The sequence below is a fragment of the Triticum dicoccoides genome, chromosome 7B, assembly GCF_002162155.2.
Source record: "Triticum dicoccoides isolate Atlit2015 ecotype Zavitan chromosome 7B, WEW_v2.0, whole genome shotgun sequence".
Lineage (NCBI taxonomy): Eukaryota > Viridiplantae > Streptophyta > Magnoliopsida > Poales > Poaceae > Triticum > Triticum dicoccoides.
In genome coordinates this window covers 326,278,517-326,350,605 of record NC_041393.1, presented here as the reverse complement: position 1 = coordinate 326,350,605, position 72,089 = coordinate 326,278,517, and the positions used below count along the sequence as shown (strand labels likewise).

The 72,089-nt window shown below is 47.4% G+C and overlaps 2 long non-coding RNA genes across 6 annotated transcripts; one reads left to right on the top strand and one right to left on the bottom strand.

The window, feature by feature from the left end:
- Nucleotides 1–23,008: 23,008 nt before the first annotated feature.
- Nucleotides 23,009–46,035, bottom strand: LOC119335247. Its single transcript, XR_005161765.1, has 9 exons — nucleotides 45,362–46,035; nucleotides 45,207–45,269; nucleotides 44,749–44,894; nucleotides 44,567–44,663; nucleotides 44,188–44,420; nucleotides 43,711–43,997; nucleotides 26,071–26,116; nucleotides 25,651–25,733; nucleotides 23,009–24,759 (listed from the first exon to the last, which is right to left on the bottom strand). It is a non-coding gene; the product is annotated as an uncharacterized LOC119335247 (long non-coding RNA).
- Nucleotides 46,036–49,559: 3,524 nt separating this feature from the next.
- On the top strand, nucleotides 49,560–52,857 carry LOC119341013. Of its 5 annotated transcripts, none has more exons than XR_005164811.1 (6): nucleotides 49,560–49,999; nucleotides 50,084–50,169; nucleotides 50,236–50,333; nucleotides 50,448–50,750; nucleotides 51,550–51,610; nucleotides 52,475–52,857. It is a non-coding gene; the product is annotated as an uncharacterized LOC119341013 (long non-coding RNA). The 5 variants fall into 5 exon arrangements; XR_005164813.1 differs by having other exon boundaries at nucleotides 49,561–49,999; nucleotides 50,084–50,333; nucleotides 50,448–50,529; nucleotides 50,609–50,750; XR_005164812.1 differs by having other exon boundaries at nucleotides 49,561–49,999; nucleotides 50,084–50,333; nucleotides 50,448–50,529; nucleotides 50,596–50,750.
- Nucleotides 52,858–72,089: the final 19,232 nt, after the last annotated feature.

Below are 72,089 nucleotides of genomic sequence, written 5' to 3'. Positions count from 1 at the left end.
TGCCACATTCCCTGAATTGTTCACCAGATAATTAACACTATAAGGGTCAGTTCTCCCGAAGTTACTTTTCTCTTCCCCACTTAAATCTCGGGACGAGCTTTCTTGTAGTGGAGGAGATTTGTAACATCCCCAGTATCACACTACAGTGATCACCCTTAGTTAATGCCATGTCAGCAGGTTTAATAGCGCCTAATTATCATCTGCATCAAATTGCATCTCAAACACCTAATTCAAACTTCAATTTAATTCAAAGTGGAAAATAAAATTTGCTCAAATCAGAAACTAAAATGTTCATTAAATGGCAAATAATTCAGAGGCGGTTATAAAATTGTAACCAACATTATATGGATTAGTTAAGTGACTCCGAAAACCTGAAACAGTGGCTAACAACAACTTTTAATAACCTTTCGATTAATCTAAATTTAATAGGAAATAGTATTTTACCCAAACTAGTTTTTGGTTCTAGGATATATTGCACTGCAATTTATGATCTAGCTCCCATATTTTATAAAAATCATTTAGATACTAAACATTTTGCAAACAGAAAAGAAGAATAGAAAATAGAGATAAGAAAATAAAAAAGGGCATTGGTTCTAATGCGCACTTAGGCCTGCTGCTACGAGATCTAGCCCAGCCCATCTGGAGCTCATCTCCCACCTCCCGTGCGCTGTCGCGCGCCCGTGCCGACATGCCGACGTCTAGCGTCGTGTCGAGCATCCCACGGTCCCTAGCACCTATATGGGCGAACCCTGAGCCCCCTCGCCTGTCCCCCAAAACCCTAGCTACCCTAGTTTCCCTCCCCCTCCTCACTCTCTCTATCACTCCTGCTGCGAGCTTGAACGGGAGCTCGCCGCTGCCGACGCTCAATCCCGCGGCCACCATGCCACGATTGCCCCGCCGACGTGCCCGAACGCCTCCCTGACATCGCCTACATCGACTACGCCAAATGGACGAGCCGGGGAGCCTCCACATCGCCAACATCTTCTTCTCCTTCCTCGTTCACCGCCGTCAACCACTGTCGATTCCGCCTCGCATCGGCGCTCCCGTTCCCCCACAGCCCTTTCATGAGCCGCTCGATGAGCTCCACCCCCTCCTCTTCCCGTCCTTGTGTCATTTCTGTGCCGTAGCAAGCTGTGCATGACGCACCGCCATTGTCGCACCCTGGCCCCGCTCTCGAGCTCGCAATCTTCGCGGTAGGGCTCGTCCCGGTCCGCCGAGATCACCAACATGTTCGTGGCTTCGACTAGTCGCCGTAGGAGTAGCGCGCCGCCCATTTTGGCCTCCGTTTCATCGCGCGTGAGTTCGCCGTGCTTCGGGTCTCTGCCGTCCCTATCGCCAGCAACGGCTCCGGCCATCCTAGCTCGCGTGGCCACCCGCGTTGGATGCGGCGCTGCTCACTTGTTCGAACGCGCCAACATGCAGGCCAAATGGCCCCTTGTACGTGGATTCCGGTGAGGTCCCGAGTGCCTCCATTGTGATTTCCGTCACCAGTGTTCAGCCGCCGGCCACCACCGACGTGGCACACCTGGGGCCACCCCTGGGTCACTACCAGCGGGCCCTGCAGGCCCCGTTGACCGGGTTGACCCAGTCAACGTGCTGACTGGGCAGCCCAGTGCCAGTAACATGTGGGCCCCGTGCTAATTAACAGGTTTTATAAATAAATAAAATGTTAATTAATTTGTTAATAACATTTAATCACTAATTAGTCACTGACTAATAGGGCCCACACCCCTAATTAGTTCTCTTAGTCAAATTAACCCACTATTAGTCCCATAGAGGACGACAGGTGGATCCCACATGTCAGTTTGACTGGTCACCCGGTCAGTCGATTGCTGACGCAAGCATGACCTCAGCATGATGTCATAATCCATTTCTGTTAATTTAACTAAACTCTAAAAATACAGAAATCTTTGAAAATCATAGAAAATAAACCGTACCTCGGATCAAAAAAGTTTATACATGAAAGTTGCTCAGAACGACGAGACAAATTGAATTGTGTCGTCTGTCTCCATGTCGGAACCCTCTACGTAGGTGAACCCGTAACTATTAGCCTGTTTCTGGTAGACGAATATTGCATATACTCTGGTTAATAATTCCAATTTAAATCCTACAATAACTAATATAACTTAGACATGCTTTTAGGCAACCCTACACTGCCCGTTAGCATAGCAAGCTTTGTGTTGCTTTGTCTGCCTTATATTTATCTGTTTCCTACCACTATTCTCTCTCGATAGAGGCCGTTACCGACGTAGTCTCTGAGACCCACGCAGCTCCGGTGATTGTTTATGCTTCTGATGACCCTGCATTTGCTGCCGAGCAACCAGGCAAGCAAATCCCCATTGTTCATTCCGATATAGCCCATTTCTTTCCCTCTCATGCTTGCATTAGAACTGCTACTACTTCTGTATGATCCTATTCTGATGCATAGCCTCTTCTTGTTACCGGCTTTCATACCTTACCTACTTATCCTAAACTGCTTAGTATAGGCTGGTTAGAGACCCATCAGAGACCCCACCTTATCCCTACTGCCCCGATGGATCTTTAGAAGACTCGGACAACGAGATGGACAACCAGGCCCCGACACCGCACATCACCCCCCTTTGTTGTATGAATCTACTATGTTACTATCGAGTACCAAGGGTGATACCTAGTAAGCACTTCTGATGTTAAACTTGTAGGTTAGTTCATTGGTTGTGGTCATCGTGGGTGATTCCTCCTTCACCACTCCTGATAACGACGCTGTCGTGCAACTCCTGTAGAGTGGACCTCGATGGTGAATCCTCCTAGGTTCACCTTGATGATTACATCAGGTGGAATTCCATCGAGGGTGATTCCTCAGGGTTCCCCCTTGGTGTTTTGGACACACGATTACTATGGCTTTACCACATAACCAAGATACTAAAGTCGGGTCGGCCCTGAGGGGTACCCGCTGATGTCAAACTACGTTGGTATTTCCCCAAAGAGGTAGGTATTTCCCTCAGTGATGAGACCATGGTTATTGAACCAGCAGGAGAATCTCCTCAAACCACGTAAACATCACCTGCACACAAATAACAAATACTCGCAACCCGACGTGTTAAAGGGGTTGTCAATCACTTTCGGGTACGACGCCTCAAGTAGGCAAATAACGTGAGATTAAAAGTGGTAGATAGGATAAATAGATCGCGGAACAAATAAATTGCAGCAAGGTATTTTTGTATTTTTGGTTTAATAGATCTGAAAATAAATGCAAGAGAAAATAGATCACAAAGGCAAATATGATGAAAAGAGTCCCGGGTGTAGTAGGTTTCACTAGTGGCTTCTCTTGAGAAAAATAGCAAATGGTGGGAAAACAACTGTTGGGCAATTGATAGAACTTCAAATAATCATGACGATATCCAGGCAATGATCATTATATATAGGCATCACGTCCAAGATTAGTAGACCGACTCCTGCCTGCATCTACTACTATTACTCCACACATCGACTGATATCCAGCATGCATCTAGTGTATTAAGTTCATGAGAAAATGGAGTAATGCAATAAGAATGATGACATGATGTAGACGAGATCTGTTTATTTATTGCGGTAGATATATATCTCATCTTGTTATCCTTAGTAGCAACGATACATATGTGTCGGTTCCCCTTCTGTCACTGGGATCAAGCACCATAAGATCAAACCCACTACAAAGCACCTCTTCCCATTGCAAGATAAATATATCAAGTTGGCAAAACAAAACCCAAATATCAGAGAAGAAATACGACGCTATAAGCAATCATGCATATAAGAGATCAAAGAAGACTCAAATAACTTTCATGGATAAAAACATATATCTGATCATAAACTCAAAGTTCATCATATCCCAACAAACACACCGCCAAAAGACTTACATCATAAGGATCTCCAAGAGACCATTGTATTGATAATCAAGAGAGAGAGAGAGAGAGAAATAAAGCCATCTAGCTACTAACTACGGACCCATAGGTCTACAAAGAACTACTCACACATCATAGGAGAGGCACCAATGGAAGTGGTGAGCCCCTCCATGATGGTGTCTAGATTGGATCTGGTGGTTCTGGACTCTGCGGCGGCTGGATCAATATTTTGTCGACTCCTCTAGGGTTTATGGAATATTGTAGTATTTATAGAGCAAAGAGGCGGTTCAGGGGGCACCTGAGGTGGGCACAACCCCCAAGGGCGCGCCTGTGCCTCCTGGCGTGCCCTGGTGGGTGTTGCTCCCCTCGAGCAGCCCTTCAGGTGCTTTCTTAGCGCATTGACTTTCTTCTGGCCCAAAAAAAATTCCTCTAGGAGTTGCGTTGCATTTGAACTCCATTTGATAATGAATTCATGCGATGTAAGGAAACATGTAGAAAACAACAACTGGCACTGGGCACTATGTCAATACGTTAGTACCAAAAATGATATAAAATGACTATAAAATGATTGTAAAACATCCAAGAATGGTAATATAACAGCGTGGAACAATCAAAAATTATAGATACGTTGGTAATGTATCAGCATCCCCAAGCTAATTCCAGCTCGTCCTTGACTAGGTCAATGATAAAAACAGAATTTTTGATGTGGAATGCTGCCTAACATGTTCATCACATTCTTTTCTTTATAGCATGGACATATGGACTTTTATATGTTTGTAAGTGCATCTAGTGCCCCTTAGTGATTTTGGTGTATTGAAGACTTATAGGTTAAGGGACTAATAAGTGTGTGAGTGTACACAGGCTCTATAAGTCAATGAGGAGTTTGAATTTACACTGAAAGTCGACCCCTAAAAATGAATGTCTTTGGCTGAAGACTTTGGTTCTCCTGAAGACTTTGAATTGAAGAAATTTTTGTGACCTTGAAGACATCGATATTCATGCGAGGAATCTGGAGCGTGAAGACTTTTGTTTTCGTAGTTTCATTTTCTTCTTCTTGAGTCATAGGAAACATCGTACTGTTAAAGGGGGTCGAGGTAATACTAAGGAAACAGATTTCCAAGTGATGCTCATCTCAAAATCCTACACCTACCCAATCCTTGGAGTGAAGCCATTGGAAATCTCATATCAGTTCAGTCAATTTCTTCAGTGACAGAGACGAAGATCTTCTGGTCTCTGAGGAATTTGTTATGAATGAGGAGTTAGGAATTCGCCAGTGCGGATTGCCTACACAGTGAGGAACATGATAGCCCTGAGGAATTCGAACCTCAAAATATCCGACCGTTGCTGAGCCGCGCGCTAGCCATTCCAAAATATCAACCACCTAACGGTCATATCATTGAAGGGCATTTATGTCTTATCATGTCGGGCTGCTCCCTAGGCTATAAATAGTCGCCCCCTACAACCACTAGCTGGTTGGCTGCTTCGAGAGAAACTGACATTTGTCATTTGAGAGCATCCCATCCTCCGAGGACTTTGAGCAAAAATCATCAAGTGAGGAAAACCCAAATCCCAAATCCAAACCTAGAAACCCCAAAGTGATTGAGCATCACTGAAGAGATTGTTCCTGTGTGGAACTGGCGCTTGTTACCTTTGAGGACTGTGTATCCTCCAGACGGTTAGGCGTCATGGTCTGAGCATCCAAGAGGAATTGTGAATTGCCGAGTGACCTAGTCTGTGAAGGTTTGGAAGTCACCTGTGAAGACTTAACACTACTGTTGGGCGAGATTTGCGCGATCTTAGCTCAAGGGGAATACGGTGAGGACTGTGTGTCCGGGACTGTGTGTCCTCGAGTTTAAATACTCAGCCGCTCCAACCAGACGTACAACTGTCACATCAGTTGGAACTGGTCGAATAAATCATTGTCTTCACCAAGCCAACTGGTTCTATTTCATCAACCCTTTCATTTCCTCAGTTATGTGTTGATCTGCCTGATCATTACTGCTTGAAGACATTGACTGAAGACTTTCTCTAATTCCTCAATCCAAATTCTTCAGTCTGTTTGTCTTCATCTTGCTTATCATGTGTTTACGCTTTCTGTACTCATTGCTTGTCTTTCATTTCATCATGATGACTATGCTGTTACTCTGTTTTGCTTATACCTGAGTACTTATTCCGCTGCAAGTAGTTCTTTGCTTAGGAATTTCCTCACCTTGAAATTCCTGACTGAAGATTTCTTAAAAAATCGCCTATTCACCCCCCTCTAGTCGACGTAACGCACTTTCAATTGGTATCAGAGCAAGGTACTCCCTTGTTCTGTGTGATTTTGGTTTAACCGCCTCGAGTTTTAGTTATATCGATTGCAGGTATGATCAAGGTCTCGGCTGGGTGTCCTACCTTTGATGGGACGGACTACCCCTACGGGAAGAATAAGATGCGTATGCATCTTGAGGCAATTGATAACGATCTATGGTACATTGTGGAAAATGGTGTTCCCTCAGTCTCTCCATCTCTGAACGCTACCGATGTGAAGAGATTCAAGCAACTCGATTCTCAAGCGAAGAATATCATATGTGGACATCTGAGCAAAGGCCAGTATGGCAGAGTGAGTGCATTGGAAACTGCTAAGCTGATTTGGGACAGGCTGTCCAAGGTCAACGAAGGAGTTTCAACTGAACGTGACTCCCGAGTTGATGTTCTTCACAATCTCTTCAACCACCTCAAAAGACTCGACAACGAAAATGTTCAGCAAACCTTCGATCGCCTCACTGACATCTCAAATGAGCTTCAAGCACTTGGTGCCACTGATATCACCGATCATGAGGTGGTGAAGAAATTGCCGAGATCACTTGATACCTCATTTGATACCTCGCACTAATGATTCAAGAACGAGCTGATTACAAGTCACTTGATCCCGCTGATATCCTCGAGAGGCTAAATACTCATGAGTTCTATCTTGCTGAAAAGAGAGATCTCTATGGATAGAGCTACGGAAGATCACGTGCACTGAAGGCCAAGGCAGTATCTGAGTCCGAAGCTGAGGATTCTGGTAGCAGCCTTGGTGATCCTGAAGAACTAAGCCAGGAGCTAGCAATGCTCGTGAGGAAATTCCATAAGTTCTCTCGCCGTGGCCGTTTTGGAAAGTCTTCAAGAAATGATGATTCCTCATCCCGTGACTACAAGAAGAGAACTTGCCACAAATGCAGGAAACCTTGTCACTAAATGTCTAATTGTCCTTTGTGGGAAAAGGAATCAAAGAAGAAGAAGTACAAAGACGATGACTCTGACGATTCAAAGAAGAAGAAGAAATCCTCAAAGCCTTCATCATCAAAATCCTCAAAGTCTTCATCTCACAAGAAGAGCAGCTCCAAGAAGGCCCGGGCATTCATTGGCAAGGAAATGGACTCTGAAGCGGAATCTGAGGATAATGTGGAAGAGGAGGAATCTGAGGAATCTGACTCTGGTGTGGCTAGCCTAGCCCTCGCTACTACATACGTCAACAAGTCCATCTTCAGCGCTGAAGAAAATGACTTCTCCGACTCTGCTGACAAGGGCAACAATGACTATGCTCCCACCTATTGCTTCATGGTAAAAGGTGCCAAGGTACTCAAGCATTCCCCCTCTGACTCTAGTGAGGATGAATCTGATGACAATCTTAAGCCCAGCTACTCAAAACTTGCTAAAATTGATGTTAAACAACAGAAGGCTTTAGAAAAGATTCAAAATCAACTAGACAGAAGCGATGACCTGTTGGGTGAGGAATTGAATCGAACTAAGACTCTGACAGATAATCTTCAGAGACTTCAAACTCGGTTTGACAACCTTCAAAATCATCATAACAATCTCTTAACTGATCATGAGACGCTTTCTTATGAATTTCTTCAGAGAAAACAAGATCTTGAGACGTTAAAAGTGAGTTATGGAGATCTTCAGAAGGAAAACGATTCATTGCTTGCTCAACAGACCAGTTCCACTCAGGAAGAATTTGTTCCACCATGTCTTAAATACATTGAGCGTGAATCTGCTAATTCATCACCTGAATGTTCAAATGCTTCTATTGCTGCAAATTCCTCAACCATCTCTGTGGTCACAAATTCCTCATCTGAGGATACCACATGTATCACTGACGATAATGCAGGGTTGAAGGAATTGTATGTGACAGGCATTTACAAAAGCCTCAAAGGGCATCATACTCTTTGTGATGTGCTCAAAAAGCAGATCTTGAACAAGAACCCTAGGAAAGAGGGTATTGCCTTTGAGAGGAAACTCAATGCTGATGGAACCTACTGGAAACCTGAGCAGTACCCCAAAACCTCATGGGCTGCTACAAAAGGACCTCCTGTAGATCCATGCAATTTATCTGGATTTACCTCTGATTCTTCATATTCCTCTGATGAGTCATTTGACTCCAATTATAAGATGTTCAAAAATCAGAACGGTGAAGTATTTGCTCGATATATTGGTACTAACTGTAGGAACGGTCCCCCTATGAAGAAAAACTGGCTTCCTAAAAGTTGCCTTGAAAATCTTCAGGTGAATGTCATCATGAGACCACCCATGAAGAATAGGAACCCCAGATCAAATTCTTCATATGGATCCAAGTCCTCATATCAACCAAATTCTTCACGTGGATCAAATTCCTCACAAGGATCAAAACCCTCATATGAACATCATCGTGCGAACACTTATGTTTCACAGGGAAAGTCTAAGGGTTATGAATATGTGCATTATTCTTCAAACCATTATGTTCATAAGTCCTTGAAGAATTTTTCTGCTTATTCATATGATTATCCTAGCCACTCTTATGTGAAACAAAGTGCACTGGCTTCTATGCCATCATTTTCTTATGGAGCTTGCAAAATTTTGAACTCATTGCCACCCCTCCAGATGTGGGTGGTGAAGAAAAAGAATTAATCTCTTATGCAGGGTCAGGTCTCCAGACGAACTTGATCGTCTGAAGAATTTGCTGGAGACCTGAATGTGCTTGAAAGGACGCAAGCTAAACAATGAAGAAATGAATCATTCATTTCTCACATCCTCATATTGCTATACTTGTTACTACTGATGAAATTGATATCATATTCTTCACTGATGAAGTATATGGGTTCGTAAGTTGCACTAATTCATCTGTATGATGAACAACCCAAAGCTACTGAGTGGGTCCTCGACAGTGGATGTACAAATCACATGACTAGTGACAGAAGCTTGCTGATGGACACTGATTTGTCACCATCTCATCTGAAGCATATCACCTACGTTGACAAAGGCAAAAGCAAGGTATTGGGTCTAGGTAAAGTTGCAATCTCAAAGGATAAAGACATGGACAAAGTCATGCTTGTTGAGTCCTTAGGATTCAATCTTATGTCAGTCTCAATGCTTTGTGATCCTGATATGGTTTTTGTCTTCGGCAAATTTTGATGCCTTGTGCTAATGGAATCTGACAACTCCAAAGTCTTCGAAGGCTTTAGGAAAGGAGACTTGTATATTGTTGATTTCTCTACAGGACCACAGCCTGCCACATGTCTACTCGCAAAAGCTTCAGAATGCTGGTTATGGCATCGACGACTTGGTCATGCTGGGGAGGAACTTGCATACACTCGCGAAGAAGAAGCATGTCATTGGCATCGAGTGTGTAAAATTCCTCAAAGATCATCTTTGTGGGGCTTGTGAGGCTGGAAAGATCACCAGAGCCAAGCATCCCGTGAAGACTATCATGACCACTTCTCGTCCCTTTGAATTACTTCATATGGATCTATTTGGCCCTACTCATTATGCCATGGTCACTAGTTCTGCATCATTATATGGCTTTGTCATAGTTGATGACTATTCTCGTTACACATGGGTGCATATCACCACTTACAAAAATGAAGTGCAGGAAGTCTTCAGACGGTTTTCCTCAAGGGCTTCCACAAATCTCGGTGTGAAGATCAAGCATATCAGGAGTGATAATGGAACCGAGTTCAAGAACACTAGCCTCGATGAATATCTCAATATGCTTGGTATTACTCATGAATTATCTGATCCTTATACCCTCAGTAGAATGGCGTCGTGGAGCGCAAAAACAGGACTCTTGTTGAGATGGCTCGCACTATGTTTGATAAATACAAGACAGCTGAGCGCTTCTGGCCTGAAGCAATTGATACTGCATGCCACATCATCAACATGGTATATCTTAACAAATTCTTCAAAAAGACCTCATACGAACTACTCACTAACAAGAAACCCAATGTAAGTTATTTCAAAGTCTTCGGTGCTAAACGCTGGATTATAGATCCTCACCATCACTCTAAATTTGCACTAAAAGCACATGAGGGTTTTATGCTTGGTTACAGAAAGGACTCAAACACCTACAAAGTCTTCAACACCGTTCACCACAAGGTTGTTGAAACTGTAGATGTGCGGTTCAATGAAACTAATGCCTCGCAAAGAGAGCACCTACCTCCTGTGCTAGATGAAATGTCACGTGAGGAATCCATCAAGTTCGAGGCTACTGAGGATGTCATCCCTACCGAAGAAATTCCTGAAGAAATCATTCCTGATCGTGAAGAAAATCATGCTGGTGCTGCTGAAGAAACTGGTCCGGAAGAAACTGCTGGGCCTAAGCAAAGTCGTCAATCCGCACATCCTCGTATTGCAAATGAAGTGCAAGTCGAGAAGGTCATCGATGGCATTCATGCACTAGGTCCCCTCACATGCTCAAAAGCTTCACATTTATCTAACTTTTGTGGGCATTTTGCTTTTGTCTCTATCATAGAGCCCACTAAACTAGATGAAGCATTCATGGAATCTGAGTAGATTCAAGCCATGCAAGATGAATTGCATCAATTCGAGCTCAACAATGTGTGGGAGCTTGTGAAGCAACCAGACCCACGCAAGCACAACATCATCGGTACCAAATGGATCTACTGCAACAAACAAGACGAAAATGGCCTCGTGGTGAGGAATAAGGCTCGTCTTGTAGCTCAAGGCTACACACGGGTTGAAGGAATTGATTTCGATGAAACTTTTGCACCTGTCGCTAGACTTGAGGCTATTCGCATATTGCTTGCTTATGCTAACCATCATAATATTATCTTACAACAAATGGATGTGAAAAGTGCATTCCTCAATGGTAAGCTTGAGGAAGAAGTATATGTTGCTCAACCACCAGATTTTGAGGATCCAAAATTTCCAGATCACGTCTACAGACTTAACAAGGCCCTTTATGGCCTCAAGCAAGCACCTCGGTCGTGGTATGACACACTGAAGGAATTCCTCATGAAGAAAGGCTTCAAACCCGGTTCACTTGACCCAACTCTTTTCACCAAATCATATGATGATGAATTATTCGTGTGCCAAATATATGTTAATGATATTATCTTTGGCTGTACTAACCAACGTTACAATGATGAATTTGCCTATATGATGAGTGAAGAATATCAAATGCTATGATGGGAGAATTGAAATTCTTCTTAGGTCTTCAGATTCATCAACAATAAAATGGCATATTCATATCTCAGGAGAAATACCTCAAGGATGTGTTTAGGAAATTCGGCATGCAAGACTGCAAAGGCGTCAAAATTCCTAAGCCCACAAATGGCCATCTCTGCACTGATGAAAATGGTAAAGACTTCGATCAAAAGGTATACCACTCCATGATTGGTTCTTTATTGTACTTATGTGCATCTAGGCCGGATATTATGCTTAGTGTTTGCATGTGTGTCTGAGGGAGTCTTGGATTAGGGGGTCCTCGGACAGCCGGACTATGTACTTGTGCCAGACTGTTGGACTATGAAGATACAAGATTGAAGACTTCGTCCCGTGTCCGGGTGGGACTCTCCTTTGCGTGGAAGGCAAGCTTGGTGATTCGGATATGTAGATTTCCTTCTCTGTAACCGACTCTGTGTAACCCTAGCCCTCTTCTTGTCTATATAAACTGGAGGGTTTAGTCCGTAGGACAACAACACTCATAATCATAGGCTAGCTTCTAGGTTTAGCCTCTACGATCTCGTGGTAGATCAAATCTTGTAGTACTCATATCATCAAGATCAATCAAGCAGGAACTAGGGTATTACCTCCATCGAGAGGGTCCGAACCTGGGTAAATATTGTGTCCCCCGCCTCCTGTTACCATTAGCCTTAGACACACAGTTCGGGACCCCCTACCCGAGGTCCGCCGGTTTTGACACCGACATTGGTGCTTTCATTGAGAGTTCCATTGTGTCGTCATGGTAAGGCTTGATGGCTCGCCTTGTTATCAAGGACAACATCACCTCCGGGGGAGCCCTGGCTATAGGCCATACTCTCCGACTAGGCAGCTTCATCATGACTACCCGTTCGACCGCCACGCCGATGATGACTTCTCGGGTCATCAAAAACAGCCTCCACGTCAGCTCGGAATTCACCGAGCAGATGGATCCAATGGAGCTCTCCTCCATGAACAAGCTCTTGGATCGCATCGCCGCCTTGGGAGTCGCTACGGACTATGATCGGATCGGGCTTAAACCCAACCAAAGGGAGATTAACTCTCCGCCGGTCACCCATCAGATAGTGGTGGTGGAGGAGCAATGCAGTGATTCTTCCTCTATTTTGAGGACAAACTATGTCTGGATCCCCAAGCTCTCCGAGCCAGATACCTGTCTACGGGAGGACATGGCCCAAGCTCCAAACCTAGAATCTGACAACGGGCCAGAAAAATTGGGCAACATTCCAGAGCCAGAACTGCCAAGCTCGGAAGCTCCTCTGCCCCTGGGTCTCAGATCGGGTCAGGGTTTGGACTTAAATCTACCCACCCACCCAGATACAAGCAATCTTTCCCACATTAGACAAGAGCCCCAAGAGACAGTACATCACTTCTGCGCAAAATTCCTCCTTGCAATGAGCAAGGTCAAGGACTATCGCGAGGAAGACGCAATCTCATTCTTTTGCAAAAATTGCAGGGATAAGGAAATCCTCAACGCCATAAGTCACCGTGACATAACACACTTCGCTGACTTGGCGGCCATAGTACAGAAGTATTGTGCGATGGAAAGCGCCTCGAAAACCCAAACAAAATTCTGGGATCCTCCGGCTCTCACTAAACCTCTCGTCCGAACTAAAAGGGTGCACTCTCGCAAGTCACCCGATCCAATTACAAAGAAACCAAATCCCACTACAGGGCGTGGAACCGTATTGGAGGGATGGCTCAATGGGCCATGCAAAATTCACAGCACACCAGATACCATACCAACACACAGGCTTAGAGCATGTTGGATACTCCGGCAGGTGGCCAAGACCGGCGAGGATCTCCTCATCAACAATACCGCAGATCATCATCCCGCGGAAAATAACAATATAGTATTGACAGTCTTTGAGACTTTCGCCTCAAATAACAGGCACAAGCGAGCACTCCCCAGCCTCGCCGAAATCTGCCACGTTGCAGCAATAAATCCATGGAATGACACGGCCATAACCTTCAATGCCAGTGACGAACGTCAATTCCGAACAGTCCGAGCACTAGCCGCTTTGGTCCTTAGTCCAATTGTGGATGGCTTCTCGCTCACTAATGTGCTCATGGACGGTAGCAGCGGATTAAACCTCATCTACGAGGAAATGCTCAACAAAATGGAAATAGACAAGAGCCGCATTGTGCAAAGCAGCACGACCTTCAGAGGAATCATCCCCAGTCAGGAGGCACGATGTGCGGGAAAAATCACACTAGATGTGGTATTCGGCATGCCGGAAAATTATAGGTCCGAAGAAATAACAATCCAAGTGGCCCAGTTCAGTACTGGATACCACGCCCTTTTAGGGCGGGATGCATTCACGAGCTTCCAAGCTATACCCCCATTATGGGTACATGAAGCTCAAGATGCCCGGGCTCAATGGAATCATCACTTTAGCTAGTGATCCGGACATAGCACTCCGCGCCGAAAATAAAACCGCCGCAATGGCCCTTGAGGCATTATCCGAAGCCCGCGCGGCCGAAGAACTAACTACGTTGCGCTCCACAGTCGACAGGGACGACGTGGTACTCGACAAACGACCCAAGTCCACCTCTTTCAAACCAGCGGACGAAATAGTCAAATTCCATGTCCACCCAACGGACTCTTCAAAAATAGCATCCATCGGGGCACAGCTGAACCTCACAATAGACGCCGCACTGCTAGAGTTCATACGCGAGAATTGGGACATCTTCGCCTGGCATTCTTCAGACATGCCAAGTATCCCACGCAGGCTGGACGAGCATAGCCTAAACATAATGAAGGGATACAAGCCAGTCAAGCAGACTCTTCGGCATTTTTCAGAACCTAAGAGACAAGCCATGGGAGAGGAGCTAGCCAAGTTACTCGAGGCCAGATTCATCAGGGAAATAAAACATCCGGACTGGCTAGCAAACCTGGTGATGGTACCAAAGAAGGACAAATCCTGGCACCTACGTGTTGATTTCAAGGACCTCAATAAGGCTTGCCCCAAGGATCCCTTCCCCCTCCCCCGCATCGATCAAATCATCGACGCTACCGCAGGACACGACTCATTGTGCTTCCTCGATGCATACTCTGGATACCATCAAATCAAGATGGCGGAGTCCGATCAAGCCGCAACGGCATTCATAACTCCATACGGTCCCTTCTGCTTTAACACCATGCCTTTCAGGCTCAAAAATGCCGGTGCAACCTATCAACGCATGATTCAGACATGCCTGGAAACACAAATCGGCAAAATAGTTGAGGCATACATGGACGACGTGGTCATCAAAACCAGACACGTCGAGTCTTTAATAGACGACCTGAGACTTACGTTCGACAATCTTCGATCATATGACATCAAGCTCAATCTGGAAAAATGCGTTTTCGGCGTTGCTGCCGGAAAGATCCTCGGCTTCATCGTTTCCAATAGAGCAATTGAAGCAAATCCGGCCAAAATTCGAGCTCTGTCATAGTTGGCTACCCCGACAGACCTCAAGTAAATCCAGAAATTAACTGGATGCGCGGCTGCCCTAAGCCGCTTTATATCCCGATTGGGAGAAGAGGCACTACCTCTTTATCACCTTCTTCGATGCACCGAACACTTCGAGTGGACGGATGCGGCTACGACCGGACTGGAAGAAATAAAGGCCCTCTTGGACAGCAATCCAATCCTGGCTGCGCCAAATATCGGCGAACCCATGCTATTATATATAGCTGCAACACACCAGGTTGTAAGCACAGTGCTCGTCGTCGAACGAGAGATGGACGGACATAAGTTCCCGCTTCAAAAGCCGGTATACTACGTATCCACTGTCCTCACTCCATGCAAGTCACGGTACCCACATTATCAAAAGATAGCACACATGGTCTTCATGGCATCTCGGAAACTATGACACTACTTTCAAGAGTGTTCAATCATGGTGGCCTCTGAAGTACCACTCAACGATATAATAAATAACCGCGATGCCACGGGCTGGATTGCTGAGTGGGCTATCGAGCTAATCCCATTAGATATCATGTACAAACCACGGCGAGCCATTAAGTTGCAAGTACTGGCTGACTTCATCGCCAAATGGACAAAAGCCGAACTCCCTAAACAGTACGGCGCATACTCCAATTGGATCATGCACTTTGACTGCTCTAAGATGTTGGCTGGTCTGGGAGCAGGCGTCGTCCTGACATCCCCCACCGGAGATACAGTCCAATACGTACTCCAAATATTATACACAGACTCCAACAATGCAGCCGAATACGAGGCTCTGTTGCATGGTCTTCGGATGGCAGTCTCCATGGGCATTCAATGCCTAGAAGTGCGTGGGGACTCGAACCTCTCAATATCTCAAATAAATGGAGACTTTGACGCCAAGGACCCAAAATTGGTGGCTTACCGCAATGCCATCCTCAAAATGTCAGCTCAGTTCGAGGGGCTCGAATTCCACCATGTGGTTCGAGAAAACAATCAAGCGGCGGATATTCTCGCCCGCATCGGCGCTAAGCCCGACTCCGTCCCACCTAATATCTTCTTGGAAAGGATGTTCAAGCCATCCGTGGTGTGGGAAGGGGAGACATACAATACCAGTCCGGATCCGACCATAACCCCAGATCTCGAACACTCTGACGTAATCGAAGGCTTCGCCACCGAAATAACACCTTCGGCCCACGTGATTATGGCTATCATCACCCCGTGGACAGAACCCTTCTTAGCCTACCTAAATAGGTAAGAACTCCCTGAGGACCAAAATGAGGCACGTTGCATTGTGCGGCGCTCTAAAGCCTACAAGGTTCACGAGGGAGAGCTTTATAAGAAAAGCACTACCAGAGTACTCCAAAGGTGCATCTCCGAAGAGGAAGGACGGCAACTTTTGGCCGAAATTCATGCTGGACTCGGCGGCCACCATGCCGCAGCTCGGGCCCTTGTAAGCAAGGCCTTCCGTACAGGTTTCTACTGGCCGACAGCCCGAGCAGACGCACAGGACCTCGTCCAACATTGCGTCGGTTGCCAGCCTTTTGCATATCAAAGCCATATGCCACCTACCGCTCTCCAAACAATCCCCATAACTTGGCCCTTTGCAGTCTGGGGGCTGGACATGGTTGGACCCCTTAAAGGAGGAAGCCATAAGAAAAAAATACTTGTTGGTCATGCTGGATAAATTCACCAAATGGATAGAAGCCAAACCAGTTAAAACGGCCGAATCCGGACGAGTGATAGATTTCATATCAGGGGTCATACACGGTTACATTGTCCCCCACAGCATCATTACCGATAATGGCTCCAACTTCACAGCCGACGAGGTGAAAACTTGGTGCAGCAACATGGGCATTAAGCTTGATTATGCCTCCGTCTATCACCCCCAAACAAACGGTCAAGTCGAATGAGCAAATTGTCTTATTATGAGTGGCATCAAACCCAGACTAGTGCGATCCTTGAAGGAATCAGATACGCACTGGGTCGAGGAGCTCGACTCCGTACTATGGGGGCTACGGACCACACCGAATCGCACTACCGGATACACATCATTTTTATGGTGTAGGACGCAGAGGCGGTATTACCCTGCGATATCATTCATGACTCACCTCGAGTGCGCATGTACAAAGAGAGAGAAGTCGAGCTTGATCGGCAGGACACTTTAGATGCCCTGGAGGAGGAGAGTGACGTCGCAAAGGCCCGTTCCGCATTCTATCAGCAATAGGCTCGAAGGTATCAAAGCAGAGAAGTACGGGCCAAAACTTACAATGTTGGAGAACTCGTTCTATGCCTACCGGAGAAGAAAAAGGACAAGCTCAAGCCTAAGTGGGAGGGTCCCTTCATCATCGACAAAGTTCTCACCGGAGGAGCGTTCCATCTGCGTGATGCATCAAATAATCGACTCGAGCCGAACCCATGGAACGCGGCCAGACTCCAAAGATTTTACGCCTAGTGCCGAACTCTGTGTTCGTCTCCTTACCTCCGCCTTTGTTTCTTAAGTTATATCCTCTTTCTTTCTATCTTTCTTTCTTCCTTTATAGCCTTAAAAGCTTCAAGTGTGCCTTGACCACACACTCTTGCCACGTGTAACATCCCAAATTCTAAATTTTGGAATGTTATATTAAATAGATAGTTATGATTGATTGTTTGATTGATTGTGTGAAGTTGAGTGAAATTTGAAACTTTTGAAAGTTAAATGAGAGGGAATAAAAGGACTTTCCCAAAACTTTCATCTTTGCTTTTCTGATCTCCTTGAATTCAAATTCCTTTCAAATACAAAACCCTAGAGAGATGATGACATGACTTCTTCCATTTAAATAAATGAAAAGGGTTTTGAAAATATTTAAATATCATTTGAAAATATTTCAAATTCAAAAAACTGTAAGCAACTCAATGATTTTCATGAGAGAAGATAAATGACTTCTTCGAAACGTATGAAATATGAGTCGGAAGTTTAAAGGGATCAAATTCAAAGTCCCTTTGAAATTATTTTCAAATTTGGAGTTATTTGGATTTTATTCAAATTATTTTTCTCCAAAAATAAAATATATGGAAAATAGGGTAACATGATTCCCTACATCAAAAAATTGGAGAGAAATAAATTTGAAATCATTTTCGTATTTTTTTAAATGATTTTTATGAGGTTTTATTGCAATAATAGCACTCTTGGCTTTATTTAAATTTGTGTAGAATTTATTTGATGTTATAAAAATGTCCATGTTGTAGAAAATAATTTTCTTAAAATTTTGATATATTATATGCCTAGGTTCTATTTTTATTTTATTTCATTTTTGTTTATTTCCGTGGTGTTTAAAAAAAGGTTCCTCCGCCGCCGAAGTGGGCCAGCCCAACAGGCCGCCAGCCCAGCCCAGCACCCGTGCCGCCTCGCCCGTCGTCCCTGATCGGAACTCCTCCCGAGTCCGGCCGGTGCACGCGATCCGCCGCCGTCGTGGCCGACCCGGCCACCTACGCGCCGCCTTGCCCCCTCCACCACGCCACCGCGCCTCCCCTCCTCCATAAATAGGCGCGCCTCGACCCCCTCTACTCCTTCTCCACCGCAACCGCCACCCTCGCCGGAGCTCCTGCCCTGACGAGATCTGCCGCCGCCGCCGCGCTCCGTTCCGACGCCCTCAAGCGCCGCCGACCCCACCGCTGCATCCGCCTTGACGAACCGCCCCTTCCCCGCTACTCCGCCGTCGCCGGTGAGCCCCGGAGCAGCCGCCCCAATCAAGCCCGACGCCCCGCCGCCGTTGCTCTTCGCCACCGCCGCCACCGCCGCTGCAGTAAGTCGCCGTCGCCGCTTCCTCCGTCCGATCTCGAATCGACGGCCAAGATTAGATCTAGAAGTTTTTTTCTCCGAACCGGTATGCGCTAAGTAGCAGACGTTCGCTTGATTAGCCTCGCAGCGAATGGTCTTCAGCCTGTAGTTTTGTGCCACGTGGCAGGGACCTATCTGTGATTATTATCTTTGCAGATTAGCCCCTGGAATTTTCAGAACAGTCCCTGAACTTCAAAACCCTCCAACTTTTTATCCGTAACTCTGATTTAAGCGATTCTTTTTGCAAAATACTCCTTGTGACATATTTTCGAGATTGAGCAAATCAAATTTATTCAACTTCAAATCTAGTTCAAACCTTCATTCGATCGTAACTTTTGAACCGGAGTTCCGTTTTTGACGAAACCAACGCCCACTTCTTCGTTATGATCTCCTCTATCCAGATAATCAACTTGAACATGTTTTTGCAAATTTAATAGTTGATATTCAAATAGATTTTTATTCAAACTTCTTTTGTTCATAGCTCGAGTTTTATAACTCCGATTTGAGTGATTCTTTTTGCAACTCGAAGCTCTTGATCTAAACTTTCTGATAAGGCAAAATTCACATAATTTTGGTACTGTTAGAAATTGTTTTATGTTGCAAGAGTTATTTGCTTGGTTTTGATGTTTTCCGAGTTATTTTCTTCGTTCTTTTCGATCTTTTGAGTGATTGCTTATGTGTGTTTACCATTGCTTGCTCGCGATAGATCAACCGGAGTGTGACGAGTAGAACTATCAGGAGTTATGAGTGCGAATCATTTTCATCAACAGTACAAGGCAAGTTCATGCTTTGATCATATCTCTTTACTACCCAGTTTTATTGCATTAGATCAATCCTCAAGCAATTGCATGGTTAGGATATGTTTTAACATGTGGGGTTTGGGGAAGTAGTTGAGGTAGTACCTATTACCCGTTTATTATCAAACCCTCGGGAGTTACTTCTACGTTGCTTATATTGCTATGCTATGCTAGTAGACGTGGATTGGGTTTGAGTGACTTCATGACAGATGTGAGATTGTTAATTAATGGTTATCTTAAGGTGGCTACTTAAATACACATCTGGGTGGATTGAGGCACCTGGGGAATCTAGTGATTGCCTGTATTTTTTAGAAATCTCGGGGTACTATGTGATTCTCCTATGGACTGCCACCCAGGCTCAAAGGGATCATAAGATTATTCATGCTAGAAACTTCCGTGTGCAGCCACAAGCTACTATGGGATCTAGTAGGTGTAACTGTCTACCCATCGCAAGGTGCTAACGCTTCTGAAAGACTGCGTCTCGGTCATCCATTTCTCAAACACCATGTAGTGTGAGAACTTCAACGGAGGAGATCGAGTCTTGTGGGGAAAAGTGCGCAAACCTCTGCAGAGCGTACAAACTAATCATGATTAGCCGTGTCCCCGGTTATGAACGTTTTGAGTATCTGGTTCTTGAATTATCATGTTGATCTCATCACTCTATAATTAAATTGTTGGGTTGTTAATGATTGCTTTTAATTGGGATTGAGATGGGGTTTACCTTCTCAATGTTTTCAACAAACTTTGTAGTTAAATAAAATATATTCGTTTGCAGTAGGGAAAATTTGGCTTTTCGCAAAAACATTATAAACTTAGAGCTTTCCACCAGCCAAATATACATATAGTGTTAGCTATTATTCATCGTTGTCCTATGGTGTGAATTTGCCAGTACATTCAATGTACTGACCTACATGACTGCCACGTCTCATGTTGCAGGATTTCTTACGACAAGTAAGTGATACGTTAGGGTTACGATTTCTACACTCAACTTTGCCGTTGGTGTTGATGGGAATCCACAACCTTGTTGTTTCTTCCCCTTTATGGATTGAGGTAATAGTATTTACGTTATTTTATACATGTGATTTACCTCTGTTATAAATCCTCGAGTACTGTGTTTGTCAGCATACTGATCCAGGGATGACACTTAAGCACAGAGACTTGACCATCTGAGGTCGGGTCGCTACACCGCGCTATGCGCGCTCAATATACCTGGGGGCTTCTTATACAGAAGCTTAATATAATTATCTTCCGGTCTTCATGCCCACTACATATGGGTCACTTTTCCACATGTAGTTTTTATTCGCCATTATATGCATCGATATGACTTAAGTTTTTGCCTAGCTCCTGTGTTTATGCCCTACGTTCCTGTTAGTTCGGCTAGGGCATAAGGGGAGCACCTCTGTGATTGTTATTGCCGGGTCAGCCGGATGTGTACCTCAGACCGGGTGAAGCCGAAAGCTAGCGTTCTTAAAGGAATACTAGTTGACCCGTTGCGCCAAATGGCGCAGAGACCTGCTATAGACATGTTGTCGATGAAAATAGTTTCATGCTGCAAGAACCTTCAATTAAAGCCATGTTCGCGATGAAAATAGTTTCCTTTACTAAGGATAGGCCATGTATATACAGTCGGTTTAGTTGTGGTTTGCTAAATTCATATGCGCCTTGGAAAAACATGGTTTAATTTGCAGAGCCTCACATGTTTCAAGTATGAATAAGAACTATGAATTCTTTTTGTGCGATTCAAATACATTTCCAGAGTTTTTATTTGTTAGTACATGTTGTCTAAAGTAACATTTTCCCAGAGAGAGAGAGAGAAGCATGCCTCTCTCTCATTATTATTATTATTATTAGAAGGTATTAAATTAGAAATAAAAAATTTCATTTACTACACAATGCTCATTTAACCTGTGAAACACAATGCTCATTTAACCTGTGAAGGACAAAAATATTCCACCATCTCTGAATGATGAACTAAACTAAATAAGAAATATATGCAGTAAATTCATTCAAAGTAGAAAAGGGATCTTACATGAAATAAGGCATTACAACAAACATGGTGTTATCTTAGTAAAAGAAATTACATCATTAGAAGAGAAAAGGGAAGAAAACCAAACATGAGATTGAGATTGAGATTAATACATCTAGGAGGAGGTCGTAGACATCACTGTGATCATTTTGCGGCCTGGGGAGCAAGGATCCATGGTTTTTATATGCCTTGTCCGGCGGTTGGAGTAGATGACATAGAAACGTCGTCTCTACCATCTCGATGGCTTAGACCCAGGGAGCCGGATGTTCATCTCGGCCCTCCCCAGCTTCCATCAATGGATTTTTATAGTCAGGGTTAAAGAATGAGAGGCCCTATGCATGTTCAAATATGTGATTATCATATACAATACAAATCAAGAAAAAGAAAAGAGAAGACCACAAACATTACAAAAACACAATTTTGACAAATTATCTCTATTGTAAATTTGAGGGAGTAACTCATTATTCGACAGAACTGGTCATACATGAAGCATCAAGAACACACGTTCAAGAATCCAATTCTAACTGGATTTAGCTTTCAGTTGGCATTTCCTCAAACAGTCAAGTGCACCTATTATTATTTGGCTGACAAAAATATGAACACCAAACATGCCATCATCGTTAAGCAATTCAAGGATGTCTATGAATCGGACATGAAATATTTGGAGCATGAAATAAAAAACAACACACTGTCTTCTGGCGTAGATGCACAATAGATGCACTCCTTCAAATAGAGATCAATTTTCAGCTGAAACAATAGATGCACTCTTTCAAATATGCATCATAGTAGGTCCTACAAAAATCACGAGAAATTAGAGGATGCAACTTGACTGCCTTCTGTATCATTTGGAGGACAAAAGAAGCTAGAAAAATTGTGATGAACCACCAATCCCTGTTAAAAGTAACTATCATTCCCCTGTGATATATGGATATATCAATCAAGAGAGAGAGAGAGGGGGGGGGGTTATCCCAGGAAACACTTTGTAAACATAAGCCTTTAAACTGGTAGTCAACTTACTGTCAACATGTAAGGTTGCCTCATTTTTGAAAAACACAAATCCACCCTAAATTTTCACATCAATAAAATGTAGATTTTCTCTTCTATCAAGATATTACATGTCTGGTATCTTCTTGTAGGAACTGCTACCATCATTTGCTTGTTCTCACAAAGAATTCAATCCATAATATGCCAAGAAGCTATGAAAAATTGTAATTTCTTCAAAGAATATAATACATTGCAGAAATAAAATACTCTGTCAGAGAGTTGGCAGGCGAGGTAGTAGGGACAAGAAGAGCATGAACTAACTTTGAGAGGAGATGGGCAGACTCCTGCTCGTGCCCTGGCTGACCCCTACGCTTACGCCATGCCTCCTGTATCCATTCCTCATTCCTCTGTGCTGTGATAGAAATTCAGAATGGCCAATAAAAGTATTCTTAGATTGCAGCCTTAATTTCTTATCCTTTAGTAGATGCACATTTGATTCTATTCTTAGATTGCAGCCTTAATTTCTTATCCTTTAGTAGACGCACATTTGATTCTGAAGGAAGAAGATGGAAAATATGCATATAGCAAGAAATAGTAAAAAGATGTTCTTTCAAACTTGCATGGCTATTTGTTTTTTCCTGTAAACATGCCAATCTACTGCCATCTCACTGGCCTTAATTTCTTACCTTTTCATAGATGCAAATTTGATTTTGAGCAAGTAGAGAAGCAATATATGACAGCATACATCAAGAAAGAGTAGAAGAAAGGAATAGTTATTCCTCACCCCAGCCATCTCCCACAGCCACACCTTTAAAATGTGAGAACACAAAAGCATTTTAGGTAAGATTACATCTAAAGAAGGAACCGTTCTCCATTCCGTAAACCAAAAAGGAGCCACGTAATATTACCTTCTGCATGGCAATAATTTACATCATGCACGTGAGAAGCCCTATGGCACATCAAAAAAGCCCTATAAAACATAAATGTTCTTGCTATAATTTTACTATGAGTATGGAAGCGCACCTGACGTTTTTTGTACGATAAGACTACGTTGCTATAAATTAGTCTACGGTGTAATTCCTGTCTGCATTTTCTTCTAAAATGTTTTGCACTACAGTTATAAATGGGATGATCTCATTTTTCTGGCGAGGTCCAGATGACCTTGTTGCTTTAGAACACGCACACACACACACACACACAAAATGATTCCTGAGCCTTGTTAACTTTACTGTTAGATGAGCAAATTAAATGAATTTTTTTATGGTACGAAATAATCTTGAAAATGCCAGATCCAAAATCTTAAAATGTGTTCCAAAAGTGGGATTTGCCCTACAAAGATAATCACAAAATAATCTTAAATAAAAATAATCTTGAAAAGACCATCCGTTCTTATCTTTGTAGGGCAAAACAGGCACAAGTCCGAAAAAATGGAGGCAAAAGCTTTGTTTCTTCTTGGGAAGTATGTCAGCACAACAACGATGATCACAATCCAAAAGCCCATAACCGATGCTCAGTTCTGATTAAGATGACAACATTAATATCTGAAGAATGGAACATAAAAGGGACATACGTATCATCACGAATACGGTACAATCACCAGCCTCAAGGAACAGATGGTAGCCCGATAGCCGTAAAACAATGCTATGTAATGGAAAAACAATCAACATGTCCCTAGGAATAACAAAGCCGTATAATAAATTGATTCAATGTACAAGACTACTAATGGTTCTGGGAAATGTCTCAAGTAATGAAAACTATCCCTACAAGTACAAAAAAAATTGTTCGAAGATCACTATTTCAAAACTGATCTAATGGTCCGATTACATCAGGTGCAATAGAATCGCATGCCCAACTGCACTACCCTCACACATATTTGAACTTGGTTTTCAAGCAGCTTAACTTGAGGGTGCCCAGAGATTTCCAACAATTTCATATGTTCAACAATCTCTCAAGCGACTGAACTATTCTTATCCATAGCCTGGAAGCAACATAGCATCCTAACAATAGTGCTAAAGCCTTTAGGTTCACCTCTCTTCTCGGCAATCTTGAATTTTGCTACTGATTACTGGCAAGAGCTCTAAATTTGGATCTAAAATTACTTGTACCCACCTTATTTCACTAAAAATATGCCTGGAGACTGATCCTCCGTTATGCTCAGTTTTTCGTTTTCGTTCGGCCTTGTGTGTTAGCCCTGTGTGGCTTGTATCGAACCCCTTTTTTATTCTCGTTTTGCTACTCTGGTTGTAAACGCTTTAAGGGCTTCATTTCGCTAAAGCCGGGAAAGCGCCTCCTCTCTAAAAAACCATACACTAAAATACGAAGACGTTTTCTAGAAAACTTATTCCTCTCTATCCATCATACATTTGTCATCATCCGCTTGAATGGAGACCTGAAAAAACAGAATGTGTTTAGTTCTCATAAGAACAAACATATAGAGACCACCAACAAACAAGAACATATCAATCACACTAATGAACACAACCAGCGACGCTACACGACTGCTCAGCCCTGTTGCGAATATGTGACAACCCACTGTCATGCAAAAATCAGTAGTAATTATTACACCATCTAGTTGGATAGCATCAGTCGTGCACAAGCCTTTTTTTTGGGTGTTATAATAGAGGAAGCCATATTATCTAGCATATTCAGAATCCAGGCCAGCTTTTTCTAAAGTTACCGCTGATTCTAAAGGCTTTTTGTGTTTAGAGTGATAAACATGTGTACACATTTTTTTTGTTTAAGTTTATGTATGCCAGCACTTGAACAAGGAGTGAATCACTGGGAGACAACCTTGATATACAGAAACTGTATATTTGTGGAAACTTACCGCTGTCAAAACTTTACTGGTATTTCCATTCATCAAGTTATGGTGCATGATAGCCGATAAGATAAACAAATACAGAGAGATGCGTGCAGGATTTCAACTACAAATTAATGATTAAGCAGTTGTGGATACAACTATGACATTCTATCCAAACCTTTACAACAAGTTCTCCAATTCTGTATTGCCCAAAGCCACAAACAATCTAGGGGCTAGAATTCACGTGAGCGAATGTACATCTGTCCTTGGGTTCCTTGCTGATTGCAAAGAAAATGCAAACAAAAAATTGAAGTGGCTGCTAATTTGCATTACTAATTGAGGAAATGATATATGCGCACTGAAAACAGACCGAGTTGGATATTTACTCGGCGACCTGATCATTTTCCCTCAAAATAAATTCAGAAAAACATATTAACTATATATTAACATCAGTTAACTTCTTTAAGGTCTAGGCAGTACCTGCATACATTGGGGAGAGCTCTTAGTCATGGATCTCCAGCTGTGAGGACGTCAAGGCAAGCGCTTGGCTGGATATAAGTTATCTGCACATCACATTGGTATTAGGCCAGGGAAATAAATCAAAAAACTGTCTATAAGCAACTTGCCCAAAACAAAACTGTGTATCTAAATTCTAACATGACAAATGAAAGAAGTTACGTAGTGTTCACCGCAATGCATTTCATATTCGAATCAAAGTGTAAAATGCAACAGACTATGAACAAAAACACACGGTAGTCACACATATAAGCAGCACCACAAAAACAAACACACAAACACGACACCTGGAAAAATCAGGAACAGAGGAATTAACACGACAATAAGCAGTAAACAAATAGGGTAGAAAAGTGCAGTGCTTAGAAAAGAATGACAAGGACAAACCTTGACCAAAGGAACAGAGAAAGAGCAACCTTAGTGATTCTAAAGCCTGCAAAATAAAAGGAAAGGAAGGTTAGCCAAACAAGCCAGTCTGTTCAATACCTAACACACAACAAATCAAAGACAACCTAGCTTTACATGGCAGAAATTTCAAGTAAGAGAAAAAAATATATAATATGATATCTAACTGTGCGAATACATTAGGAAATACCATTTCCAAATTAGAGCGCACCATTCCCCAAAACTCGAGGACTCAATATTCAGAAACTACACATCATGATAGTCATTGTACAGCAGCAAGCTAAATAACACCTAGGTTGTGTATTATCTCATCACACAAAGAATGTAAATCATCACTCCATAAGATCAAGATTTACTATTTATTCTACTTCTGCCCCCAACGCATGAAAATGCAGCTCCATTTGGAATCTGCTCTCCAGTCAAGTATTTTCTTAAGCAAATAGGCACATAGCAAAAAAACCAAACCAGACTCCCGCCTCCATATATGCTTCACAGATATTTGTTTACCAATTCTAGTTCTGCTTGAAACATCAAGCATAATTGGCAACTGATTCATTTCTAAAATAGAAGTGCACCAAAAAATAACTATTTGAAATTACAAATAAGGATAGGCCAATAGATGACCTCTTAATTCCATAGGAATCGAAAAATCCCAAAAAATCGGTACAATTATCATTTTATAAATGTTTGCACCTTAGCCTCGTACAAAATGTTTTCTAGTAGTGATGATATATGTTATACAACTTTGAAATAATACCATTTGATTCACCTCTTTTCGAATTTCGTTGTCTTGAAATCAAATATGAACTGTGCTGATTCATTTTTATGAAATAATATGGAAAGTGTCGGTGTACTAGAGTAGGGGTACCCTAGTATTCCGAACTTGTGCACGGGCAGTCGCAGCACCCCGCGGCAAGGCTTGCCGGGTGACCGCCAAGGTCCTCCGTGTTTCCTTTGGAACCATTCAAGAACAAAGTATTCAAGCCAAGGAGACAAGGCCCCGGCAAGAGCAGCTTGCCGGGATGGCCAACCAAGGCATCTCAAGGAACTTGCCGCGACGCGCCACGCGTCCCGGCAAGGCCCGGCGAGCGACAAGCTTCCGGACGCGACAAGACAACGGCCGCGGCAAGGCGCTTGCCGCGGCAAGCTACCACTCTGTACCCGCGCTCCAGCACATCCACCAACGTGTCGCCCTGGGGCCTTTCCAGGCGCGCGTGGCAGGAGGCTGTGCAGCCAGCGGTGCGCGGTGGCAAGCGACGCTGACAAGACTGCCATCGTGGTGAGCGGTGGCGTCCCTGACGGTCCCTTTCTGCACTATTTGGGCGACGCAGACGGGCATTTAATGCCTTTGTCCCCTGCCATCAGGGTTAGGTAGGATACACTGTACAGGTGGTTGTACCAACCGCAATTCCTTTTCCATTTTTACCCTTATCTATGTTGCCACCTGTCGGTGACCCCTTCAGCATATAAAAGGAGGCCCATGCGCAACATAGAGGGGGGTTCGGGAGGCAGAAAAACACTCATGTTCGGTCTCGTTAGCAGCTAGTGTGTACTGTAGCACTCAGCGCTCCCGAGCAAGAACTCAATACACTCAGACATGCAGCAGTAGGAGTGTTATCTCTCCGGAGAGCTCCGAAGCTGGGTAAACTGCTCGTGTGCTTCGCCTCGATCCGCTCTTCGTGCGATCTCCGCCCCCCGCCGAACCGAAAGGGGCTCGGTCCGCCGGTCCCATAGGTGTTCGTGGATCAGTTTCCCCGACATCTTTGGCGCGCCAGGTAGGGGGAGTCGAAGTTGTGTGAACCTGATCCGGCGTTCACACGAGCTAGATCTTCATATTCTTCATCAACATGCCACCGAAGAAGAAGACTTCGGCGGCAGCTGTTCCGTCCACGTCGATCCCACCACCACCGGAGCAAACGAGTGGTGGGGTAGACGCCGGCGGAAGAACGGGCGTCGACGAGGGAGCTCACGGTGCTGTCAGGTCCAAGGACAAGGCTGCGCAGACCTCGGCGTCCGTACATGCACCGCGCCCGTCTCAGGAGGCGCAGGATCGACAACGTCATGGTATTCGCAGTGCCATATGTTTGTTGGACCAAGATCGAGCTGGTGGATCTCGGGGTGCTCAAGACCAACATGCATGCCAACGTGCTGGCACGAGCGAGACACGGTCGCCTAGACGGGATACTGCTCCTTCTAACATAGTTAGAAGTCCGAGCATATCCCGCTCCTCGTACCGTTCGCCACTGCCGCCCGCCACTCTAGCAGAAGCTTTGGCGCGAGCTCAACTGCTCCTGGATTACCCTCCAACGGCAGACAAGATCGATGAATGGAGGTCCACCATTCAGAGTCTCATCAGCTTCGCCAACGGCGACACTCCGCGGCAGCCGAGTGCATCGCTTCCATGGCAGGACCGCCAGGCACGAGCCGATGGCGACGAAACCGGTGGGGGTGCGACCACCATGCACTCTCCACCCCGAAGACCAAGATCGCCGACTCGCCGGATCCACCTCGACAACGACTCCACCGCATCATCAGATCCACGAGCTCGTCGCGATCAGCGCCAAGTTCTTCACGAACGACAGCAAGAAGACGCTCGTACTCGCATCGAGCGCCAAAGAGAAGCGCGGCGTCAATCAGACCAGCGCGCTGGGCCCTCTGTCGACATGCATGCGCCAGGGGAACCAGGCGACTTGCCGTACGCGGTAGGTTGCCCTGCGTTCACTCGTGAGCTGCGGCAAGTCCAGTGGCCCAGCACGAAGAATTTCAAGCCAGACGTGCCAGAGAAGTACGACGGCAAGTCGCATCCGTCGGAGTTCCTCAGCATCTACACCATCGCGGTGCAAGCTGCCGGGGGGCGGGACGACAAGATCCTGGCCAACTACTTCCCACTGGTGCTCAAGCCCAATGTCAGATCTTGGCTCATGCACTTGCCGGACAACTCCATATCCTCCTAGGTAGACCTATGCCATCAGTTTGTCGGCGCCTTTACAGGCGGCCACAAGCCTCATGGCCAAGAGAGTGACCTTCATCTGCTCGCCCAGAAGGAAGGAGAGCCCATGCGCAAGTATATTCAGAGATTCAGCCATGTACAGCACAACATCCCAGATGTCCACCCTGCCGTGGTAATCAGCGCGTTCCATCAGAACGTGCGAAACCGCAGGATGCGGGAGGAGATGGCGATGTGCAAGATCAGAGACGTCAGTGAGCTATATGCCCTGGCCGACAAGTGTGCACGTGCTGAGGAAGGGAGGAAACTCCCTGGAGAGAATATAGGAGTAGGAGGATCTGATAGTGAGGAGACTGCCCCGGCAAAGAAAAACCAGCGGCGGAACAACAGGAAGAAGAAAGGCAAAGATGTGCTAGTCGTTGAGCAGTCCGGCAATGGAGGTGGCGCCAAGAAAGCCAAAGCTGGTAACTCCGGCTAGGAGGCTGTGGCGGTCGCCGACAAGCAGGACGGCACCAACAAGCAGTACTGCAAGATCCACCGCACCAAGGGCCATGACCTCCAGAGTTGCAAGAAGGTCGAGCAGCTTGTCGAGCAGCAAAACGCTGAATACGAGCGACGCGACAAGGAGAAGGCCCAGGAAGGTGCTGGAGGAGCCGGCAAGAAACGCCCCGGCTGAGGAGGACGCCGCGGCAAGGCCAAGCAGCGGCAAGGAGACAGACCTCCCCGCGGCCGCGACAAGGATGAAGATGACGACGATGATGAAGATATGGATGATGACGAGGCCGATGAGCAGGAGTTCCAAAAAGCCATAGAGGTCTTGTGCGTTGACGGCGGTGCTTCTCTGCATACTTCACACCGCCAGCTCAAGCAGTGGGTGCGGGAAGTCAATGCAGCAGAACCACCCATCGAGTCATGCAAGCCTCTGAAATGGTCCAGCACGCCTATCATCTTTGATATTGAGGACCACCCTGATCCCATAACTGCGGTCGGGTGCTTACCGATGTTGGTTTCACCAACTATCCGCAACCTCAAGGTCACTAAGATGCTAGTTGACGGCGGGGCCGGCTTGAACCTGATCTCCTCCGCGGTACTCCAGAAACTCCAGATCCCTGATGGCGAGCTCGAAGAGACCGGCACATTCCAAGGCATCAATCCGGGAAGGAGCAAGCCGAAGGGAAAGATCACATTACCGGTGACATTTGGCAGCGAGTTGAACTTCAGGACTGAGAGGGTCACTTTCGACGTTGTTGACTTTCCATTGCCTTACAATGCGATACTCGGCCGTCCAGCACTCGCCAAGTTCATGGCAGCCTCTCACTATGCATACAACATGCTGAAGATGCCAGGCCCGATAAGTGTCATCTCTGTCCCTGGCGACAAAAAGGATGCTCTTATCTGCGCCGACAAGATCTACCGGGAAGCAGCAGCCGCAACAGATCGCAAGTCACTTGCCGTCGAAGCTCCCGGGGCGAAGAAGAAGACCAAGTCCGGCAAGAGTTCTGATGCCCACTCCGGCAAGCGCACCTCTTCGGAGTGCTGTGCTACCGTCGAGGACGCACCATCAAGCTCCACCGGCAAGTGTAAGAAAACAATGGTAGCTCCACCAGAGACCAAGAAGGTGTCCGCCAAGGAGGATGGCACTGGTGGTACCTTCACCATCAGTGCCACTCTCGACCCTAAATAGGAAAGCGCGCTCGTTGCTTTCCTGCGGGCGAATGTCGACGTATTTGCATGGCAACCATCTGACATCCCCGGTGTTCCCAGGAAAGTAATCGAGCACCATCTTGCCGTCTGTCCTCATGCGCGGCCCGTCAAGCAGAAAGTCAGGAAACAGGCAGTGAAGCGCCAAGAATTCATCGCAGAAGAAATCAAGAAATTGGAAGCAGCAGGCCTCGTTAGAGGAGTGCTCCATCCTACGTGGTTGGCCAACCCTGTAGTTGTGCGCAAGGCAAACGGGAAATGGAGGCTTTGTATCGACTTTACCGATGTCAATAAAGCTTGTCCCAAAGACCCATTTCCCTTGCCGCGCATCGACCAGATTGTTGACTCCACGGCCGGATGTGACTTGCTTTCATTTCTTGATGCATACTCAGGATACCATCAGATCTTCATGGCAGAAGAGGATGAAGAGAAGACCGCATTCATCACCCCATGTGGCACATACTGTTTCGTACGGATGCCTTTCGGTTTAAAGAATGCTGGTTCAACATTTGCAAGGGTAGTCCATGACGCTTTTGAACCACAAATACATAGAAATGTGGAAGCCTACATGGATGACATAGTGGTCAAGAGCAAGGACAAGGCGACTCTGATTCAAGACTTAGACGAAACCTTTGCAAATCTGCGCAAGATCAACCTCAAGCTTAACCCCGAGAAGTGTGTGTTTGGAGTCCCCTCCGGCAAACTTCTCGGGTTCTTCGTGTCTCAGCGGGGAATTGAAGCCAATCCTGACAAGATCAAGGCCATTGAGCAGATTGAAGCACCAAAGCGCGTCAAGGATGTACGAAGACTTGCCGGTTGCGTAGCTGCTCTCAGCAGGTTTATCTCTAGGTCTGCTGAGCGTGCCCTGCCATTTTTCAAAATATTGAAAAAGGCAGGACCAATGAGATGGACTCCGGAAGCGGAGGCTGCGCTACAGGACTTAAAGAGATACCTGTCCTCCACTCCAACGCTTGTTGCACCTAAGCCACAAGAGAAGTTGCTACTGTATATAGCGGCAACCAATCAAGTGGTTAGTGTTGCGTTAGTAGCGGAGAGGGATGCGGATGATGAGCCAGCAACCACGGCAGATGCATCCAGTGACAAGCAAGGGACTTCACCGACAAGCTCTGGTCCCGACAAAGATGGATCCGCGCAGGTGCGTGAGAAGATACAGAAAAGAATGGTGCAGCGCCTAGTTTACTTTGTCAGTTCCCTTCTGCAAGGGGCTAGGTCAAGGTACTCTGGTGTGCAGAAATTGCTTTTCGTCCTTCTCATGGCCTCGAGAAAGCTGCGCCATTACTTCCAAGCACATGAGATCACAATCGTCACTCGTTTTCCGCTGAAGAGGATACTGCAAAATCCAAAAGCAACAGGCAGGATTGTCGAGTGGGCACTGGAACTGTCAAGCTTTGGCCTCAAGTTTGAGAGCACTTCAACTATCCAAAGCAGAGCATTGGCAGAGTTCATAGCAGAGTGGACGCCAACACAAGATGAAGAAATTCCAAAAACAAGCATCCCCGTTAAGGAAGCAAGCAAAGAGTGGCTGATGTACTTTGATGGTGCCTTCTCGCTGCAAGGCACCGCTGCGGGCGTGCTACTTGTTGCACCCACCGGAGAGCACCTCAAGTACGTAGTTCAGATGCACTTTCCCAAGGATCAAGCAACGAACAATACCGCAGAGTATGAAGGTTTGCTTGCCGGTCTCAGGATCGCAGCAGACCTTGGGATCAAAAAGCTCATTGTCAGGGGTGACTCACAGCTTGTCGTCCGCCAAGTGAACAAGAATTATCAGAGTCCGTTGATGGAAGCCTACGTTGATGAAGTGAGAAAGCTAGAAGAGCACTTTGACGGCCTACAGATGGAACATGTTCCAAGAGCTCAGAACGACATTGTCGATGGCCTGTCAAAGTGCGCCGCACTTAAGTTACCTGTGGAACCAGGGATCTTTGTGCTCAAGCTGACTCAACCGTCTGTAACGCCATCAACTGGACAGAGCAAGAAGAGGAAGTTGATTTCTGGTGACTATTTTCCGGCAGAGCTCCCCGAAGCCGCCGCCAAGAAGGTCCTCAAGATCAACACCGAAGGTGCTGAGGAGCAGTCTGCTCCGGCAAGCCTTAGGGTTTGTTCCGTTGAAGCAGACGCTCCCGAAAAGTTTTGCTCCGGCGAGCTTGCCGGGGAACGTCAAGCTCCGGTTGAGCCGCAGGTTCTCGCCGTATGTCAGGACCCCGACTCAATGCCACATCGATCTAGCATGTAACACCTCATATCACTTTGCGGCCTCACGCACGGTATTCCCATGGGTGTCGCCTTACCTTTCCCCGGGACCGTTTGTGCCTTTTGGCTCACGTATATGATGATGTCACTAGCATCCATATGATAAAGAGCCCGGGCTGACATGACTAGTCGTAAACCCAAAGTGGCACAAACTTACAGGGGCAGGCATCCATGACCCAGCATCGAACGTGTCGGTCATCAACGAGTGAATCCAGGCTGTAGCACTGGGCTAGCAGGACTCCGGTGAACCGGGCTGTAGCGGGCTAACAGGACTCCGGTATTCATCGCGTGACATTTCCCCGAAGGGACAGACACAGGAACGAAGAAGGACACATGCCGGCCAGCCTAAGTGTTTCGGAGCAGTAGCAAGCTACCATGGCTCAGTGGAAACACTAGGAGACATTTCCCGGTAAGAGAGGCTACTAAGGATAAACAACTAGATAGTCAGATCCCACACATACCAAGCATTTCAATAACATACACACAATATGCTCGATATGTGCAATACAACATGGCATCACAAAATGACTCTACGACTCAAGTAGTTTATTCAATAGGCTCCGAGGAGCGAGACATTACAATCATGGGTCTCATGACCCAACAATCAGAGCATACAAGTCAAAGCACATGCGGGAGCTTAACATGTCTGGGTACAGACAACTATAAATGAAAAAGAGGCTGAGAAGCCTGACTATCTACCAGATCCTGCCGAGGGCACAAGATCGTAGCTGAGGTATCAAGCTAAACGTCGAAGTCCACGTGGAACTACTAGCGAGACCGAAGTCTCTCTGCAAAAACATAAAATAGGCAAACGTGAGTACAAATGTACCCAGCAAGACTTACATCAGAACTAACTACATATGCATCATTATCAACAAAGGGGATGGTGGAGTTTAACTGCAGCAAGCCAGCTTTGACTCGGTGGCTATCCTAAACTACGACTGCAAGTAACTCTTTGAGGTGGCGCACACGAGTCCACATATTCACCATATCAATACACCACTATGGATCCGCTCCCGTCTCCCTACGAGAACGCCATCCATAGCACTCACGCTTATCTTGCGTATTTTAGAGTATCCACTTTCACTTGTCTATGAACTGATATAAGCAACCCAGAAGTCCTTTTCCGCGGACACGGCTATTCGAATAGATGATGTTAACCCTGCAGGGGTGTACTTCTTCACACACGCTCTCACCACTTACCGCCGTTTACACGACATGTACTCGGCAACCTTCAAGCGGAAGCCCAACGTGGGTGTCGGCCACGGCCTACCTAAACACTCAAGTCTCTAGTCCAGGTTTATCGCCTATTCGGGTTCCATCCATGAGGAGATCCGGCCGGAGTTTCGCTCACAGCCCCAAACGATGTGAACAGGGTTCCCGAGACACCAAACGGGCGCCCAGTTTACCCGGCCACGTGCCTACCGCATCACAGCCCACCCCTACGGTCAGCGCTGCGCACGGCCTCCAGCATACTACAAACACCAGAAACTACTTGCAACTCCTGGACAGAGGACAAGGGTGACCAAGAAGCCGAGAGGGTCCATTGGTTTCGGGCCCAATGCGTGGTAGTAGCTGAATCATGGATCACAAACACAGAACTCAGTTCCTGAGGACGGCTGCAATGAGACAACCCACCATGTACTCCTACATGGCCTCTCACCGCTACCTTTACCAAATCGTGTTCACACGCTTAGCTCACACACCGTAGGACATGTTCACACACCTCTGATTCATCCCGGATGAATCAGACCTGACTCAACTCTAAGCAGTAGCAGGCATGACAAACAAACATGAATGAGTAGGCACAACAGGGCTCAAACAACTCCTACTCATGCTAGTGGGTTTCATCTATTTACTGTGGCAATGACAGGTCATGCAAAGGATAAAGGGGTTCAGCTACCGCAGCAAGTAACAGATGAATCGATGTTGTCCTAATGTAGTAAAAGAGAGCAGGAGCGAGAGAGTAGGATTGTATCGGAATGAACAAGGGGGTTTTGCTTGCCTGGCACTTCTGAAGATAATATAGTTCTTCATCGGTGTCATCGATCACATCGCCGGTATCACGTCTATCGAGAGGGGACAAATACCGGCAACACAGAAGGGAACACAATCAATGCAATGCACAATATGATGCATGATCATGACATGGCAAAATGAATGTGTTTTGGGCTAATGCATCTAGCTATGATTTAAATGAAGTTGGTTTGAATACATGATTCAAATTCCAACTCCATATATGTTTATTTAAATGCCCTTAATATGATTTGTGCTAAACAGCATCTATAAGTTGTTCTAACATGCATGAAAATGGTACAGATGGATTCCTTGAATTTTTCTGATAATTTTTCATATATAAATTATTTGATTTGGAGTTACGGTTAATTTTCTATGATTTATTGAAGTTTTAGCTATTTCTGGAATTTCCTGAATAATAATAAATCTAGAAATGATTTATGGCGTCAGCACCACGTCACTGTGACGTCAGCAGAGTCAACTGGGCTGGTCCGGGTCAAACCTGACCAATGGGGCCCACTGGTCAGTGACTACGGCTAATCCTAATATAACTTAAACCTAACCTAGTTTAATTAGTCGGGCCGGGCCCGCATGTCAGTGAGTCAGTGGCTTAATTAAACTTAGTTATTAACTTAACCAAAAGTTAGCAGGGGACGGGCCCACACGTCAGTGACCCAGGGGGGTCAAATCCCTGGTCAACCGGGCTAATCCACCGGCGTCTAGCCGCCGGCAACGACTAGACGCGGCGGTGGCTCGCCGGGATGGCTGCTCCGACGCCCATTCGACGCGCGGAGGGGTTATACAGGGAGCTCGAGCTCGTGCGCATCCAATGGAGCAAGCCAGAGGAGTTGGGGTTAGCTGTGGCGTCGGCAGCGGCGAGGGAGGCGGCGGCCGGAGTTCGGCCAACGGCGGGTTAGGCGATGCAGGGCGCTAGGGGAGGCGTTGGTGCGTGCTACGTGCTCCTGGTGAGGTGTGGAGCACGATGGTGTGCCCGGCTTCGAGCCACAGTGGCTCTGGCCACGACGGCGACGAGGCATGGCGGCGGCGAGCTTCGGCCGTCGTGGAAGATGGAGCTAGGGGACGGGAACAGAGGGAGCGAGCAAAGAGGAGGCAGCAGGAGCTCACAGGGAGAACGATGAGGTGGTCAGCGAGCTCGGGGGCGTCTTCGGTGCTGCGAATCGAACGGCGGCAATCGCCGGCCGTGGCGATGAAGATGGCGGTGATGGCGTGGCTACAGGGCACCCGGCGTCGCATGCGTCGTGGTAGAGCTTCATGGGGTCAGGACGGAGCTCAGGGATGCGAGGAGGGAGCGAGGGGGTGGCTGTGGCCGTGGCGAACGGCGTCGGTGGCGACGAGCTCCGCTCGGGCAGAGAGGGAGAGAGAGCAGAGGAGAGGATGAGGCGAGGGAGAGAGTGAGAGAGAGCCAGGGGCTGCGTGGCGCTCCGTGGCGTGGATTAGGACGAAGGGTGGCCTCCAGCGCGAAGCAGGAGGTGGCCGGGGCTCTCGGGCGTGCGCCACGCCTCGCCTCTGCCTACTGGCAGAGGAAGACGACGAGTGGCGAGGTAGATGGGCTGGGCTGGGCCGCTGGAGGAGCTGGGCCAGGTAAGTGGGCGCCAGGTAAGTTCTGTTCTGTTTCATATTTTTCTTCTGTTTTGTTTTTCAATTTATTTTGCCACTGTTTTGAATTTTAAAAATAATTCAAACAATGCCAAAAGCTCCTCTAAATATTTTTATTTTGCTAGATGGACTTTTCCAAAAGCTCATAAAATATTTCAGGGGTATTTGAATTATATTCTAATTATATGAATATAATTCAAATTCAAATAGCTAATGATTTAAATTCAAAGTCCCAAAAATAAATCCTTAAAAATGTTCAATATTTTGGTTGGGACCAGAACCCTTGCCAAAAATTATCAAACATTTAAGAAGAGCATTTTGGAACAAATGAATGAGATTTTAGGGTTTTGCCCTTCTTTTATTTAGGGTTTTGAGGCTTCCAATTTCCCTCAGTTCAAGTTTCAGAATTTAAACATGATGCAAACACCAGGCAGCACCAGAGGCTAGGGATGTGACACCGTAGAAGCAGATGTTCCCGCAGCAGCAGATGTGCCTTTAGTCTTTGTTGTCGAGCCGCAAGCTCCAGCATGGGCACAACAGATTGTCCGTTTCCTTCAGACAGGAGAACTTCCCGAAGAGCAAGAAGAAGCAGAAAGAGTAGCCCGGCAGTCAAGTATGTACCAGTTTGTCGACGACACACTATACAGAAGAAGACTCAACAGCGTGAAATTGAAGTGTATTCACCGGGAGGACGGACAAAAGCTGTTGGCAGAGATACATGGAGGCATATGTGGTCACCACATTGGCGCAAGAGCACTTGCCGGTAAAGCGTTCCGGCAAAGTTTTCTTTTGGCCGACAGCCCTCCAGGATGCAACTGCACAAGTTACCAAGTGTGAAGCGTGCCAGTTCCATTCCAAACAGATACACTAGCCAGCTCAAGCTCTCCAGACGATCCCTTTATCCTGGCCATTTTCAGTCTGGGAGCTCGATATCCTCGGCCCTTTTCCCCGAGCTGTCGGGGGCTTTGAGTACTTGTACGTTGCAATCGACAAGTTCACAAAGTGGCCGGAAGTGGAACCAGTGAGGAAGGTGACAGCATAGTCAGCAGTCAAGTTCTTCAGGTCGATTGTTTGCCGTTTCGGGATCCCTAATAGGATCATCACCGACAACAGCACACAATTCACGAGCCGCACCTTCATGCAGTACGCCCAAGATCTTGGCGCCAAGGTCTGCTTCGCTTCTGTTGCTCATCCGAGAAGCAACGGTCAAACGGAGAGGGCAAATGCTGAAGTGCTGCGCGGGCTCAAGACCAGGACTTTCGACAGGCTGCGCAAGTGCGGAAGGAACTGGATTGAGGAGCTGCCGGTGGTTCTTTGGTCGATCAGGACGACGCCAAATCGAGCCACTGGCTAGACACCTTTTGCTCTAGTCTATGGAGCAGAGGCAGTTCTCCCCACAGAACTCGTATACGGATCACCTCGAGTGCTCGCTTATGATGAGCTTGAGCAAGAGCAGCTGCGACAAGATGACGCGCTGCTCCTTGAGGAGGACCATCTTCAGGCTGCTGTACGAGCTGCTCGATACCAGCAAGCTTTGCGCCGCTACCATAGCCGCAAAGTTAATGCCAGAAGTTTCGAGGAAGGCGACCTTGTTCTTCGGCGCGTTCAGTCCGCCAAGAATTCCAACAAGTTGACGCCGAAGTGGGAAGGCCCTTACCGGGTGAAACGAGTCACTAGGCCTCGCGCTGTCCGCCTTGAGACCGAAGATGGCATTCCGGTGAGCAACTCCTGGAACATTGAGCATCTTCGTAAGTTTTACCCATAGGGTGCGGTTGCCGGAACCATTTCCGGCAACCACCTTTTGTACAAGTCTTGCCGATGTTGCATGTAATCCTTTGTACAAAGCTGGGTGCAGACCCCGTGCATAAGTAAAGCTCACGTGCTTCGCACATCTTGTCAATTTCATGCTTTATACTATTTTTTGGCATGCGTTATCTCACACTTTGTGCAGCGCCTACCCCCGGTAAGAAATAACGAGCCGTAAGGCTCCATATCTTTATTTTCTCTTCTTTCTTTTTCTCAAAAAGGAAAGGAAGGTTCCCTCGCCCACAAGTTTGCCGGGGGGAAAGGACGAGATAATGGTGTGGACCAGGCATCGTTCAAGGAAGTTTCACCTTACCGGAAAGCAAACGACAGAAAAGCTAAGTTGCCAAAGTTTGAGCAATCAGTTTTAATTTTTAAGTTATCTTCCTCGAACGACCGTGCTTTGTATGGAAAACCTGTGCGCGGAGGAACCAACTCGTAGCTAGTTGCGCCCTTACTTTGTTTCGAGTCCGCTCAACAACTTAAGTGAGCTGCGACTAGTTGCGACAAGGTTTCTTGTCGGAAGCGGCACCGCCAGCAGGCTGCTGATGTCCCGCACTCAGCGCTCGCGGCTAAGGTGCCTGTGCCGACAAGTTCCCTAAAAGCGTAGGGCAAAAACATACAAAGGAAGGAATCAAGTAAAGGAAATAACACAGCAATCTCTACCCAAAATAGAGTTATATTACAAGATAGCTTGTCGCAGCTCTAACAGATTGTTCTCATGACATGACCAGCAGCGACAAAGAAAAAGAGAAAACGGGCGGCCTAATCTACGCGATCGCCCTCAACCCTCTTGATCTCGCTCACCTTGTCCAGAATGGGTGCGACAAGGGCCTTGAGCGCTTCCAGATCAGCATCCGGCGGCAGGGACCTAAGGACGTTGGTGAGGTTGAGGCCTGGGTTGCGGAAGGCCACCTTCACCAGCACCTTTTGAAGAACTCCCGCGCAGATCTTGCACGACTCGTCGGCCAGCTGCTTTGGGATCTTCTCCCGGAGTCGCTGGAGGGCCGTCGCCACGCCTTTGAAGAACAAGCTGAGCTTGGCGCTGGGTTGGAGGTGCTCGTCGGAAGAATACCCGAGGTCCTCCATCCCCAGCTGCGCCAGCTCCCCGTCGATGGCGGCGGCAACATTCATGAGACCCTCGGTCCAGTGCTCCATAGTCTCCCTAAAAGCATTCTGGGTGGCAGCAGCACTCGCCAGCAGCGCCTCGTCGGCCTTGATCTTCTCCTTCAAGGCCACTTCCTGCTCCCTGGCACCGTCTAGCGTCTTGGTCAAAGTGGCCAGCTTTAACTCAAGATCTGCGTTGGAGTCCTTGGCGGCGCTAAGCTCTTTGCTCCTCTCAGCGAGACGACCCTGCAGCTCGCCATGAGCGGCGGCGTCCTTCTCGCGCTCACACTTGAGCGCGGCAAGCTCCTCGCCGCTCGCCTTGAGATCGGCCTCCAGCTGCGCCATCTTCGTCTCCGGCTCCTTCTTGGCGGCCTCGGCAGCTGCGGCAGCATCCTTTGCTTCCTTGAGAGCCCCGCCAATTGCTTGCTCGCGCGCGGCAAGCTCCTCCTCGTGGCTATCAAGGTTGACCTTGCGCTGCACCAACTCGCCTTCTTGCGCAGATAGCTTTTCGGCAACAAGCCGCTGTTGCTCTTCAACTTCAGCCTTCTCGAGGAGGAAGGCTTTCCGCTCCTCGGCGACTTGCTCCCGCTCCTCTGCCAGGGACCGGAGAGCTTCCTGCCTGAGACCCCGGAGCTCCTCCGCGCGCTTCTCGATGTCCACTCCCGCCTTCGTGACAAGCGCTTCTCGGGATTCCAGCTTGGCTTGTCGGGCGTGGTAAAGCAACAACAACTTCCGCAGGAGCCGCTCCTCCTCAGGCTCGTCGCTGCTGTTGCTTGGCGCGTCGACCAGCATCAGCCCAGCGGAGGCGAGCACCTCTCCATCCAAGACCTCTCCTTCGACCGGCGCCCTGGAGCTTGACGCCCAGGGGAGCTTGATGAAGATGCCGTCGCCGGCCTTCAAATAGGCGCCGGGCTGGGGCTCTTCGGAGCCTGGCGCTGCAGCAGCGGCGGAGGGATCGGCGGTCGGCGTAGCGCCGGACGCTCCTACGGCCTCGGGGCCGTCAGTGCGATCGCCGGATCCCTCGCCAGCTTCTGCGGCGGCAGCTTTGGCAGCCTCTTCGCTGGCGGGATCATCAGCGCCAGCTTCTCCTTCGGTGGCGACGGCGTCGTCGGTATTGCTGCGCACGTTCTCCTCGCCGGCGACCTCGGTTTCCATCGGCTTCGTGGCAGATGGGTCTGACGAACGGAAAAAGGAGAAAAGTCAAGCATATATTCAAAAAGAAAATCAGAAGAAAAAGAACCAAAGGGAAGTTTTCAAGCAAATGGATTACCTGTACTAGGATCCGCAGTCATGGTCTCAACCACCGGAGGATCGCTGGTGCCGTCCCTTGCCGGAGAACTATCCCTTGCCGGAGAATTCTCCCTTGCCGGAGAACGCTCCCTTGCCGGGGAATCCTCCCTTGGCGGTGTAGTCGAAGCAGATGGCATTTCGGGAGCGGCTTCCGGGCACTCCTGGTGAGGCTGCTCTGCTCCTACACGAACCAACAGTCATATATCAGCAAAGAAAGAGCACCCATGCGCGCCTGGTAGCAGGAAGTAAACCATATACTTACGCTGGAGACTGCGTTGGGGGCTGCTTTGGGGAAAAGTTGCCGGGTCCGGCAAGGTGGTCTCGGACACGCCCCCTGTTGTCGCGGTGGGTTCGTCCTCGATGACAATCACCGGGACCTTGGCTCTCTTCGCCGCTCTCTGGGCCAGAGTCCTGAAAAGGAATGGGTTCGGGGTAAAGCAAATCAGACACAAGACAAAACAGCAAGAATTGAAGAACTACAAGTACAGCGAAGAATCTTACTCTTCTTCTTCCTTGTCGGAGCTGAGCGCGGAGAGATCGAAGTCCGGCTCTCCTCCGGTGCGACGAGGCGGAGGAGTAGGTTCCCTTGTCCGCTTGGCAGGAGCAGTAGCGGTGGACCGGGAAGACCCCGCTCCAGTTGCCGCAGCAGCGTGAGGCGCTCCCGCGGCAACAGTGCTTGCCGCGATAGAGCGTGTCGCGCAGCACGGCGGCTGTTGACTTGCCTGCCGCCCCGCTACGTCCCCAGCCTTGCAGAGACGCCTTCTTGGTGGATCTGGGGGCTCCGCTTGCGGCGAGCTGGCTGAAGGTGGGGAGGAGGAGGAGCCGATCTTCAACGAGTCGCTCGCGCCCTCGGCAGGCTCGCTCGACTCAGCTTCAGGTCCGACAAACTCTTCCTCGCCGGCAAACTCCTCTCGCTCGACAAGGCTTGCCGCCTCTGCTGCCTCTGCCTCTTCCACGATGAATCCAAACTCACCCGCGGCAGCGGCTGCTGCCGCCTCTTCCAGCCTAGTGGCAATGCGCTGCATCTCCGCATCACTGGTGTCGCGGGTGAGGCTTTTCTGTTCATCGGGGCGGACCGGCACTTCTACCAGACCATCAAAGAAATCCTGCACGACGACGTCTGCAGGCTCTTGCCAAGTTGGGACAATTCCATGCGAGTCGCACAGCGGCATCATTGCACGGATGCAGTCGAGCGAGGAGTTGTTGCACAGCGGGACGACACCCCTCGGCAACATGAACGCTTCAGGATGCTGAGGATCGCGCTTGAACAGTTCCAGGATCATCGCATCCAGTTCCAGGATAGTGAAGTTGAAGTTGAGGCCCGGGCGCAGCCTCATGATATCCGCCGCGTTCTGGAACTCCCAGGCGGGTCTCCTCCTCTCCTGCAGGGGGGCGATGCGGCGGCGAATAAAATCTGTGCCAACGGTGCCTACGTGAGCCCGGCAAGCCTGAGGCGTAAGATCCGAGTGATGGCAAACTACAGCCTATCGTCTTCCGGGGCCATGTTGCTCCAATCGTTGCCGCACGCTATTGGGACTTGGCGCTGGGCGGTGAATGGCTGCGGGTTCTCCTCGACAATCCAGCACCATTCTGCTCTCCATTCCTCCCACTTGCTACGGAGCTCTCCCTCCAGATAAGCTTCCTTCTTGCCAGCTCTTGAGATCCAGGCAATTCCGCCGGATAAAGGTTCTCCTCTCTCAACTCGGGGCATAAAGAAGTGGCGAAAAAGAGCGACATTTGGATGGACTCCGACAAATTTTTCGCAGAGATGTGTGAAAACTGCCATGGTCAGAACGACATTGGGGGTGAATTCAAGGAGGCGGAACCCGTAGGTGTTCATGATATCGCAGAAAAATTCAGAGAAAGGCGGGCAGAGCCCACAGTAGAAGAACAGCGCGAAGAAAGGGTATCCATTCGGAGCTAGTTCCGAAGCGGCAGCTGGAAGTACCTTCGTGCACGGATGCGCTCGCGTCTCCGTCGACCAGAAGAGGTAGTAGTACTCCCTCAGCTCCTTTGCGGCAAGCTGGGGGGAAGATGACCCGTTCCTTTCGCAGCGCCGCGAGCCGCTACGCCTCGGCCGACTTCACGACCTTCCCCTTGTCGGCTTTCGGAGCCATGGCAGAGGTGGTGGGGGAGATCGACGGTGTTGGTGATGCTGGTGGCGATGGGGAGCGGAGCGCTGCTCTCTTTCAGCTTTGGGAAGAAGGAGGGAGCGGCGGAGATTTCTGAGATTGGAGTAGCAACTGGCGAGATGGGCGAACTGCCCCTGTTTCCCCTGCTTATAAAGAGGGAGGGGGCGGGCGTTCCGTCTTTCTGAATAAAGAAACCACCCACGATCTCTCCCACGATGCCGCATTCGACGCGTGTAGTTCGGGGAAGGCGCGGTGGATACGGAGTAAGATACAGCGTAACCCAGGCCGCGCGTGCCCGTGCCCTGTTTTGGGCCTGGCCGAACAGCGCTCGGCGCCATGTGTGGCCCAGGCCCGGGGGCTCCTGCCAAGTGAGGACCCCTAAATAGGGGGGAAGATGCTAGACCAATCTGGCATCCTTAGTGAGGAGGGGAAGACGGCGGAGGATCTCGTAATCTAGTTGGCCAGAAAAATATGTCGTGCACACATTTACCAACATATATGTGGGAAAGACACGTGCCTAAAAGAGGGCAGATTCATAAGTGGCAACCTGTATGACATAATAAGCAGTAAACACATAAACAAAGCACGCATTTAAGCACACTTATTCACACCTTGCCTGATTCAGTGCTATACCGGTTGTCATGAAAGCATTCAAACTGACACGATGACCCTATGCACTGCATCTATCATTAAGTAGAGGAGAATATCATAAAGAAACAAAATAAGGGCATTCACCTGCATCATATTCCACCTTGTATTGATATGAATATGAAAGCCTCCAATAATTAAAGAATTCATAGTTGAGGGCATCTGGTATTAAGTTTGCTAGTTCTTGTGTGTCCCCATATCCATCACCATCTATCCACATTGAAGGTTCCTCTGGTAGTCATCATGGTAAAGGAATTGAGAAAGCATTGGAATAAATTTCTCATGTAGTAAGACATTGAACCTTAGCAAAGCAGCAGTAATCAATGGCTCAAGCAAGCACCAGATCAACTTGACAACTTTACCTGCAGCCACACCTTGCAACAAAGAGAATACAAACATTAAAAACAGGAGAAGAAGTTATGAAGAAAACCTCACAAGGCTGCCAATAATGCACTCCTAATATGATCCGTCAGTTACTATCATCTTATATATGAAAATGAGATATTATGACACAGTGGCAAGAGCAAGTGATAGTGGATCAAGCCTTCGAGTTCAGGGACTTACATTGCAATAATTTGGCTTCCTTCTTTTAACTGTGATTAAACATACTTAAGGGAGCGTCTGTCCTAAAAGCAATGAACAAGGCTAACATGAATGGTTCCAGTAGACTTGATAACCCATTCAAGCTTAAGTGACCTTGAAGCACTGCTCTCTGGAGACATGATCGCGACACCAAGAACTCGCATGAGGCATGGAGGAGCACGTCACCACAATGCCCTCACACCAATGCCTCCAACCTGCATATGAGGCTTTTCTGATTAGGAACTATATGGTAAAGAAACAACATTTATCTGTTCTAACTGAGTCTCAGAAGTGATCAAAATGGACCATATTCAAAATCCATAAATAACCAAACTGGAACATGTCCAAAATAAATGTTTACCAATCTGGAGAGCTACATCCACAAACAGAGGTCCAAGGAAGCTACCACCAACTCCAACTGAGACCACATTTGTCAATGGTTTCCCAGTTGCTCCAACCTACATTTCAGGAAGTAGCGGTGATTAAATCTTAATTATTTCTGCTACATTTGACAAGTTAAGAAATTTGTGTTTCAAAATTTACCCATGAGCCACAACTAAAAGTTTCTGAAAACTTCTTGATTTTATCCTTAACATCCCAAACTTCAGGGACCAGTCACTATCTATGACTGCATCTCTTGGAGCCCTTAGACACAGATAGAGCACTGATATGTTTTCTGTGCTATTTATCTGACAAACAAATCAATCAAGTTAACTGACACATGTATTCCATCCGTTCCAAATGATATGTTATGAACTGTACAACTTAAAATACAAAAGCCGTCAGGACTAATAATTGTTTTGCGGAATTATTCTTCGGGATGATCTGTCAAGCCTCATAAAATAATTACATACAAACTTTAGATAAGCACCCAAGGATATATGGAATCAAATACATATATACAGAAAACAAGTAGATGTCAAATAGACACGTATTTCATCAAGCAGCACACATGCTTTCATCAAACATTATATAGGCAACCACAAGAGGAGTGGACTAACCTCAACGCGAAGGACAGACAAGACCCAAGGCTCGACGCAGCCGACAACAGGAACCGTACCAAACTGCGCATGAATGAAACGAAGGCAAACATGCGAAATTAGTACAATGAATCCAAAGCAAAGGCGAAGAACATGCGGACTAGAGAAGGACGAACCTCAACCAGTGCAACCATCGAGCAGAGGAGGCCCATCAGAACAGAGCATGGGGCAGCCTCATCTCACCACCAAGCGGCACCGCGAGCATGTCGCCTGGCGCGGCTGCCCATCGCCCAAAACTCCTTCCTGATACTACTCCTCTTTCTCCATTCCCCTCATCCTCCAAGCAACGGGTGGTGGTCGCCGGCGGCCGACAGCGACGACGGGCTGAGCAGCTCCCAGCCGCCGTTCCCCAGGTCACCCGCATCCCCTACCCCAATTCGCCGGCCTCCCCTTCCTTCCCAAGGTCACCGGCGTCCCATTCCTTCCATAGGTCGCCACCGTCCTCGCCTCAGGTCGCTTGACTCACCCCAGGTCGCCCGCATCCCCTTCCCCAAGTAGCCGGCATCATCATCACCTTTCTCCTTCCCCTCGATCCCCATGAGCGGCTACACCCCTCTCCCCCCTTTCGTCCGTCTGCTCGGCCAAGGACGCCGTCATCGCCCTCGGATGCTCCTCCACCACCTCGGAGAACAGGACAGTGCGGGCCTCTTCCTCCTTTTCCTTCCATCGGATGTAAGGCGTGCGGCCGCGGAGGCAAGCCTCTCCGGTGGCGGCGGCAAAGGGAGAGCACATGGATCGAGGAGGAGGCGGCGGTTGTAGTAGGTCGATGGAGATTGGATAGAGAAAGGGAAACTGAAGGCGCCCAGGGCTCGCGAGATATTTTGCCACTCCATCTCCTCTCTCCAACCCGCAGACGAAGGTGAGGCACGCACGCCGCACACACGATGCATTGGTCAGCCAGGGGCCCACGCGCACATGCGCCAGCCAACCCGGCGCAGTCCTTGCAACTAACCACCGCGATGCACCACCGTGCAGCCGACAAGCGGACCACCAACAGGACCGGCCCACCTGTCATCGCAATAGGAAAGACCCAGGTGCATAAGCCAGGTACACATGCACCAGGCGAGCCCTGCGCAGCTGGTCCCCATAACGCATGACGCGTGAAGATTGGGAGGAGCGCCCCGCGGCACGTTTGACCCGAGAAAAACACCGTGGGATCGGCAGCCAGTTCAACTGATGAGCGGGACCTGAAGCAACACCGGCCCACTTGTCATCGGGCCAGCACAACCGTGGTGGAAAAACAAGGTATATATGCGTTGCCCAAACGTCCACAGCGAGCCCACGACGCGCACACGCGGCTTGGCAGGAGAGGCTGCGCGCGCACCCCAAAACTGGCTACCCAGCCAATCAGAGTCTGCCCGAGCCCACAAGTCATTGCCCACTCAAAACTGACTGCACGGTGGAAACGGCAAGCCTTATTTCCACCAACGATCCAATGGCCAGCGGCGAAAAAAGGACAACGTTGACCAGAATCGAACGGCTAACGAAGGTTTGCATCGGGGGAGTGCCCTGGGAGCGAGTTGGCTAGCTTCTGTCTTGTTTTAAATTTGGTTGGTGAACAAAATATGTTTCTTACCTACTTACAATATAAACCCCCAGATGTCTCATATCCTGCGTTTCTGTTCGCAGTTCGGACATGCACATTAATGCATGCGTACCCAGGGAAAGGAACCCTTAACGGAACTATTCTCCCTGGAAGATGTTTCTTACTATCCATGTAATATAACATAGCTAGTTGGGTACTTGTATGTTCAAGCACTTATGACCCCTACGTCTGGTTTCCACGCGTACCCCGGTTTACATAACTGAGCGGGTATTCGGATACACTCCGGACTATCGGGTCCGGAGGCTGAAGCGAAAAGGTCCGCCATGAAAAATGATTTACAATCTGGCTAGGGACAAAATATGTCATTTGAAGTACACAGTCACTTAGACTAACTAAATTCTTCTTCTATACCATCCAACAGGCTGTCTAGCCTACAGTCTAGTTGGGAATACTTTGCGGCTAATCCTACCTGGTCATATACCAGACTAACTGGGATCTCTTTCCCATCTGACCCTACAGGTCCGACCACGGCCATGTGATTCAGGTCAACCTTGGTGTACCACATCTTCACCATGGCCTAGGCTTCCCTTGCACCTTGTCGACAGGCTGATATCTTCCATAATCGGAACCACCGCCGCACTCCCTTGAGCATCTCTACAAGCTCCCCCATGCCTCCGGGCAGGGAGGCGGAGGGCCACAAGGCCTGGGCAATACCCTGCATCACCTGCCGAACTTGTTCGTGCAGTTGTGAGAGCTCTTGTAGAAGATCGCTTGCGGATCCGGAGATCTCCTCTTCGGAACGACCTGTCAGCATACCTACAGACATAACTCTGTTAGCACGCTTCTCCGCCGAACTGTATAAAGGTTCGTTCGAGCACTTAATAAAAATGTCGCGTCGAAACCTCTTATTCTCCTTCACGGAGTTAGCAAGCTGGGCCCAAACATCTTTTAGTTCAATGCCCAGCCGGGTATGGGCATCATGGAGATCATTTTTCTCTCGAATAATCCATGTAAGCACGCGCTCGCCAGCCTCTAACTGTCATTGAGCATGTTGCTCATCCCCCGGTATGATCTCCGGATTACCTCCGGGATTGTCTGCAGAATCTATTGTTAGATTTGCACGCATGCCGAATACTAACTGGTACATGCCATTACATTCTTTTCGATCAAGACAAGTATTACCAGATGAGGCCTTCTTGGACTCCACCATTCCGGCAACTGCGGCCCATAGCTGGGCTTTGCACTCCTCCAGCTCTTGAGACAACGGGGTATTCTTCTCCGTAAGAACCTATGCATACAATGATCCTTAAATCAGTTGTGCCAGCTGTTTCAAGTCCCAGGGGCTACTGATATACATAATTATCAGATTTTCTTACCCATATATCCTTTACATACTGGTCCGTGGCTCTAGCAAGACCATCTTGAGCAGCTCGGATGTATGCGTCTCCTGAGCTGAAGGCATTGAACGCCTCTTCGGAGAAATTAGGGTCGCGGAGTACGGCCCATCGACGCCTGTGATTCATGGAGCTCTCCACTTCAGAATTTGTAGCGGACATTCTATCCGCATCCTCTGTAGGAGGACCGTCCGGTGTTGTCCCCGCGTTAACCTCCGTCCCTGAGTCCGGCTGGTGGAGGCGTGGCCAGCAGGCTCTCTAGACACAGTCTGGCGAGCATTTTTTCTACCAGGAACCACGGACATTATTATATTTTAAAGACGATAATCACGGGGCAGGTTTTTAATCATACCTCTGCGACGGCGTCTCGATCCTGACCGCCTTCCTTTTAAGCCTATCTGGCTTCGGTGCCCCTTGTTGGCGAGTCACCGCGGGTTCGGCACAGCGCCCCGATGGCCTTCCCTGTAAGACACAATACAAGTGCGGTGGCTAAAGCGCAAAGAAGGTATCCTTCTCAGAAGTTGGGACTCCGGTTTTACTTACATGTGATGCAGGGAGTAGGCCAGGGTAATCAGCTATGATGGCCACCAAGGCACCATCACAGCTTAGCTGATAGAATGTCATGTCGACGAGCTCCACAAATACGTCCGGATCTTCTTCGAGTCCGGGGTTGAGGGCCTGGTCGGGGTCCTCTGGCTGTGGAGACGGCCTGTGGACCTCCCTCACAGCTTTTCGTAGTTCCTGCTAAGAATTAGGAAGGTAAATATTTGTGATGAAGAATGCGGGAATGACTGGAGTAAAAGATAGCAGCTCACCCAGCTTGAGGGGTTGTACATGGAAAATCCATCCCGTGGCTTAATACGGATAAACTCCTCTTCTTCTCCTTTGTACAAATCGGACAGTATTTTCGCCAGAGCGGTGGCGGAGTCCGGACCTTTACGACCGCAGTGGGTGGCATCGTCTTATCCATTGAAGTGCCACATGCGTTTCCACCGATACTGAAGTGGCTGCACCCCCCGCATTATACATATTGACATAACCTCGATTATTGTTAGTCCTGATTTGGCCAGCGTTTTTATCCTGCCCATCAGGTAAAGGACCTCTCTGTTATCTTCCTCCTGGGGGCTCCGGGGGTGCCAGTTGTGGCGTTTCTTCAACGGGGCATTAGCAAACTCAGGAAGGCCCGTCCGAATAGGGTCCGCAAGGGGGACGTCCTCCATATAAAACCACTCCGAAGGCCTGTCTTCGGATGTTTCTTCGGAGTACCGGACATGCACTACAAGAGAAACCCCCTACACCAACACATATTTAGCAACGGAGATGACATATGCGTTGGCAGGCCGTGTACTCAACGTCCCCCACCTCCCCACGAATGGTTAACCTCTTCCCTCTATCCACTTATTCCTTGATTATCTACACTTCTCCACATCACACAGCCAAACTTGTGGAAAAGGGGGGCAACACAACTTTATCTCCTTGCAGACCTCCCTAAAAAAAAATCTCACTGCGGGCCGCCACCACAAATCCTCAATCGATCTCACCTGATCCACTGCCGCCGCCACAAATCCTCCATCGTTCTCACCTGATTTCCCTGCACCGCCGTTGGCTTGGCGCACATCTAGGTTTCCCCACTTGATCCTTGGGTATGACGGTTCCCTCCCCCGGCATGTAGACCACGGCTGGACAAGAAATTGTCACGGTGCTGCTGGCCATGTCCATCGCCGGCACCATCGCGCTCTCCCTGGAAGCCCCGCTCCCCGCGCTCCATTTTGATAGTCACCGCAGGGAACGACTACAAGAGAAAGACGCACAAGGTTTCTTCTCCCCTTCTTCTGGGTTTTCTATTTGACTTTGTTGCCTTGGGCGTTCTTAATTCCTTCTATGGTGTGTGCGCGAAGGTGTCCGAGATGCGCCGGGGATGGGGAAGGTCATGCGTCGCTGCGCGGGAGGCAGCATCTACTCCGCTAGAAGAATGCTAAGCAAAGTAAGTGGCTCTGCAAGATGGTATATGCTTCTTCAGTTTACGCACATTTTTTCCTTCCTTTTTCAGCTAATCATAGTTCAGTTATGAGAAGTCAATAAGAATTCAGTACTGCCAGAACTGTCCACGGTCATGTAGTTTGGTTGGTGTCATGTTCGGAATGCCTGGTGAGATTTCCAGGACTTCATTTGAGTTGTGCCTTTCTTTGCACCATCTAGGTTCAGCCAAAATATAGCTTCTCCTTTGTACTCCTATGATCCTCACTAGATCTCATTGTGCAGGTTGGTATTACTTTGGCTGAACCTGGATGGTGCAAAGTCAGGCTTGCTTCTCTCAGTTTCCTATCTAGATCTCCATGTGCTGGTTGTTACTAGTTGTCTTGATTAATTTAGATAAATACCACTGTGTTTACCTCTTGTTGTTTGATAGGAATTTGGATCAGATGTCAATAGCGCAGGGGCAGGGGGGCTACTCGATGGGCCAAAAAAGCCGAGGTTTGGTTGCAGTTCCCAGATGCACAACAGTGGTGCGGCGACTCCCATATGCACAACGGTGGCGCGATGACTGCGAGATGTACAGAAGTGGTATGGCCGCTCCATAGTGATGGTTTGTAGTGCAGTACGGTCAGCTAAGCCATCTGCCCCATCCCATCCAATCCAATACCATAGCTCAGTCACCTAGGCTGATATGTCCGTTCATATTTCTAATGCCACATTAACACATCAATGATTAGTGGTTGGCATTTACTGTAGTTTTTGGCGAACCTCTATGGGTTTGTGTTTCTCGTATCTCTATTGATTTATACTTCTTGATAGGGTCTTAGTCATATTCATACAATACAATGCAATATGCAGCAGCTATAAGTTATACGGATATTACTAGTTGTAGTTGAAGCTATTAATTTTGTACTAGTATAGCTGTTCAGCCAAGTAGGAAAACTTAGATGCATGTACATATATGGAACTAACTATGCAGTATTCAAGTTTCCAGCAATTTTTCGTTGAAAAAACTAATCACTGTTGAAAAAGTAGCTTCCAATTTTGATAGTGATCTTTTACTGCAAACACTGAACCATCTCACTTGACAAAGTTTATCTATTAATTAAATATATTGGCAATACCAAAATGCATTAATTTCTCAGTATTTTAGATTATCTTGAGAGAGTTCAAATTCAGAGTAACATTTGGTCTAGAGACTTTGTGTGAGTAACGATTTTCTGTTGACTTCTCCATTCTAACCATGGAATTGGCTTATGGAGATCATAGTTTGTCTATGGAGAAAATTTAATGTCTGTATACATGCATTCAAAATATTGTTTTGTGGTCTTCTAAATTACCAATACATATGTTGTATCTTCAAGTTACATAAACTGGATTGTTTCAGGTAGTGATGACATTACGCGGTGACTGTGGACTGTGACGTCAAAGGACAAAACATGGTTCAGGTTTGCCGCTTGTATTTTACTACATTTAAGTGTAGTACATGAATGTATAATTGGAATATATAGATTTGAATTCACAGCATGTAAATCCTAGCACCACCACTGGTTCCATGTCAATATTCTTGGCACTTACACATGGAAGATCACTAGTGCCAAATAGGAATTTTTATGATGTAATTTGTAACTGTAGTTCTACCACCACAAAGGGAAATTGGACTACTAATTGCCATCCTGAATATTATTTCTTATCTACCATATACCTATATTTTTTCCCACCTAGTTTGTACAAAAAGAAAACTTTTCTTGCATGTGAAATTCTCATACTGCTTCTGCGAGATATGAGTCGTTACAACTAGATTAGGTAAAACAATTCATCAAATACTGTGTGTGTAAATTACATTCCCTCGCTTCCTATAAAACAATATTTGTATCAACATGATGAAAATTAATTATGGAATGAGGTGAGTTAGTTTAGTACCCTAATATCTACTTTGTGCTACAGATGTGTGATACTTTCCAAATCTAACTAGTCTAGGTTTTGCGAATATATCACACCATATTCACTCATGCTATCGCGGACTAGTCACATAAGTTATTCGATATCAATTAGATATGTAGTTTTTTTTGGTTAAAAAACTAATGAATTGTAGTTTTTCTTCCGTAGAGATGTACATGTAGAGTTGGTGCTACATTAGCAAAATCTGACCAGTTGATACGACCACTAAAAATGTTAAAAATTATTGGCCATGCAGCCGGATTAATTATTGCATGGCCTTCAACCTTTGTTTGTTGCTCTTCTAAATTTTGCTGCTCTATTAACCTTGTTTTCTACCATAAGTTACTGATCTCATTTCTTTATTTTTGTAGATTCATAAGATATTTTGACGATGCATGGCTTAGACGTTGATTGCATGGTCCAGAATGGTGCTGCATGATAGTCTTATCATCTGATTGCAAGGTCGAGAATGGTGTTGTTGCTGGATAGTTTTATCATCTGATTGCAAGGTCGAGAATGGTGTTGCTGCTATATAGTCTTATCATCTGATTGCAAGGTCGAGAATGGTGTTGCTGTTGGATAATCTTATGTTATGTTTTAGGATATCATTTCCAGTGTCAATGTTTCAAAACTTCTAATTTCGAATAGTTGAGAAAATGATTGAAAGGTCCAGAATTGGGCTAGTATTGTAATCTTTGGATCATGTTCTTTGTAATGCAACAGAGGAAATTAAATATATTAGACCTTTCTCATATATTGTGCCTCCTATGTACTATCCCTGTCGATCTTATTATTATCAATGGCTATATATAAAATACATGTTATATCCATTTGAATATCCTTTTGTGCAGTGGGCCCGCGACACATATGAACTGTTGTTAAGCTCTTACTAAATACGTTGCCATGTTCCAACGCTTATTCACATCGTTTACCAACGCATGTGTATATGTTGTTGTAGACCTTTGCAACGCCACCAACGGCAATGGATATTAATCCGTTGGTATAGACTCTAACAACGGTTATATAGCCATACCAACAACGCATCGATGCGTTGCTGAAGGGGAGTTCTTGTTGTAGTGAGGTATCCGGTTTCGGCGATACGCCATATTTCGGCTCCGCCCACTAGATATATTGACCCCTCCTGAGTGCGGGGTACGAGGCAGAATAGCCTCTTTCATAGCTCGAAATGAGCTTCGCGGCTCAGAAATAGCTCGCAAAGGGCGACGTAGCCTGTGATGTGTAGTATGGAGGCAGGAGTGAAGTTATGCAGCTGGAGGCCGTAGTACTCCAGGAGCCCGCGGAGAAATGGACGGATTGGAAATCTGAGGCCCCTCAGCAAGTAAGGGACAAGGCATACCCGCTCCCCCTGGATGGGTTGGGAAAACTCTCCGCTTGCTCCCCGCCATTGTAAGTGGCTAGTCCGGCTCGGACGGGGACCATATATGCAGGCGGGAGAAACCCCTGGGTCTGCAACTCTACCAATCGGTCGTGGGGGACAGAACACTTCTCCCAGTCACCTGGCTTAGCACTACGGGAGCGAGACGAGGAGCTGTGGCGGCCGGCCATGATGGGATGGCTTTTTTCGGGCGCGCTCTGATGGATACTTGCTAGGGGAAGATGGTATGATTTGGATCTGAGGATCCCCATCTCTTTAATAGAAGATTTACTAACATGGTTAGGTGGCAGATGTAAAAATGCCCCGATTTCTCGCATTCGCTCGACACGTGGATACTGCCATTATTAGGGTACAAAAGCCGAGGAGTGAAACAGTAATGGGAAGCCGGACACTGCTTGTTACAACAGGTACTCCAGAATTTTGGAGAAGAACCCGCCTTGCAATGCCGAAGACAATCTGCGCGCCGGACTCATCGTCATTGAAGTCTGGTTCAGAGGCTACTAAGGGAGTCCTGGATTAGGGGGTCCTCGGACAGCCGGACTATGTACTTGTGCCGAACTGTTGGACTATGAAGATACAAGATCGAAGACTTCGTCCCGTGTAGGGGTGGGACTCTCCTTTGCGTGGAAGGCAATCTTGGCGATTCAGATATGTAGATTTCCTTCTCTGTAATCGACTCTGTGTAACCCTAGGCCCCTCCGGTGTCTATATAAACTAGAGGGTTTAGTCCGTAGGACAACAACAATCATAATCATAGGCTAGTTTCTAGGGTTTAGCATCTACGATCTCGTGGTAGATCAACTCTTGTAATACTCATATCATCAAGATCAATCAAGCAGGAAATAGGGTATTACCTCCATCGAGAGGGCCCGAACTTGGGTAAACATTGTGTCCCACGCCTCCTGTTACCATTAGTCTTAGACGCACAGTTCGGGACCCCCTACCCGAGATCCGCCGGTTTTGACACCAACAGTGCCTGATTTCAAGCTACACCAAAGGAATCACACCATAAGGTTGTGAAGCATGTTCTTCGATATCTAGCTCACACACCAACACTTGGATTATGGGTATCCCAAGGGCTCTTCCTTTGATCTCATTGGATATTCAGACTCTGACTATGCTGGCAATCGGGTGGACCGCAAGTCAACATCAGGCACATGTCATTTCCTCGGACGATCCTTGGTATGTTGGTCCTCGAAGAAGCAGAACTGTGTATCACTCTCCACTACAGAAGCTGAGTACATTGCTGCTGGATCGTGCTGTGGTCAACTACTATGGATGAAGCAAACACGAAAGGACTATGGCATCAACATGAAGAATGTGCCTCTCTACTGCGACAATGAGAGCGCTATCAAGATTGCTCATAACCCAGTTCAGCACTCGAAGACAAAGCACATCCAGATTCGTCATCATTTTCTTCGTGATCATGTGTTGAAGGGCGGCATCTCCATCGATCATGAAAGCACTGAAGACCAGCTAGCCGATATCTTCACTAAGCCCTTGGAGGAGAAGAGATTTATCAAGTTGCGGTGTGAGCTAAATATCCTAGAATCTTCGAATGTTCTTTGAAAAGGACACACATCCTAACACTTATGCTGACTTGATGTCTTAGATGTGCAACACACGAAGTAACGTTTTTCTTCAATCAATGAAGACTAACCCTCTAAGTGTGAAGAAATTAATGAAGAAATTGATTCTCAGAATCCTACGAGAATTGTACGCGGTGTCTGAAATCAGCTTTCTTATACGGTGGGTTACGCCACCAACCAAAGTTGAAAATCTTCAAAAAAATTGAAATTCCTTAGTTTTTCAAATTCTTCAACTTTGCATTATCCTCACTCTTTCCTTCGTTGTTCTTCATTGGACTATATATATATATATATGAGTTTATGTCCTCTACAACATTCACTTATAGCTAATTCTTCAAGTTAACTTTTCTGCTAAGTGAATGTGATCGGACCCTTCCCCCTCTATGCTAAACTCAACCCAATCTATTCACAAATTCTTCATGTGCGTTCTATTTGAAACTCGTTCAAATTCTTCACTGTGTCCTTGTCAGCTGAAGAAATTGTGAACGAAAACTTTAAAATACTCTTATCTGAAATTTTCGGCTTTTGCGCTCAACCGTTACGCATTCCACGGTATAATTTTTTATTCACCCACGACCTCGCACGATCTCCATTTCACGGTACGTGGGTGACCCATCTCGCGCGAATGAGAAGGGTCAGGGGCATGTTCGTCCAAATTCTTCGGGCAAACAGTTATTCATCTCCGCTATAAATACCCCCTCCCCTTCCTCACTTCACTTTTACTCCGCTCGACCTCACTCCCTCGCTCGAGCTTCTCAAACCCTAGCACCGCCGCTAACTCCATCGTCGCCGGTGAGGAAGAGCTTCACTGCCTCGACCTCGTCGCCTTCGTACTCGCGCCGGCCGCGGAAATCTTCCCTCCGCCGCCGCCGTAGACGTCTTCCTCCGTCAAGTTACGGCATGGAAGATCCGAGCCGACGAACTTCCAAAATCTACACTTCTAGTTTGTCGTGTTCTTCATCAAGGGTAATTAAAAGTTACTTTTACTGCATTTATTCTACTGATGATTTTCATAAAATCCTCAAAAGGTGTTTATTCTTCTATCTCCACACTCTAAACACCTAGCACAAATCTTCAGTTTTTGATCTTGTTTCTCTAAGTGACGTTTTTCTGCATGATTCCTCAATTGTGTGAATCTCACGATCCGCACAACTCTGGAACCTAAGACAAAGAACGCTTAGTGAAATTCTTCAAGACACATCGGGTCAATTTCCTCAAACTTCATCAAATTTTACAAAACCTTCTTAGAACGCATATGACCACTCCAAATTCTTCGCACCTATACTCTGTTCACAGGTACTCATGTCAGCTGCTGAATCAATAGGTTCTCATCAACTTAACTCATTTGCAGCATTCCTCGAAGAAAAGCTGCATACTTCTTCAGAGAACTCAATTGTGCAAATTCCTCAGCTGAAGAAAATGGCTGACGGTAAACATCCTCAGAAAGGAGGAAAGAGGCTTGAAGTAAATACTGCCTTTGAGATTCCTGCGGACATCTATGCAGGGTACTGCATGCCTGATGAGGCAAAATATGGCAAGGAAACAAAGAATGAGCGCAAAGTGCGCATTCAGATGATCGAAAGGAGATGGGCTCGAGAGTGGAGGGAGTACAGATATGTTACTCCCAAATACATGAAGAAATTCGCTCTCAATCATCCGTGCTCAAGACCTCCTCTGGCACCTGGCCAGCTAGCTGATCCAACAAGCCTTAAATGTGGTGAGGATTATGCTGATGAAGGGGCCAGGCGGCAAGCAAAGTGGCCAAGCAGGCCAAAGAAGCAGTGAAGAAATTCAATGAAGATTCTGCTGCTGCCGCTGCCACTGCTGAAGCTTCTTCAAGTAAGAAGTCCATGCCTAAGAAGCCAACAAAGAAATCACCAAGTTCTTCTACAATGCCCTCACGACCAATTTCCTCAGTGCCACCGAGGCAAATTCCTCAAGCTGCCCCAGTTCCTCAAGCTGCACAAATTTCTCGGGCTTCAAAACTCTCAGCTCATCTGGCAAAGTCCTCAACACCCGTGCATCTCGCCACGTGCCAACGGACCACAGGCATATCTATTGCCTCAGGAGCTTCAGCGAGTTCTTCAGCTCACCCTTCACCAACCGGTCCCACTCTACTGAAGACCAAGGCCACTACTGGACGAGGCACTAGACCAAGTCCTCACAAGAAGGATGTAGTCTTTCAAACTCCGGCTGATGATGATGAGGCTGATGATGATGAACTTGCCAATATCATCAAGGACAGACAGCAGTGGGCCGCTAGAGCCAAAGGGAGTGTTGTGCCCCTACTAATCGATCTGAAGAAAATGCTCGATTTCATCGACCTATGGCACAAGGATCCGAATGCTCCAATGCCAGATTTGGGCCTCACTCCTGGACAAAGTTACGTTTTGACTGCGTTCATCACTGAAGAAAAATGGAAGTTTGACCAAGCTAGGTCAATCAGGAAAGCGCAGTATAAGAAGCAGCGCTAGTTAAAGGACAATGTCCTCAATCTTTCGCGTGAGAAGCTCATTGCACTACAAGCTGAAATCAAGAAGCTCATCAAAGATTTTGAAGCCTACAAGGCTGACTGGAAGGGCGCCAAGGTCCGATTCGTCAAGCTGATGAAGACATTCACTTCAAGTGATGCTGCTCCTGTGCGCATCGAAGTCACTCTGGCTGAAGCATCTGCCCAAGCCACTGAAGGAATTGCCAGCAACGCTGATGAATTTGAGGCTGCTGATGAAACTGCAAACACCAGGGCTGCTGAAGAAATTCCAGCCTCTGAAGAACTGCCAGGGTAACCACTAGTGTTGCGCCTGAAGAAATTGCCAAGCCAGCTGAAGACTCTATCGCCGCGCCTGAAGAAACTACTCAAGACAGGCCAACTGCATCAGTTGTGCCTGAAGAAATTGATTCCCACTGCCACTGCTCTGCCTGCACCAACACCGAGTCCAATTCTTCCTTCTGCTTTGAAAGTGAAGAAAACCAAAGCCGCAGAGCGTTCTGCTTTGAAGAAAAGGAAGGCATCAGCTGCATCAGAATCTTCGATCCCCAAGAAGGTGAAGATTTTGACAAGTTCACTGGAGAATCCCATTGACGTTGTTCCTCTCGCAAGCATGCCACCCAAGGAACTTGTTCCTCATGGCGAAGAATATTAGATTCCCGAAGAATCTGCTGAAGATGATCCCTTTGCTGCTTCCACAGAGCAGATGGATGAAGAAATTGAGGTTGAAGCTTTCACCTCAACCCCTCAGGTATCATCGTCAACGCCTCAGTTCACTGCTGAAGAGGCCGTCGTTGAAGAAATGGAAGTGGATGAGGATGTGGACATTGGTTGCACCACTCCCGTGATGAATGATGAATTTTGGGAGAGTCAGCACCCCAACTCGCCTTTGTTCACACCGCTCCAGCAAATTCCTCAGTCCCCGGCCCCAACTGAAGTTCTCATGGGTTCTAAAGAAATTCATGCCACCCCTTCCATTCCTGAAGAGATTCAGCCACTAGTGCTGATGAACATGTTGCCGAAGAAATGGAGGCCCAGGCTACTACTAAAGCAGAAGCTGAAATTCCTCACCCTGCGGCTCCTGAAATTGAAGTCCCAAAAGTTATTCTTCAAATCACCAACACTACTCAGCCACAGTCGAAGAATCCATTCTCCAAGACTCCAAAGTTCAAGGCTGATGCATTCTTCAACGAGCATGTATTCTTCACTGAATATAATCCATATGATTCAGCTCGTCTGAGGAGAAAGCGATTCTGGACTGGCAGCCAGGCAAACTTCTATTCTTCAGTGCTATTCAACAAAGACAAGGTCTTCGATCATGAGCATATTCCTCACTTGGATATGGAATCACTGCCTTGCTTTGCGCCAGTCCTCGATGCCATTCATGATGCTGGCCTGCTCAATTTCTGCACTGACATATGCGATTGGAATGAAGAACTCATTCTTCAATTCTACGCGATGTTGCACTTCACCGGAAATGCTGAAGATGTGAATTCATGAGTGTTGGACTGGATGACTGAAAACACTCACTACAAGGCACCAACAACTGAATTGCTTCGTGCTATGCCAGTCAGTCCTCCCCCAGAAGGTGCGTGTCTGATATATTCTAAAACTGAGCTGTCCAATCATTTTATGCAAGTACTGATGAAGCCGCTGAACCCTGGACGAGCATCAAGGACAAAATTCCTCGTGAAGGAATTGCAGTATGTGCCGAGGACAGTCTATCGTATTCTGACGAAGACTTTGAGTCCAATCAAGGGCCATGACTCAAATGATGAGGAAGTCGTTGGCATCATGAAGAATCTATTATTCAACATCATGCACGGTATTCCTGTAAATTATCATGATTTCTTCATGAGGACTCCGACAAATGTCGCTACGTCCCTGTTTGAGCTGAAGCCTTATGCTCCATGGATCATGAGATTCCTCAGAACAAGGTCTTCACTCAACTACAAAGCTGATACGCTCAACCATGACAGCTTCTTGCCTCCGATTGAAGTCCTCAAACAGACATTTTCCTCAGCTGATGAGAAGGGCAAGGCCATTTGTTGGGGATATTACTACTAGGTGTGAACCGGCCTACCTGGGCCGGGTTAGCTTCATTAGTAGTATCAGGGTGATTAAGCAGATGAAGGCCCAAGGCCTGTAGTCGATTTAGAACCTGTAGCCGTAAACCGGCTTGATATGTAAACTTGCATTGTAAGTTAGGAATAGATAGAGACCAACCGGGATACGAGTATGAACCGGTTGGGACTCTATGGACCGACGGGCATCACCCGTGTATATAAGGGGACGGCCCGGCGGCGGTTCAAGGAAGACAACAACAACTCGAGCCTAGGCGAAGCTTGTTTGCTCCCTAGCCATCGAAACCACATCAATTCCATCACAACTAGACGTAGGCTTTTACCTTCATCGAAGGGGCCGAACTAGTATAAACCCTTGTGTCTTTGTGTCCGCTTTAACCCCTTCAAGTTAACCCGTAGCGATGGCTCCACGACTAAGTCCTTTCACGAGGACATCTGCCGTGACAAATCCACGACAGCTGGCGCCCACCGTGGGGCTATCGCACGATGGTTTGATGATCTTGGAGGGCAAGCTCAAAGGACTCGAAGGCTATGCTGTGGGCCGGATGACCAAGAGTCGTCACGGCAAGCTCTACATCGACGATGCAGGATGGGGTCCTGAAGCCGGCTCGATCGAGTACGGGTACCGGGTCCCCTTTGGTGGCATACACATTTTTATTGGCAAGATTGGTGAGCCTGGGCCTGAGCCGAACATCCGCACCGACCTCGTCGAGACGGCTCAGCGTGCGAGATCTACCCAGGTTAAACCGGCCGTGAAGCGTGCCTTCGTGGGGGTCATCCACGGAGGAGAGTATGGGGACGAGTCAGAATACGGTAGCGAGACCGTCGTCTATTCCGGCGACGAATCCTCAACCGGAGAAACCGAATCATTATACTAGTTGCAAGACGACCAGATTAGGGGCTGTTCCGATGGCAACAGTATTTTGGACCCCCCTGAGCAGATCAACCGGGTTGGAATATTCATGGCCGGTACACAGGCGGCGAATCACTCCTCGACCGCAGCAGCAATGCTCTCCGGATCAGCAGCGGCAGCGGCAGCAGGGGCAGGAGGCCTTGTGCACCCACCGGTTCAAGTTCTGTCTGACCTGTTTGATGCACTAGCTGTACTTATGGCAGAGGCCAATCCGGCGGATCAGGAGGCCCATGATGCAGAGATTGCAAAAGTGAGAGAGAAGATCGCACAAGCCAAAGCTGACTTGGCAGCAGAGAAGGACAGGATGGCCGCAGAGCGGGCCGCTTTGGACGCCCAGGCCTATAAACTTATGCTCGACCAGAACGCATCACAGGAAGTCTTGAAGCGGAAGCACAGATCACGCCTGCCGTTAGGGTTCAACCCTCGAAATCTCTTTCACACTCCGGGAGCGGGAACCAGTAATCCGCCGGGGCACCTGGAGGTAAACCGGGTCGAGGCACCAGGGCCAGGAGCGACGGTCCAACCCCGCCTGATGGAACCTCCTCGGAAGAACATTGTGATTCCTCCGCCGGTCCAGACACCTCCGGGTCATTATTCTAATCCTATGGACAATCTTGTCGCAGCTGCTGCGCGATTAGAAGCTATCCCGGTCGAAGAAGACTCTCCGCAAGTAATAGAGACGCGCCGGGTTAAGGAACTCCTCCGGACCGCTTTGATACAACAGGAGGCATATTCATACAGCCGCGATCGGATTCATTCCACACCTCGTCCAAGCCGGAGCTATAGTAGGTGCCTGGATGAACCGGCCATATCAAGCAATGCGTGGGGCCGTGAAGCGGCCCGTGGCAATAACCCGGCCGGTGATGTTCACGATGCTCAGGATGTCGTGGACCGGGCCCGGGCACGAAGGGAGGCCGAGTTAGCAGCACAGAACGCGGCGGATCAGCTTGCACCGGTTCGTCCTACCACCTCTGCCGGGCCAGGGGTCGCATCTAGCTTGGGAGTACCCTGTTTAGTCCCCGCTTTATGCAATGTACGCCTACCCAAGGACTTCAAGGGCCCGCGCAAGGTGCCGAATTACACCGCTGATTTATCTCCAGAAGCGTGGGTAGATAGTTACGAGATGGCAATGGAGATGCTGGATGTGGATGAGACCGCGTGTGCAAAGTACTTCACCATGATGCTTGAAGGCACAGCCCGTACTTGGTTGAAGGGCCTGCCGCCTAATTCTATCAGTTCATGGGCCCAATTGCGGACCCGGTTTATCTAGAATTTTAAAGATATGTGTAAGCAGCCTAAATCCATAGTAGACTTGGCGGCTTGTGTTCAGGAGAATGGAGAGTCAACAACCCATTGGGTACGTCGCGTTTCTGAAGTCTTGCACTCGTCTGACAGGATCAATGCTGACTCTGCGATCTTAACCCTGGAGGGCAATTGCCGGTTTAAGCCTCTAAAGCAAAAGTTAGGGCGTATGAAGCGGTTCTGTAATGACATGGGGACTCTCATGGCCGCTTTAGTGAAGTATGCTGATTCTTATAGTACCAAGGATCCTGAGACTGATGATGATGAAGCAGGGAAGGGAAAAAAGAATAGCAACTCTAGGGGGCATCAATACAAACCGGCGGGCCATGGAATCGGAGGCAAGCGTAAGGCGGACGACAGCATGGACTTTGTGGCTAACACTAATGCGTAGGACAAGGGTCAGCGGCGCAGAGGAAAAGCGGTGAATCGTAATGAGGCTCCAAATCCTAACCCGGATCACTTAAACTATTTGCTGAATCAGCCTTGCCCAAAACACGGGACGAAGGAGGCGCTGGCTAACCACCTTTGGAAGGATTATTTCATTATGCAGGAATTTAAAAACTCTAATGCCTTCCGGTATGACCGTGGTTCAGGTGGTGGCTCAGGATCCGGTTTCCATGGGCCGGGTCACGATGGAGCTTCCGGTTCAGGTTTCAATCAGGGTGGTAATAATAGCCAGGATAATCAGAACGGTCAAGGGGGTTACAACCAACAGCAGCAGCAGCAGCGGTCAGGTTAGCAGAGCCAGCCAAAACAGTTGAACAATGGGCAGTATCACGTTTTCACAACTAGCATGGATAAGCGCAACCGGAAACTTCATAAGCGAGCAGTGAACTCTGTTGAACCGGCCGTACCACGTTATTTACGCTGGTCGGAACAGCCTATTGTGTGGAGCAGGGAGGATCACCCCCCCGGGTTGACAATCCGGGCCAGTTGGCATTAGTGGTAGACCCTCAGGTGGGAGGTTATAAATTCACCAAGGTACTCATGGATGGAGGGAGCAGTATTAACATCCTGTACTATGAGACATTCCGTCGCATGGGACTAAAAGACAAGGATCTCAGACCGTCTAATACGGTGTTCCATGGTGTGGTGCCTGGCAAATCAGCATATCCTGTTGGTAAGATAGCCCTGGAGGTGGCTTTTGGGGACGAGCATGATTCCCGATCCGAGACGTTAACCTTTGAGGTGGTGAAGATCCGGATCCCGTATCACGCCTTGTTTGGGCGGCCGACTTATGCTAAATTCATGGCACGGCCTTGTTATATCTATTTGCAGCTCAAGATGCCGGGTCACAAAGGGACAATAACGGTTCATGGGAGCCACAAGATTGCTTTGGAATGTGAGGAAGGTGATGCGGCCTGTGTAGAGTCGGTTTGTGCCACGGAGGAGTTAAAATATTATAGGGACAATGTTGATCCGGCGGACATGACCCCTTTGAAGAAACCAACTACGGAGCATGATTCAGATCTGAAGTTCAAATCAGCGGCTGAGACCAAGCTTGTTGACTTCGTGCCCGGCGATTCGTCCAAGCAGTTCACTATTAGTGCCAACTTGGACCCTAAATAGGAAAGCGCGCTCATCGAGTTCATCCGTGAGAATTGGGACATTTTTGCATGGAAGCCTTCTGACATGCCAGGTGTACCGAGGGAACTCGATGAGCACACTCTTAATGTTGATCCCAAGTATAAACCGGTAAAGCAATTTCTCTGCCGGTTTAACGAAGAGAGGTGCAAAGCCATTGAGGAGGAGGTAGCCAGGCTCTTAGCAGCTGGTTTTATCGTTGAAGTGTTTCATCCAGAGTGGCTTGCTAATCCGGTGCTGGTTCTTAAGAAAAATGGCACTTGGCGTATGTGTGTGGATTATACGGATCTTAACAAGGCTTGTCCAGCGGATCCTTTTTCCCTCCCCCGCATTGACCAGATTATTGATGCCACGGCAGGTTGTGAGCGTTTGAGTTTTTTGGATGCGTATTCTGGGTATCATCAGATCAAAATGGCGGTTAAGGACCAGGAGAAGTCGACGTTTATTACTCCCTTTGGAGCCTTCTGCTATGTATCTATGCCTTTTGGGCTCAAGAGTGCCCAAGCCACTTATCAAAGGTGTGTACAGAATTGCCTGCATAAACAGATCGGCCGCAATGTGCACGCCTATGTGGATGATATTGTGGTCAAGTCAAGGCAGAAGGAGACGCTGGTTGATGATTTAAAGGAAACCTTTGACAACTTGCGGGTTTACAAGATGATGCTTAACCCTGCCAAATGTGTCTTTGGTGTTCCGGCAGGCAAGTTACTGGGCTTTCTTGTGTCCAACAGAGGAATTGAGGCTAATCCGGAGAAGATTACGGCTATCACCTCCCTGGCTAAACCGAAGTGTATCAACGATGTTCAGCGGTTGGCGGGTCGGATCGCCGCACTGAGCCGGTTTATCAGCCGCCTCGGAGAGAAGGCCATCCCTTTATACCAGATGTTGAGAAAGACAGATCAATTCATCTGGAGTCCAGCTGCTGATGAAGCGTTGGAGGACTTGAATCGGCAATTAGCCAATCCGCCCGTTCTTGCAGCTCCGGTCGACAAGGAGCCGTTATTGTTATATGTACCGGCCAATGCTCGTGCAGTTAGCGTGGCTATTGTGGTAGAACGCAAGGAGGCAGGCAAGGAGTATCCGGTTCAGCGACCGGTTTACTATATCAGCGAGGTGCTTATTGAATCCAAGCAAAGGTATCCGCATTGGCAGAAGCTGGTATATAGAGTTTTCATGGCAAGCCGGAAGTTGAAGCAGTATTTCCAAGGGCACCCTATCACAGTGGTCAGTTCAGCTCGCTTGGGCGATATCATACAGAACCGGGAGGCGACCGGCCGGATTGCCAAGTGGGCTATAGAACTCGGGCCGCACGGATTGAAATACGTACCCCGGATGGCGGTGAAGTCTCAGGCACTTGTTGATTTCATCAATGATTGGACTGAGTTGCAAGCACCAGAGGAGAAGACGGATCACACATATTGGACTATCCATTTTGATGGATCTAGGCAATTGGAAGGCTCGGGGGCTGGAGTCGTGTTAACTTCCCCACGAGGTGATAAGTTTTGTTATGTTCTCCGCTTAATGTTCCCTTGTACTAATAATGCAGCTGAGTATGAAGCCTTGCTCCATGGTCTCCGGATGGCTAAAGAGATGAATCTAAGTCGGGTGAAGTGCTTCGGTGACTCGAACCTCGTAGCTCAACAGGTGTCTGGCACTTGGGATTCTAAAGACCCACTCATGGCGGCATATCGTCGTGAGGTGGATATTGTTGCATGTCATTTCAAGGGTTATCAGGTGGATCACGTGGATCGTCAAAAAAATGAAGCGGCAGACGCTTTAAGCCGGTTGGGCTCTCACCATAAACCGGTTCCGCCTAATGTCTTTCTTGATGTGTTGCACAATCCGTCAGTCAAGCTCCTAGGTGAAGCAGATTTAGCTATTCCTGATCCGGAGGCTCAATTGGTGGCAGCCCTGCATGTTATACCGGATTGGACAGTTCCTTATCTTGCGTACATGAACCGGGGAGAGTTGCCAGAGGATGAGACTCTAGCCAGGCAGATAGTCCGGCGATCCAAATCTATGACAATTATCAATGGCGAATTGCATCATTGCAGTGTATCAGGGGCGTTTCAACGCTGCGTCTCTCCTGAGGAAGGTTGTGAAATTTTACGCGAAATCCATGAAGGGGATTGTGGTCATCACGCCGGTTCAAAGTCTCTGGTGGCTAAGGCATTTCGTCACGGGTTTTACTGGTTGATAGCTCATGCTGATGCGAAGGACTTGGTTAAACGGTGTGATGGCTGTCAGAAATTTTCAAGGCGTGCTCATGTGCCGGCTCAAGAATTGAGGATGATTCCAATTACTTGGCCATTTGCAACATGGGGGCTGGATATGGTCGGACCTTTTAAAAGATCCAAGGATAAGAAAACCCACCGTTTGGTGGCAGTTGACAAGTTTACCAAGTGGGTTGAAGCGGAGCCTGTCAGCAAGTGTGATGCAGCTACAGCAGTGCAGTTCATTAAAAAGGTGATTTTCCGGTTTGGCTTTCCACACAGTATCATTACTGACAACGGTACCAATCTATCCAAGGGTGCTATGAAGGAATTCTGTGAACGTGAGCATATCAGACTTGACGTATCATCAGTGGCTCACCCCCAGTCCAATGGGCAGGCAGAACGAGCTAATCAAGAGATCCTGCGAGGCATCAAACCCCGGCTTATGGTTCCATTGCAAAGAACACCAGGATGTTGGGTTGAAGAGCTACCATCTATGCTATGGAGTATCAACACTACGCCGAACCGATCTACAGGATACACACCGTTTTTTATGGTCTACGGAGCGGAGGCGGTTCTCCCTAGTGATATCCGGCACGATTCGCCTCGTGTAGCGGCTTATGTTGAAGCGGACAATGAGACGACATGGCAAGATGCTTTGGACCTATTAGATGAGGAGCGTGACATAGCGGCTGCCCGCTCGGCGATTTATCAACAAGATCTTCGTCGCTATCACAGTCGCCGAGTCAGAACCAGAGCTTTTCAAGAAGAAGATTTGGTGCTTCGGCTCATCCAAGATCAGACAGATATGCACAAGTTATCCCCACCTTGGGAGGGACCTTTCATGGTCAGCAAGAATCTGTACAACGGGTCGTACTATCTGATTGATATTCGAGAGCATAAAGACTCACGCACATCAGAGGAGGAGACCAACAGGCCGTGGAATATAGCTCATCTTCGGCCTTACTACACTTGAGCCATCGGCTCTATCTATGTACATATTATGACAGTGTATATATTATCATTGATATAATAAAACCGGAGCCTCAGCTAAAGCGGGGTCTCTGTCCTTTCATATCATGCGTGGTTACATGGAGTGGTTCTGTTTTAAAACGGCCTCCGGTTTACCCCTTGAAAATTTGCTTTTCAAAAAAGCTTTGTGATATCACTTGGGGCCTTGGTCGTGTCCGAACCAACGCGACACCTTTTGATAGGCGAAAGCCACCAGATCACTTGGGGACATGGTCAAGTCTGAACCAGTCACGCCTCTTGATCGGCCTAAGGCCACAAAATCACTTGGGGGCTTGGTCGAACCCGAACCATTGCCACGCCTTTTGATCGGCATAAATGCCACAGTTTCATTTGGGGACCTGGCTGACTTGAACCATTGTCACTCCTATTGGGGGCTTGGTCCTGTCCGACCATGGTAACACCATCTGATCAGCTCAGTAAAGCATGTTTTTGCAAACGGTTTTTATCATTGCCTTTGCTTCCATAATTCTCTTATGACTATTCTTCAATTTTTGTTGTGCTTCCTTTAAACCACCAACATCTTTTTCCGGTTCAGCTGACGGGATTCAGTTCATTTTTAATCCGGAGAAATATGCCCGGTTTAACTTTCCTGTTAACATCATGGAGTAGCAGGGGGGCTTATAATGACCCAACATGGTTTACATGGGAAGCCAGCATTCTAAAAAAAACACGGGAGTTGTTTTCTCCCCTTTGATGGTAATGGTTTATAAACCCTCCGTTTCAAGCCTGACTAAGCCAACTTTATGCCCACGATGGCAGGTATTTTGTATCGCATATTTGATTATATGTTTTAAATACATTGATATATATATATATCAAGGTTATAAACCGGTTGGCGGTATAACCGCCACCGCAGTTCAAGATTTTCTGATTGCAGGAAATATAAATTGAGGATTTCAAGCAAAAGCATCAGTACTTATGCACGAAGGCATATTTAAGGCAGAAGTATTGACTATCCTATTACAAGGCAACGCAGTGCCTAAATAAGATCATTGTTGTTCCGGTGGATCATGATAAAGCACCCACCTAAACCGGCTTCAGGTTCAAGACTATTCATCAATCTGGTCTGACGGTTGTGGGTCGTCCCGCGCCGCTTCAGCTTCCTCATCTCTATCCATTGGCTGGAAATCAACAGTGGTCCAGTCGATTCCCATTAAAGCTTGAAAGACAGCTTCTTCATGGATCAGAGAAGACGGTTCAATATCAGGAGCGTAAGTATGCTTACGGGTTGGAGGAATCAGATTCTCCGCTTCAGGAGTTGGTGCAGGCACTCGTTTGTTCTGATCATTATACTGGGCTTGATAATGCGACAAGTCTGCCTCTTCAGCCAATTGACAAGCCAAAGGGCGTACTGCACGGTTTATCACCCTCAAATCATCTTCATTGAACTTTGAGCCATCTTCCTTCAAGCTGGGATAGCCTTGAGCTGCTTCAACAGGATCGAAATCCGGTACCCATGCTTTTGCCCGGATTAAGGCGTTGATGGCTCCGGTTCGAGCAGCAGATTTTTTCAGTTCTTCAATCCGAGTAGGAAGCATTGACAATCTATTAAGAGTGCCTTGGATTAAAGTGGGTGCCGGATTGTTATGAGATGCAGTGGTGATGATCCGTTGCGCTCTGGTATACAGCTGTTCAATTAAAGTGTAGGCAGCCTTCAACTTCTTCCGAACATCTGACCCTAAGTGACCAATGCGTGTACCTATAACAATACAGGAAAGATCACAAACCGGATCTATCATAAGCAGGCCAGAGTTGTCCAAGAAACCAAAAGGAACTTACCAAAGATAGCAGCAGTCATGGAATGTACTTGCCGCTTTACGGCGGTCAGCTCATCTACCACCAGTTTAAGAGCAGCTTCAGCATTTTGAGCTCTTTTTATTAAATCGGCCTTCTCAGTGGCCCAATCAGTCTGCTCCTTCTCGAAGCCCTCCTTCAGCTGTTCTGTGATACTCAAAGCGCTGGTTAATTCTTCCCTTGCCTTGTCGGTTTCAGCTTGCTGGGTTTTCAAAATTTCCTGCAGATCAGTAATCCGGTCTTCTTTGATCCTCCCTTCAGCCTGCATAAAGACAGTTCTTGGCTTTCAACAAATGGTACAAGAATTTGAAGTACCAACCACATAAGAAGTTATATGCTTGATACTTGGGGGCTAATGCACCTTCAATTTTCATCTGTTACTAAATCACAAAGTCCCAAGCTCAATACAGGTATTCAACTTGGGACTTGGGGGCTGATGGCTATTTTCTCAGTTATGTTCTGATGTTAGAATCTTTATTGGAGTCCCGGTCTAACTATATTAAGTTGAACCGGCCCTTGAGGACTATATTCAAGTCCCGGTTTGAAGAAGATTACAAACCGGCCCTTGGGGGCTAGGAGGATTAATACAGTAGTAGTAATTAAAGAAAGAAGAAGCACAAGGAAGTTACCTCAAATTTATCTCTCATTATCTTTACCAGGCCAGCTTCACAGTCACGACTAGTATATAGCCGGTTCAAATAACCAGAATGAACATCTTGGGCACTCAGAGCAGCATATGTTTCCAGATCAACATCCCATTTGCCTTTGTTCATGCCAGGAGAATCTTCTTTCACAGTATGCTTGGCCAAAGCGACGGGATTCCCTGGTTCAAAGCGACCTACGCCGGTAATTACAACGTCATCATCCTTGGACTCGCCGGTTTGCATTGGCGCGGTCGGTTTATCAGCAGGCTTTGAAGGACTGCGGGATCCATCGATCCGGATGGAGCTGGCAGGCTGGTCAACAGGGACTGAGGTATCGATAGGCCTTTTATCAGTAATAGCATCATCTTGCAAAGGAGGATCATTGGGAATATCTTCAGGAACGAACACTTCAAGATCTGGTGTTTTATCTTGTTCAAGGGCAGCATCTTCCTCGGCCGCTTTATTCAGGCGGGCTTTCTTGCTTGGTTTAGGTTTAGCCCTGAAAGAGAAACAAAAAGTCAAGGAACAGCATAAGTTGTAACGTGGTATACCAGAAGCATATGTTCAGTCTAGCTTACCCTAGAACCGTTTTTAGTGGTGGCAGCTGAGTGGCTGACGATTCACCAGAGGAAGAATGGGAAGTAACCTGATAATCGGAGTCGGACGGATTAAGAGGTTGACGGATGTAACCCGCTTTAGGACATAAATTAATAAAAAGGTCGGAGACCTCGGAGCGGCGTTTTCGAACCGGATTGTTCGGTAAACCGGCGGAGGTAACTACCTGGCCGCTGTGCCGGGTTGTGTAGCGAGCTTCATGTTGCTGAGTCTTCATAAGAAATTTGGGATCCAAATAAGCAAGGGGATGAGAAATTTAACTTTCCGGTTTGCCTGGCGAAATTTTGGCAAAGGCAAAGGATCCGAATCGGAAGAAAGAGTAATTACCTCAGCAACATCAGCATTACTAGCTTCAGCGTCGTCCTGACAAGTATCATCATCAATAAGGCGTGTAAAAAGTAGGCCTAGTGAATCGAGTTCTACCTCAGGGTCCGAGTTACCCACATCATCATCAACAGCCGGATCAGATGAAGCAGTGGTTTTCCTCTTTTTGGCAGGCTTCTTGACGACCTTGGTCTTTGGCCGGATTGGCCGATCTGCTTTCTCCGGTTTGTCTTGTGGAAGCTTCTTGCTCCAAAACAGATTATCACCCTGGGTAAGCAGCAATTGATGTCAGACAGAGATAGCAATAACAGGTTCAATAAAAAGTACAATCAAAATCTTACAGCTGGCGGTTTGTTGGTAGCACAGAAAGGGGGCAGGTCGGTTTGAGCGCAGAGATGCTCCGGTTCGTTCAGCATTTTCTTCACAGCCTCTGTGACTTCATCATCGGAGAGCTGGATGTTGGTGTGTCGGAGTGGGTCATCAACGCTGCCAATATATTTGCACATCAAACCGGAGCGCCGACTGAGAGGTAGTATGCTCCATGATATCCAACAGCGTGCGAGATCAACTCCTGTTAAACCGTTGGCCATGAAGGCTCGGAGCTTGGATAATTGCGGAGCGTATTTACTCCTCTCCTTGGCACTTAACCTTTGTGGGAAGGGGTGTGTATTGCTGAGCCGTTCCGCACGAAAGCCAGGCAAAGGATTTTCATCACCAGGGGAAGTATCTTTGCAGTAAAACCATGTTGCATTCCACTCCTTGGGGTGACTGTGTAGTTTGGCATGGGGATAAGTGATTTCTTTCCTTTTCTGAATTGCCATACCGCCCAATTCGGTATTGGGACCATCAGTGAATTCTGTGCGGCGGTTTAAGTGGAAGCAGTCTCTGAACAATTCAACTGTGGGTTTCTCTTAAAGGTACACCTCACAGAGCACTTGGAAGTGACATAAGTTGGTAACATAATTTGGGCCAATATCTTGCGGGCGAAGTTGAAAATTGGCTAGTACGTCCCGGTAAAATTTGGAGCCGGGCGGTTTGAAGCCCCGGGCTAAGTGATCCGCAAAGATCACAACCTCTCCCTCTTGAGGTGTGGGAGGACATTCATTACCAGGAACCCTCCAGTGGATAGTCTCTTTGCTATCTAAAGCGCCGATCGAGAGTAAATCATCCAACTGGGTTTCTGTGACACGAGAAGGAACCCAGTTGCACTCATATACTTGTTTGGCCATGGTGAGATCTACAAGAAATAGGTGATTCCGGTTCAAGAACATGTTGGATAAAAGAAGGCACTGGTATGAACAAGGCTAAACCGGAGGCAGTATACTTAAACCAGATTTTTATGAAGTGGCATCATATGGCCAAAGAGTTCTGGCGGTTCAACAAGGGGACTAATGGTATATACCGGTTTATTAACTTTTTCTATACTAAGTTAAACCGCCTGATCTAAACATTGAAAGCAACTGAGGTTGCGGATGGCTAAGTATGCAGAAACAGGTTTCACAAGGTCCTATTGTAGTAATGGATCTGAAGCAAGTTCGGAAAAACAGAAAATATTCAAAAGATTAAAAGTAGAGCGGAAGTGAATCAATGGGCAGGTATGTATATGAGATCTATGGACTTGAGCGTGAAACTACAGGTGGATGCTAAAAGGCTACTGCTAATCAGAGCAGGGTTTCACAGATCTATCTAGGAATCTAGGTACGAGCATGAACAAGTGAGGAGCACAACAAGAACATGAAACCCTAGAACAGATCTATGTTAAGAAGAGCAGAAGGCTTACCGGAATCGAGGAAGATGCGGAAAGATACTGCAGTGCTCTGGAATGTTCAAGTTGATGCAGCGGCCCAAGACGAGGCAGAGGTCAATGGCGACGGCGGAGCTCCGAGGCTGGCGACGCGAGGAAGACGAAGAGAAAGAGACGAAGGGGAGAAAAGGAAATGACCCTTCGGTCCTATTTATAAGGCAAAGGACGTGTGTTAGGCGCGCGAATCCAGGAGCCACAAGATTC